This window comes from Staurois parvus, unplaced genomic scaffold (assembly GCF_062004578.1).
Source record: "Staurois parvus isolate SC_StPar_1 unplaced genomic scaffold, SC_StPar_1.0 ptg001760l, whole genome shotgun sequence".
Classification (NCBI taxonomy): Eukaryota; Metazoa; Chordata; class Amphibia; order Anura; family Ranidae; genus Staurois; species Staurois parvus.
In genome coordinates, this window is record NW_028319556.1 from 299,176 (window position 1) to 371,264 (window position 72,089).

Genomic DNA, 72,089 nt, shown 5'->3' on the forward strand with positions numbered 1-72,089 from the left:
CTCAGAAACCGAATGGTAATTTGGAGGCATGGGCAGTAGGAAAGGTGAGGTTTTTTTTTTGTTCATCACATATGACAAACCTTGAAAAAGTTCCATCCCTTCTCCGAAATGTAAAAAGTAAAAAATTCTGGCTTCATACAGTAATGAAATCAAAAAACAATTAGGATGCACATTATTTAAGACCTCTACCAAGCAATAGAAAACAAATTCTTAACTTCAGGTCATACCTCGAGGTTGTAGTAATGTTTTTTTGAATGATCTCAGTGTAAAGGAAGCATGGCTCTCATTACTGTTGTGATTGCTTGAAGAGATAAGGAAATTGTTTTGTTTGCAGTTGACTATATTAGGATGAAATGTGATTGATTGGTATTGGTAACTTTATTTTGCTTATCCTAGGAGCTGCATTATGATGTTATCCTGAAAATATGTCTGGCGCTACATGTAAAGCTTTCATAACACCAAAAGTAAAGCTTGTTTATATAATCAATATTCATATATATATATGAAGGCAGTAGCTGATTTCAACCAAGCCCCCAGAAGTGTAGAACCTTTTATAAAAAGAATAAAATAAAGTATCACACTATAAATTGGACACCTCCCGGTATCCCCTACCTTGGCAATACACCTGTGGTGTGTCATTGGCTGTTCTGGTATCAACAACTGGCCCCTCCTACAGCTACATCATTACATTTTTTTTTAGTGCACCCCTAAATCTCCTGGCACGAACCCCTGGGGGAATGCATACGAGTGTGAACCGCTGTAAAGGTTCCGCAAAGTTTTTTATTTGAATAAACAGTTCTGTTAGACTACTCCCTGTCCAGTCACCAGGCAATCGATATAGTGCCTCCATCCCTGAAAAATTCAATTTGTTGAAATCTATTAGTTTCCTGGGCCGAATGATGACAATCGTGTACTCTGTTTTGGCTGTCACACTTACCTCTTCTAGGATCGCGCTACACAACTCCTCTCCAGTGTGTGGCCACTGGTACTTCTGACTTTCATTCGGAGCACTGATGCTACAGTTAATCCAGACACAGTTTTCCTGATTGGTGCCATGACCATTTGGGAAACGCTTCTCCTGATTGCTTTGCTATGCTTCAGTTGACCCCGCTGCTGCAGTACTAACCTGTATCCCAATGCCTCCAGTGTCCTCCAAGCCCAACTGCAGCCACTGGTGTCTCCAACTCACTCCTAGTCCTTATATCCTCTAGTGAATCAAGTGCAATCTCAATGCATGTGTTGTCTATTGACTCCAGTGCACTCTGTTCACCCCATGACTCCAAGTGTGCTCCAGTACAACTAAGTCTTCTGACTTTTCAAGTACACCTTGTGCCCCTTTCCTTTCAGGGTGCTCCTGTGCATCTCTGTGACATCTGTGCCCTTACACAGCTTCAGGTATACATCTGTATTCTCCTGAATTGTGTCTCTCAGTGGACACATGCCCCGGTCCATGGCAGTTTGCTAAAACCATGAATCTGATGTACCCCAGCCACTTGCACATACTGCATAACTTCCCTCTCTAAGACTTGATGTTCAGAAATCCAGGCAAGTACAGGCGATTTGATATCTCCATGCCATTTTGACCCACTTGGATCAACTACCTCTCTTACCAAACTACCAAACCTACAGCCCCATTACAGGCCTCTTAAGTGCAGCTAACTGCCTCACCGGTAATCATGGTTCACTTGCCACCTCATGAAAGCTTCTTGGGGATCCCAAAGGTTGCTGTGGGTTTGTAGATCTGTGTAATGTTCACTTCGAGCTACACCCACATAACTTCTCTACTTACCTCACTAAAGTGACCTATATATATTCCCTACTTTCTGGGGAGGCTTTTGCCGAGATAGTCCCTCTGTGGGAAAAAGGTGTCTCTGTGGCCTGTGTCTCACAAAATTGCTGCTTTTCTGACTTTCTTCTGAATGATCTTTGAAGGGCCTCTTTGAAGGTATCCTCTTTGGCTATGCAATTTTTTCTTATAGTAGTACAGTATTCAATTCAGTTCCAAACTCTTGTGACTGAAGTCACCTGGCATAATGAATCCCTCATGGCAATCTACTGGAAGGGCTTGTTCAACGAATTTAAGATGAATTGGCTGGATGTGAAATTCCCTCTACCCCTGATGATCTGGTTACCAAACAGACATTCTCTTTTAAGAGCCCTTACAAGAAAGGTCCTACCTAAGAAAGGCTCTTTCTCATTTGGTGCCAACTTTCCACTGCCACCTGGAACCACCCATGCCCCTCTGCTTTGCCTCCCTGAAAGAAACAAATACAACTGGGCCTGCTTACAACTATCCCACAAAGAGGGCACTCAATGTCAGTCCCAAGGCCTTTGTATTTACTATGGAAAAAAGAACACTTTATTAAGCAATTCCACAGTGGCCAGGAAAATCCAACATCTAGCATGCCTGGAGGGGGGTATACTGGACCTGTCTTGAGATGTTTGGAAGAGTGTTGAGAAAAGCTTCAGCCCTTAAATAGGGTCTTGGGGCCCCACACTTGAGGTATTTCTGCTTTCTATTGAAACCAAGACCTTGATTGATGGGGAGGCCTGTAAGTGTGTGGGGGGGGGGGGGGGGAAGTGCCGCAGTCACCCTCTGAGATTCAGTGCCCTGTCTCTTTACAGCATGTGACTGCCACCACTTCTGGAATTTATCAATTGTGCTGTACTTATGCATGTCCTCGTGCCGCCTATGTCTTTTGAGTCTGCCTTCAGACACTGGGTATTCTGTGCCTCAGTCAACTCCCAGTTCACATGCCCTATAACAACTTCAGGGTGCCCAGTGACTCCAAGTGAGTTCCCAGTCCACGTGTCATCTACTGACTCCAGCATGCCCAATGTCTCCAAGTATTATCCCAGTCTATATGCCATCTAATGACTCTAGTGCATCCATTGTCTCCAAGCTTGCTCTCAGTTCTAATTCCATCTAGTGACTATAGTGGGCTATGTGCACCCTGTACGTTTAAGGGTGCCCCAGTAGGCCTACTATGTATTTTTTTTACTAATCTGGATAGTCAATCTCATGCTCTAACTTTACCCTCTGCTAATTTGCACAAGACCTGTGCCAGTGTGCTCCTTGTTCCATACCCTTCAAACACATAAGAGTTGGGTGCCATACATATGTATATATGTGATGACTGGGGTTGTGCCTGAAATTGGCCTTTGTAGGTGTGGAAGTCTTTGCTTAGGTACTTTTTCTACCCAAGAGGTCTTTCATAAAAACTTCAAGTCAGTTATATGCAACCTCATCCCTTTTTTAGATCCTCAACCACTACTATAATTTACATGAAGATTGTGGCAAGAGTGTCTATCTTTAGACCTCCAATTGGTCCAAGTTATCTCCCGGGCTCCATAGATCTATCAAATCATTTCCTAAATTTTTAAACATATCCAGATGACCATGGAACCTGAAGACATAATCAAGTCACATGAAAGGATCTTCTAGGTTGCTTGCTATGACCTCTGGGTTTATTTAAACTAACAAGAGGAGCTCACATACAGAGATCTAGAACTACCTTAATGTGTTTCGCAAACCAAGTGCTTAATCATAAGGAACTTAGTAGACCTTTCCAACCCACCCATTTTAATATCTACAGTCCAAAGAGGCATTCTGATTGGAGTTCTCCCTGGTGGCCATCTTGTGTCAGCAGAATATTTTTAAGTGCCTGCCCCCAGGTTTTGCAGACATTTGCACAATGGCTAGTGTAGTGAGAGTACACCTGCCTGTCAGGGACAGCACTAGCAGTAGGGAGAGATTCCGGAGGAGTAGAGAAAGGGTCTATGTCTGCACTACCACAAACTCCCTCTTGGGTTGCATCGGCCATGTCACACTCCACCTCCCTTGGCAAGTGCTTCCTTCAGCTCGGGCCTACTACCGCTGACTCGCCGCTGCATTAACTGTGAGTTTCAGGTCAGGTGACTTCCCCGCCGGGCTGTTGTACTGTTTTGCAAATTCTTCAATACATTGGTTTCTACAACTCAGACCTCAGTGTGATAACTGCAGCCTCACCACACTGCACCAGACCCACAACTGCATCTAAACCCAACAAAAAAATGTACAATGCAACTGGGTACTGGCCGTTAGAGGTTGTAGCTAAGCATGTTTTCTTTTTTCAGGCTTTTTTTCTTTTACTTATACCTTTTGATCCGGCCAGTAATACACTTCCAGTCCTACGGTGACAGCTCTCACTCATACTGTATCTATGGAGTAGCAGTTTTGCCACCATAGGACAGGACTACAAACAACACCTTGTCACGTACCTTGGTTGGAGGCCAAGCTAATGAGAGGGCTTCCCTTATGGCTCTGGTCTGAGCACCCATGAATATGGAGACAGAGGTACAAGGGTCAGAGAAGCACAGATGCTGGTAGCTTTATATCAGGTGACTGCCAGGATCAGAGCCGTAGTCAGGATGAGCCAGGGTCATACACGATAAGGCAAAAGTGTGGTCAGCTAGCAGCCTGAGGACAGTACCAAGGAAACAGGCAGAGCGAGGTTCAGTAATAGGCTGAGGTCAGCACCAGAGAAGCAGGTAGAGAGTAGTCAGAGGCATGATGACGTCGGTACCCAAAACCCACAGAGCAAGGTGAGGAACTAGCTGGGTTAGCATTGGGAGATCAGTCAGCTTAAGCAAGAACACGAGAACACAGGTCACTGGGAAGCTGAAGAACATCCAGTGATTAGAGTTTAGCTCCTATGCACGTGGATGTGCGCGCCGATGCACGCTGGCGCATTGAGATGCACCTATGTGTCAGTGCACACTGGATATTAGTCTGTGTTTGTCTACATTAGTATTAACATTAGATGTGCAAATATTGGTCCCTGGCACTCCTAGAATTTTGCAGCAAGGTGTTCTGTAAACCTCAGAGATAGCTGGGAACTATGTAACCGTTCAGAGTGCAGCACAGGCAGAGAGCACAGAACGTTATCAGCTTTTTTAACCAATGTAACAAAACTCTTTCATGGTATGTTTACCAGACCAAAAAAAGGCCAAATAGGAGAAGTTCCTATTCAAGGTTTACATACACTTTAATATTCTGATCACAACTACAAATAATGGCCTGATAACATGACAAATGCAAAATAGAGTCCATAATGTTTAATGTGAAAAACTATTCTAACAGTTTTACATAACGCAGCAACATCCACATATGTAGGACACCCAACATTACAGGTGATTTATTCTTCCAAAGCAAATACACTTTTGCACACTGGTACTGACTAGTATTCCAGTGTTTCTCCTCTCCTTCAGTTTTTCTCCATTACTGAGCTAATGTGACCCCAGCACTGATGCAGAGGGACGGGGGAGGGTCAAACTAGGATGCTGTGCAGACAGCTGACATTCTCCTTATCAACTGATGATGTCATTGGTTGTCAGGATGCCCCAATTTTTTTTTCAGGGGGGGGGGGTCAAAAAAAGTAAAAAACTGCCGGTTTATGGCATTTGCCGCATTAGAGCATTTTTACAGCTAAAAAACTCCTCTAGAAACCCTCTAGTTCTGGGGGTTTTTTTTCCAGCCAAAAAACGTCCCAACCAAAAAATGTTGATTCCAGTCTATGTGTGTATGGACACATAGGATAACATGTTGGGGGGTTTACTGGTTGTAGAAAAAAATGTCAAAATCCAAAAACAGCCGCTGTAAAAATGTCCCGTGTGCATGAGGTGTACAGTTCAGCTGAGAACATTGCAGTTCCAAAGAAATATATAAGTGCTTAACCACTCGCCCTCCAGAGGATTCCCCCCCTTCCTGACCAGGCCATTCTTTGCGATACGGTGCTGTGTTACTTTAACTGACAATTGTGAGGTCATGCAACGCTGCACCCAAATGACATTTACATCCTTTTTCCCACAAATAGAGCTTTCTTTCAGTGGTATTTGACCGCCTGTGCAGTTTTCATTTTTTTGCGCTATAAACAAAAAAAGACCGACAATTTTGAAAAAAAAAAAGATTTTGTACTTTTTGCTATTAAACATGTCCAGTAAAAAAAAAATCTAATTTTGTCATAAATTTAGGGCAAAATGTATTCTGCTCCATGTCTTTGCTAAAAAAAATCCAAATACGTGTAAATGAATTGGTTTACGTGAAAGTTATAGCGTTTACAAATGGCAGTATAGATACTGGTATTTTTTCTTTTCTACTAGTATTGGCGGCGATCAGCGACTTAGAGCGGGACTGCGGTGCACATTCTGACACTGGGGGGAACTTACTTGGTGTAACTGACATCCCCAGTGACACCAAAACAGAGATCAGTGCTAATAAAAAGCACTGACACTGTACTAACACCACTGGGCAGGAAGGGGTTAACATCTGGGGCGATCAAAGGGTTAACTGTGTGCTGTTTTACTGTAAGCTGTGTTTTTGTTTCACTGTACTCACACTGCTTTGCACGGCTCTGCTATGCAGAGCCATGCATAGCATTGTTCAGGTGCTGAAAGGAGGGAACTGGACTGATTACAGTTATTGGACATGTTTAATAGCAAAAAGTAAAAAATATTTTTTTTCTCAAAATTGTCAGTCTTTTTATAGCGCAAAAAATAAAAAAAACGCAGAGGCGATCACATACCAATGAAAGAAAGCTCAATTCGTGGGGAAAAAAGGACGCAAATTTCATCTGGGTGCAGCGTTGCATGACTGCGCAATTGTCAGTTAAAGTAACGCAGTGCCGTATCGGAAAAAATGGCCTGGTCAGGGAGGGGGGGAAATCCACAGGAGGGCGAGGGGTTATATGCTGATCATACTCTAGATAATGACCTGATAAAATGACCAATCCACAATAGAATGGTGTCCAGCCTGTTCATTGATCAATGGTAACAAATATTGGCTATAATCTAATGTAATTTTAGAGATTTTTGTTAAATCTGTTTTTAAAAATTAAAATAATTGACAAAACCTCCGAGACTCAGAATAATTGTAATGTAATCTACAATGCAACAAAGACTGAGCCCATAGAGAATAATAAAGGTATAAAAGCAATCCTTTCTATATGAATCATAATATGACGCTGAGCAGAAAACTAGGATTTGTACAAGTAAGTGTTTCCTGCAATTGTTTGATATTAGGGACAGCGCAATATTATAGAGGAATAACAAGTGATACAATTACATTGCTGAGTAGAAACATCTTCATCAATAAAGATTTTTTTCTTTTCTTATTATTATTTCAGTTACTTTTATAGTGCCATCAGTTTACGCAGCACTTTTTATTATTCAGGTTTTATATGGCGCCAACAGTTTGCTCAGCGCTTTAAATTATAACGGGAGACAATACAGCAACAATACAGTTCAATACAAGAGGGATAGGATGGCCAGGCTCCTTGGAGGTTACAATCTAAGAGGGAGGGATATATTTTTAAAAATATATATTTTTTTAAATATATTCTTCAGATTTTTTTTTTTACATAAAAAAGTCATTTTAACATATATTTTTTACATATATTTGTAAATGCATTCCAAAAATGTAGATTTGTATTTTTAAAGATATACAATATATTTGAAATGTATTTTTTTCATATATTTTGCAATAAAAATGCATTTCAACATGCAATATATATACAGTATATATATATATATTTATTTATTTATTGAAATATATATTGAATATGGCCAAAATTGTAGCATTTCAAATTAATGGCAATATACTTGGGAAGAATTTTTTTTAAATATATTTCAAATATATTTTTCTTCCATGTGGGGACATACAGTATATTACTAGGTCCAGAAGGCACACGAGTTAGACTGGACCTTCTAAGGGAAACATACCTCTGGAATATATCATGTTTAGTTTCTGACAAATCATGATTTCATTTTACCCAATATGTTGATTGTTGGGTTGTAAAACTATGCAGGCACCATCAAATGGGAGGTCAATCAGCCATAGCTCAAAGAACTCATAACAAACTCGGGGGAACCCTAAGTTTCCGCAGAACTCTGATTGAGAATGGCTGCTGTAAGCAATAAATTGTCAAATATACCAAAGAAAAACTTTATATTAATTTCATAATTCCTGCTGTGATAGAATTACATGCACAAACCATGGTTACACTGATGTATAATGTAAAAAACAATCAGTAGGACACCAAACAGACCTATATTACCAGGTCTCCAAGGAACATGAGTTAGATTGGACCTTCTAAAAGAAACATATCTCTGGAACCGGGGCGAACTGACCATTTGGCCACTCGGGCGCTGCCCGAGGGCCCAGGGTCAATAGAGGGCCCCATGAGATGCCCCTGGTACCTTTAATTGGCTTTTTCATAGGCTTTTTTTTGGCTGTGGGTGACGACACATGGGCCCCATGATCCTCTATTGCCCAGGGGCCCCATGAGTTGTCAGTCCGCCCCTGCTCTGGAATATATCATGTTTAGTTTCTAACAAATCATGATTTCAGTCTACTCAATAATATGTTGACTGTTGGGTTGTAAAACTTGGTCAGATGGAAATATCAATGTATTTTGATAAATTGAGAGTAGGGATGTGACTGCTGAGTATGAAAAAAAACATCTCTAGCTCCTTTAAAACACACCTCAAACCCTATCATTGGTTCTGTAAATTTTGGAAACACTTTCCCCAGGGACCAGAACAAATTGCATCATTTTGAGCTCAGCAGCTCTTGCTTACCATTAGAACTATGAAGGGATGCTAGGAGTCATTTATGAGAGCCGGAGACTCTGATATATCGAATTGGACTACTCTGCAAGCAAATTGGACTCTGCACAGAACCAAAGACCTTCCTAAGTAGTTTTCACTTTCAATCTCGTTTATTTTACTGTTCCCAATTGTCTGTTTTTTAATATTTTTTTTCTGTAACTATTTTCTTGTACTGTTTTTTTCTCTTTTTATTGTTAAACAATGTTTAAAAATTGTGACACTAAATCTCTGAATGCTCTAATCAGGAAATAATAGAACTTCTATTTGCCTTTCTGATCGAGCTACAGTATTGGAAACTCTGTTACTGTCAGGAGCATATAAAGCTCCTGTTCCATGGCAGCTGCTGGTCTCATTCCAGTATCCTGATTTTGGCTGAGCCACACTCTCCCTGTCTATCTGTCCACCTGCAGAGAGATTGACGTAGGCACAGCCTCTGGGTGGAGTCCAAACCCGTTTTAAGCCTGCCAAGCCCTTAGTGTCATGCTTGTGATAGTGTTTGCAACACAAGCTCCCTGTTTCCCTGCCTTCTTTCTGTGCCTTGACCTTTACCTTCACCCACTCCCTGTCCTGCCAGTTAGTTTGGATTTCCGTGTTATCGTCTTTCGTTTTACCTTTGGACTACTTTCTGAACCCAGCCTGCCTTTAGACCATGGATTTGACCCTGACTACTCTCTGAATGCTGGCTGGCCTGAACTCGGGGCTTCCACTGAACCACTCTGCCTGTCTGCCAACTGCAAGTAGCTGTTAGCTGTGCTTAGCTTGCGCCTGTCCCAGTATGGTAGCCAGGCATTGTGTAATAGACCTAGGGCAACCAAATACTTTAGTGACTGCAATAGGTGAAGACCACAAAGCCAGTTATAGTGTCTGACCACCAACGTGTCAAGGTCCTACCTTTTCCCAGAGGTTATGCTGCTCCATGTGCTGGCATCCATCTTGGGTTTCTGCACAGCATGGTGGGAGTCTTTTATGCCTTCAGGCCTCTGCGGTCCATCCCCCAGAGGGGTGTGGTTGATCACATATAAGCCTGTTGTCCGCACGTGCTCTTTTCATTCGTGTCTTGTGTGTTAGTGTTGCAACAGCTCTGTTTATACTCTCGTGAATCTCCTGGAATCTGACTCGGCTTGTGACTAGACAATTCTCTGCGTTTTCCTTTGATCTGACCTCCCGTTGCTGAACCCGGCCTGTGACCTGTTATTCTTGTCTACTGTTCTGTACCGTTTGTCCCGTTGTTGACCCGGCCTGCCCGACTACGCTATTGTCTGATTTGGTTCCTACCAGCTACACGCTATTGGTGGCGGCCATTACCGCAGCTGGGGTGTCTCGGGGGCTGCGACCTGGTTCCTGGCTGCGTCAAGTCCATCCCCACCATCAGGGGCCCTGGTGAAGGGCAGCCTGGGACTTAGACTCCGCGCCCTGAGGGACTCCGGTCTGTGGTTGGTGGTTGTCGTCAGTCAGTGCGTGACCCTGCCTCTAGGCCTGCCTGTCCGTTCCACAGCTCCTGCCCTGACACAACGCTAGGGGTAGGCATGACAGTTACAACCCCAATTCCAAAAGGGTTCGGATACCGTGTAAAATCTACATAAAAACAGAATGCAATCATTTGCAGCACTCATAAACCCATATTTCAATTCACAATACAACCCATTTCAAATATTTAAATTGAGAAAATGGACCATTATAGGAAAAAAATAAGATACTTATGAAATTGATGGCAGCAACATGTCTCAAAAAAAATAGAGAGTTAATGGTAGAGCAGAGTTGATGGAGACTGGATGAGAAGTTGTTAATAAAAGTGATAAAATAGGTCTGCTTGGCAGTGTGGAGTCAGGAATTGTATTTTTGAAGGCCAGATTTAAATTGGTTGATGGCTTTCTTAGGCTAAGTTTTTTGAGACTTCTGGTGCCACCTGATTGCCAGGGTTGTAGGGGTTGGGGCCTTATAGTGTGTGTAGGGAGGATGCGAGCACCTCCAGGGCAGAGGACAGGGATCTATTGCAGACAGAAGTGGCTAAAAAAGTAACTGTTCTTGCATACATTGTCCATGCTGTGCTGGGAAGGATAGACAACGTGGGCATGTGTATATCGTATGCATATTTTGTTGTACTTCGTATGTAATGTATTTTCCTAAAATTGTATGTACTTTGTGTGAGTACAGAAGTTTTTTTTAGTAAAGCATAATAATACACTACAGAGGTTTTTATGCCTCCTTGCTTTTACCGCGAAGAACCTTAAAAGACACAAAGCAAAACACAGAGTCAGCATTGTTAACTCACAACAGGAAGTTAGGAGCTCGCTGGACTTCTAGGAGAATCAACAGGTATTTTTCTGTACAAATTTTAAAGATACAACATGGGTAAATACAAATGATTTGCAAATATGTAATGAATATATTTTATATTTTGGCCAGACAATCTAAGACAATTATTTTAAATCTGCTTTGTGAGACACCAAGAAAATATGGGACCGAAGTTTTGACATCTTGGACATTGTGCTACTACTTCAGTGGGGCTACAGAACTGAACTGTTACTGAACAGATTCAGGACATTCAAAAATGTTCGCATCAAACAAAAGTTCCTTGGTGGAATTAATTTTTACTGGACTTACTGACCAGTCTAAACTCAACATTCCATTGTTTGTCATCTTTGTACATATTTACATCACAACCCTGGTGGGCAATGTAGGGATTATTACTCTAGGTATGGTGGACAGACGTCTTCACAAGCCCATGTACTTGTTTCTGTGCAATCTTTCTTTTGCAGACCTGACTTATTCTTCAGCAGTCACTCCTAGAATGCTGAAGGACTTTTTATGTGAAACGAAGGCCATCTCTTTTGTTGGTTGTGCTCTACAAATGTACGTCTTTGTGTCCTTTGCAACCACTGAATGTCTTCTTCTGGGAATCATGGCCTACGACCGCTATGTGGCCATCTGTAGCCCACTGCAGTATGGAGTTCTCATGAGCAGCATATTGTGTCTCCGCATGGTGGCTGCTGCCTATTGTGGAGGCTTTATGACTGCTCTCGTACACACCATTGGTGTTTTTCGTCTTAACTTCTGCAGATCCAACACCATTGATCATTTCTTCTGCGACATTCCCCCGCTATACAAGCTGTCCTGTTCTGATATAACTGTGAACATATCCATTCTGATCATTTTAGGTGGTCTGGTCACCATGAGCTGCCTCCTGCTCATCCTAGTCTCATACACCAACATTGTCCTGGCCATTCTGAAGATCCGGTCAGCCCAGGGTAGATACAAGGCTTTTAACACTTGTGCTTCTCATATGACGGCTGTCAGTGTCTTCTATGGGACTGTCCTCTTTATGTATTTTCGACCATCTACCAGCTATGTCCTACAGCAAGACCGAGTGGCGTCTGTCTTCTACAGTATAATTATACCTATGTTAAATCCTCTGATATATAGTCTTAGGAACGTGGAGGTTAAAAAAGCTCTAAAGACTTTTTTGAAGTATTCAAAATAATTCTGATTATTAATGATGAGCTATTAATTTTCCCAATATTTCATAAAAATAATGTGAGATTTTTTTAAATTTCACAGTTTTGGAACATGCATAGGCATCAATTAGAAAGGTGAAATTAAGGCGCTTTGGGTGATTTGGAAGGGTATACTTGGGTTTAAACAGCTCCTGATGGTTATATAAGCAAAATTTAACTATCTTGGACCTGTTCTTTTGGCCAATAAAACGGCCTGTGATTAACATTTTTATTTCATGTTATTTTTACAGAAAAAAAAAAAAGAAAACTTATACTGATGGTATACCATAAGTGATAGTAATAAAAAAAACCTGGGAAAAAAAAAAGCACAAACAATACTAAATGAAAATAACTAAACTAATCTAACTACAACCCCCCCCCCCCAAAAAAAAAATACACACACATACCCAAGAAATAAATGAAAGTAGCAACTCAACAAGCACAACTGACCATTTCCAAAACCGGTAATTGAATACCAAAATAAATTTCCCTGAAACCACTCTGGTCATGGAACCAGAATAACAGGCATAGCTTTCCCCACACATTTCCTTGAGCCTTCCTAGAAGCACTCATACCATATTATTTTCTTTTTTATGTGTTTATGTAGTGTAGCACTTACCCTCGCATTAGCCGCTGGATTTACTGGATCCCCTGTTCCTGTGCCCAAGACTCTGCAAATACAACCATACACTATGATACATTTGGCTGATGTTTAATGTATAGCTGTATATACACCCAAAAAGCTCAATGTGCATAGACACCAGGAATTATAAAGCAACTTGTGGCGTAACAGCAAGAAGTATACTGCAACAGGGTAAATAAAAGAAAAAATATGCTGCAATATAAAAACAGTACGAGAATTATACTGTGATGGTTAAACAGCAAAATAAATATACTGCAACAACTAAGCAATAGAAGTAATATGCAATAATTGTTATCAAACATAACCCCTCCTGAACCCTGTACTCGACAACCCTAAATGGAGGTACGGATATGTATATACCACAATAACAGTTCAGCATTCAGTAATATGTTACCCTATTTCTTCTGCTGGCCAGCTCATTGGGGCCCAACCATTATGATGGTGCACTCAAGGTAATTTCCCTTTAGAAACTGAAGCAGGCATTGCCACTCTGCTTCTTGCAGAAAACTCTGTCCCTTTTTTAACAAGTGTAATGCAGGGTTGGCCAGAGGCCTCTTACCACTCTGTGTAAGCACAGGATCCTCTTTTGCACACTGGAAAATTGTACCCTGGACCGTGTCCTCAGTGTCTGACTCCCTGATTAGACAGCAGGCTCAATCATCTTGGACCACCTCCTCCGATGTTCCAAAATGGCTGCCACCATGTCACCCTTTCTCCCAGCTGCAGCAGTCCACTTGCAGACTCTTTTCCTCTGCATATCGTCCTCTCTACCTCTCAAGTTCAATGGTAAGCAGCCTGCCAGCAGCCCAAAGTCCTTTCAGAAGTGCCTCCTTTCCTCAGCCAAGAAAATCTTCAAGGAATCGCCTCATCTCTTTTCCCCAGTGCCTTGTGGGATTTACAGCCTCCTGCTTATACAAGCTATTGTTTGTAAGTGCATTTTTATTCCTTTTTTTAATAAAATAAGTTATATTTGTACTATCCAGCATGCTCTGCTCTTTTTTTTGTTTCACAAAAAGATTAAATGCAATGTTTTTGCATGTATTTACTTATGTAAACACAATAGCAGTATTAAAGCATTGTACTGTTTGATGTTGAGAGCTTAAAATTAAATGAAACCTTAACTGGCTGAGCTAACTGGCTATGTTAAGCAAGCTTTCTGGATCTGTTTGGGACATATTTCTACAGAGAATTACAAAAAGAAGCAATAAAATATAAGGGGTGGACTGACAACTCATATGGCCCCTGGGCAATAGGGGATCATGGGGCCCCTGTGTCCTCACCCACACTCAAACCACAGCCTATGAAAGGTACTAGTGGCATCTCATGGGGCCCCTTACATATGCTTTGGAAATGTACATATACGAGAGAAGCAATGAAATATAACCATTTAAAAAGATTTTTTTTTAGCTTCTAAGTATTATTTTTGGTCATTGACTAGACCAGGGGTAGGCATCCTGCGGCTCTCTAGCTGTTGTGGAACTACATTTCCCATGAGGCATTGCAACATTACAAAACTGACAGTTACAGCTATGACTTGAAGAGGCATGATGGAACTTGTAGTCCTGCAACAGCTGGAGAGCTGCAGGTTGCCTACCCCTGGACTAGACAATTCAAAAAAACTATAAACATAAAAATAGCCTGGGGGCCACTAGGGTCACCGATTCAATTCACTGGGGTGTTCTGGTGAGGACCATGCTGTCACTTAGACTCTCCACCTTGAATAGCCCATGTCACCTACCAGGGTTGTCACCTGTAAAAACTGGCCAATGGGTCTTAATTACAGTCTGCCTACGATGGGTCCCTATGTCTTCTATTGGAAAACCCTCTATAAAGAGATGATCGTAAAAGTCCTGGGCCATTCCTGGGTGGAAGCAAGGTTTTATACAGCAATACATCAAAAGACCATGAGCGGCCAAAAGTCTTCTTGCCAGAAACACTTATTTCAGGTATTAACTTGAAGGCCAGTTGAGAGGTTGGACCATAACATTGGGCTCCCTTCTAAGCTGGTGCTAGCTGGACTTGAGGTCTTCATCTTCTCCAGAGCTCTCAGTTCTCTCGGTGGCTCAGGTTCTCTGTCTGTTTGAGGCTCTGCCCTATATTGCTTTGCCTCAGTAGTTCCCTGCATCCAGTCTCTCTATCTGCAGTTCTGGGCACAATGCTTTGCTATCTGCAGCTTCGTTCTCAATGCAGGAACACCTCTGCAAAAACAGCCCATAGCACACGGTAGTAGCTCAGTCTGCTTTCCCACTCACTTTCTCCGGCTCCTGGCACACCTCAGCTCATGGTTCATCCACCACTCTCCAGCCCAGAGTCCCCATAAATGCAGGCTCTCCTCCTCTAGCCTTTTACCTATATTAAATCCTCTGATATACAGTGACACCTCAGTTCACAGACGCTTATGTTCATGAACAAATTGGTTCACAAACAGAAGAGTTCACACAAGTTTGCGAAGTCCGATTCAGTTCACGAACACGAGCCGCGGCCATCTTCACTGCTCTGACACGTGGTCATGGCTTCCTCTAGGCAAGATCGCAGACACAGACAGACACTTAAAGTGTACTGTGAAGACTTAGAGTACTGAGAAGCTTTTTGATGTTCCTTTTAGCACATACTGTACTGTACTGTACATCCCTGTGCACACTTGCTGTAAAGCTTTTTGTGTCCTTTTTAGCACTTACTATACCGGACATCCAGTATGGCTCCAGAGAAAATTCAGAGCAAGCATGGTGGTAAGAAGAAAGTGCAGAGTGGTAATGAAGGTGACCAGAAGCACCACCCAAACATAACTGTAACGAAGAGAGTGATGAATCTGATGAATGATAACGTGGTCTCTCATTTCTGGAGGGTTATGCAGGCAGGAAAAGACAAGTGACATTGGACAGATTTTTCACCAAAACAGAGCCTTCAGGTAAGAAACAAAGAAGAGACAAAACCCTGAAGGAGATCTCCCCAATGTCTTTATGGAGGGGAACTCTCCCTCCAAACAATATCCGCCTCTCACCCACCTTCCTGTCCTCCACGCCAGAAGTCATCTCAAGCAAGGTTAGTGTTCTCTCGCTTCGTACTGTACTTTGTTTTATATTTTTGTGGTTCAAAAACACAAAAAAAATGTTCAGAACGGATTAACCTTATTTACATTGAATCTTATGGGAAAATTTGATTCGGTTGGTGACCAAATTCGGTTCACGATCACGTTCGTAGGGGTCAGAATGGATTAACCTGACTTACATTGAACCCTATGGGAAAATTTGCCTCGGTTCACAACCAGAGTCGTGGAATGAATTAAGTTTGTGAACCGAGGTATCACTGTATAGCCTTAGGAATGCTGAGGTTAAAGAAGCTTTAAAATTTTTTTTAAATGTTTTAAATAGTAAGGATCCCAGGAGCTACTACCACTGCGTTCTTGCTTCTACTAAAAAGAAAGTCATAGAAATCTGAGGAGGCATTGAGAAAGAAACTAATTTGTAGCTCCAACTTGTCTTGAAGCCTAACAATAAGAAGCTCTGTGCTGAAAAACGGATGAATGTTTAGGCACCCTTGGACAATACTAGGATTAAAAATAAATAAATAAATAAATGTTTATAGACTAGTCTCATGAAAGACATGGTGTGAATCCCATTAAAACTTGCGGGAGTATTTGAAATGGACACTTCATGTAAGGAATTCCAGAAAAATCTTTTGCATGGAGGGAGTGTCACAAATTTCACAGCCACTTGCGTGGAAAGAGTAATTTCTGTTAAAGGGGACAATACCACCTTCTGAGGCTGAGGGTTTACATTATTTCCCACAGTATACTTTTATATCTATTATTATTATACAGTATTTAAATAGCGCCAGAAGGTTTGCTCAGCGCTGTACATTATAGTGGGGGACAGTACATGAGACAATACAGTAACAATACAATACATGAGGGGTTCGAGGGCCCTGCTCTTTCGAGCTTACAATATAGGAGGGAGGGGATAGAGGTACAGGAGGAAGTGGCTGTGGGGGATGGAGTGGTAGGAGGAGTGGAGGAGATCGGCTGTTAGGTGAGGGTGGGGTAGGCTTCCCTGAAGAGATGGGTTTTCAGGGTGCGCCTAAAGGTGAGGAGGGTAGGTGACAGTCTGATGGATTGGGGTAGTGAGTTCCAGAGGATGGGGAAGTCCTGGAGAAGTCCTGCAGTCGGGCGTGGGAGGAGAAGACCAGGGAGCTAGAAAGTAGGAGGTCTTGTGAGGAGAGAAGAGTACGGGTTGGGTGGTATTTGGGTATCAGTTCCGTGAGGTAGTTTGTGCCAGTGTTATGGATGGCTTTGTATGTCAATGTTAGTATTTTGAATTTAATGCATTGGGCAATCGGAAGCCAGTGGAGGGAATGACAGAGGGGGGTGGCAGAAGCGGAGTGGTTAGTAAGTTGGATGAGCCTGGTCGCTGAGTTCAAGATAGACTGAAGCAGGGATAGCCTATGTTGGGGTAGGCCGGCGAGAAGGGAGTTGCATTAGTCCAGACGTGAGATAATGAGGGAGTGAACGAGTTGTTTAGTAGTGTCTGGGGTTAGGAACGAACGTATTTTGGAGATGTTGCGGAGGTGGAGCCTGCATGAGTTTGCCAGTGATTGGACATGGGGTTGGAAGGACAGGTTTGAGTCTAGACGGACCCCTAGGACTTTGACTTGTGGGGTGGGACTGATGGTGGCATTTTTGGTCATGATGAAGAGGATGGGGGGGGGGGGGGTGTGGGCTGGGGGGAAAATTAGGAGCTACTCATAGTTATCATTACATAATTGATTAAGAAGTGAAATTTGCTTGTGTTTTCATGCAAGTATATCACTGTATAGGCACAGGTTGAGTGCAGATATAATGATTATACCAACCAGAAAAGCAAGCCTGATTCAGAACAGAAAAGGTTTGGAATCTAACAAACATTGCAAAAGAAGTGTATTAGCAGGCAGTATATGCAGGAGAGGAGTTTTGAGGGTATGACAGTGGACAGTGTGTGCCGGAGAAGGGTGCTGAAGGTATGGCAGTGGACAGTATGTGCAGGAGAAAGGTGCTGAAGGTATGACAGTGTGTGCAGGAGAAGGGTGCTGAAGGTATGACAGTGGACAGTGTGTGCAGGAGAAGGGTGCTGAAGGTATGACAGTGGACAGTGTGTGCAGGAGAAGGGTGCTGAAGGTATGACAGTGTGTGCAGGAGAAGGGTGCTGAAGGTATGACAGTGTGTGCAGGAGAAGGGTGCTGAAGGTATGACAGTGTGTGCAGGAGAAGGGTGCTGAAGGTATGACAGTGGACAGTGTGTGCAGGAGAAGGGTGCTGAAGGTATGACAGTGGACAGTGTATGCAGGAGAAGGGTGCTGAAGGTATGACAGTGGACAGTGTGTGCCGGAGAAGGGTGCTGAAGGTATGACAGTGGACAGTGTGTGCAGGAGAAGGGTGCTGAAGGTATGACAGTGTGTGCAGGAGAAGGGTGCTGAAGGTATGACAGTGTGTGCAGGAGAAGGGTGCTGAAGGTATGACAGTGTGTGCAGGAGAAGGGTGCTGAAGGTATGACAGTGTGTGCTGGAGAAGGGTGCTGAAGGTATGACAGTGGACAGTGTGTGCCGGAGAAGGGTGCTGAAGGTATGACAGTGGACAGTGTGTGCAGGAGAAGGGTACTGAAGGTATGACAGTGGACAGTGTGTGCAGGAGAAGGGTGCTGAAGGTATGACAGTGGACACTGTGTGCAGGAGAAGGGTGCTGAAGGTATGACAGTGTGTGCAGGAGAAGGGTGCTGAAGGTATGACAGTGGACAGTGTGTGCAGGAGAAGGGTGCTGAAGGTATGACAGTGGACAGTGTGTGCAGGAGAAGGGTGCTGAAGGTATGACAGTGTGTGCAAGAGAGGGGTGCTGAAGGTATGACAGTGGACAGTGTGTTCAGGAGAAAGGTGCTGAAGGTATGACAGTGGACAGTATGTGCAGGAGAGGGGTGCTGAAGGTATGACAGTGGACAGTATGCGCAGGAGAGGGGTGCTGAAGGTATGACAGTAGACAGTATGCGCAGGAGAGGGGTGCTGAAGGTATGACAGTGGACAGTATGCGCAGGAGAGGGGTGCTGAAGGTATGACAGTGGACAGTGTATGCAGGAGAAGGGTGCTGAAGGTATGACAGTGGACAGTGTATGCAGGAGAAGGGTGCTGAAGGTATGACAGTGGACAGTGTGTGCAGGAGAAGGGTGCTGAAGGTATGACAGTGGACAGTGTGTGCAGGTGAAGGGTGCTGAAGGTATGACAATGGACATCATGTGCAGGAGGAGGGTGCTGACGGCATGACAGTGGACTGTAATGTAGGGGTTTTTTCATTCTGCACTTTGAATGGGTGTAGGGGAAAGATGGCAGACAAACAGGTACAACCGTAGGATTTGTTTCATCTCTGTGTATCACCTGAGGCCAATCTCTTCACTGGGTATAGGAAAGGGTTAACAATCACATTATTTTTTTTTTGGAGGTAATAACACTTTCATCAATGATATTTGGTTTATTTTACAACCACACTGTCAGTGTAAAGTCAAAAGGAAAAGCGATAGAAGCGCACAGCACTTGTGTAATCACTTAATGTTCATAGCAAAAAAATGCAGCAGAACCCAAAGCAAAGGAGAATATTGGGAAGAGGATCCTCAATGATCACAATGAAGATCCAGCAGCTCAAAGGTTGTAGCAAAGTTGAAACAACAAGCCGTGCATATCTACATTTCTTAAACACATACTAGACTAGCAGAAGGGGAACCATACTGTATATCTGGGGTTGCAAAAAATGATAGTATTGCTCCAGGGGGTACACAAACAGCAGCTGGTAAACTAACAGGGATCAAAGCCAAGGGTTAGCCAGGTCTGGTCCACATTCAGGGGTGTGCAAAGGTAACCAAGATGTATTTTGGTTGCGGCTGAAGCCATTGAACAGAACAGAAGGAGAAGACTTCTTCTATCATGTCTATCTCCACGTCCATCATTTATTTATTTCAGGTACTTATATAGCGCTGTCAATTTACGCCGCGCTTTACATATATATTGTACATTCACATCAGTCCCTAACCCTCAAGGGGTGTACAATCTAAGGTCCCTAACTCACATTCATACATACACATACTAGGGCCAATTTAGAAAGGAGCCAATTAACCTACCAGCATGTCTTTGGAGTGTGGGAGGAAACCCACACAGGCACAGGGAGAGCATGCAAACTCCAGGCAGGTAGTGCCGTGGTTGGGATTTGAACCAACGACCCTAGCACTGCCATTTAGCCACTGTGCTGCCCATGGATATTCCAGGAAGACCATGACAGTGACTCGACCATGCTCTCCCCTGCTATCAATTTCCCAAAGCCAGTCAGTCCCATAAAAGGGGATATGATTTCCATGTATAATACATAAGGGGGGATATGATTTCCATGTATAATACATAAGGGGGGATATGATCTCCATGTATAATACATAAGGGGGGATATGATCTCCATGTATAGTACATAAGGGGGGATATGATCTCCATGTATAATACATAAGGGGGATATGATCTCCATGTATAATACATAAGGGGGGATATGATCTCCATGTATAATACATAAGGGGGGGATATGATCATCATGTATAATACATAAGGGGGGATATGATCTCCATGTATAATACATAAGGGGGGGGATATGATCATCATGTATAATACATAAGGGGGGATATGATCTCCATGTATAATACATAAGGGGGGATATGATCATCATGTATAATACATAAGGGGGGATATGATCTCCATGTATAATACATAAGGGGGGGGATATGATCATCATGTATAATACATAAGGGGGATATGATCTCCATGTATAATACATAAGGGGGGATATAATCTCCATGTATAATACATAAGGAGGGATATGATCTCCATGTATAATACATAAGGGGGGATATGATCTCCATGTATAATACATAAGGGGGGATATGATCTCCATGTATAATACATAAGGAGGGATATGATCTCCATGTATAATACATAAGGGGGGATATGATCTCCATGTATAATACATAAGGGGGGATATGTTCTCCATGTATAATACATAAGGGGGGATATGATCTCCATGTATAATACATAAGGGGGATATGATCTCCATGTATAATACATAAGGGGGGATATGATCTCCATGTATAATACATATGGGGGGATATGATCTCCATGCATAATACATATGGGGGGATATGATCTCCATGTATAATACATAAGGGGGGGATATAATCTCCATGTATAATACATAAGGGGGGATATGATCTCCATGTATAATACATAAGGGGGGGGGATATGATCACCATGTATAATACATAAGGGGGGGGGATATGATCACCATGTATAATACATAAGGGGGATATGATCTCCATGTATAATACATAAGGGGGATATGATCTCCATGTATAATACATAAGGGGGGATATGATCTCCATGTATAATACATAAGGGGGGATATGATCTCCATGTATAATACATAAGGGGGGATATGATCTCCATGTATAATACATAAGGGGGATATGATCTCCATGTATAATACATAAGGGGGGATATGATCCCCATGTATAATACATAAGGGGGGATATGATCTCCATGTATAATACATAAGGGGGGGGATATGATCACCATGTATAATACATAAGGGGGATATGATCTCCATGTATAATACATAAGGGGGATATGATCATCATGTATAATACATAAGGGGGGGATATGATCTCCACGTATAATACATAAGGGGGATATGATCTCCATGTATAATACATAAGGGGGGGATATGATCTCCATGTATAATACATAAGGGCGATATGATCTCCATGTATAATACATAAGGGGGGATATGATCTCCATGTATAATACATAAGGGGGGATATGATCTCCATGTATAATACATAAGGGGGGATATGATCTCCATGTATAATACATAAGGGGTGATATGATCTCCATGTATAATACATAAGGGCGATATGATCTCCATGTATAATACATAAGGGGGGATATGATCTCCATGTATAATACATAAGGGGGGATATGATCTCCATGTATAAATACATCAGTGGTTCATATAGTGAACTCGGTGTAGAGGTATTCCCCCTGAGGTCATCACAGAGGACAAGGGGGCGCTCTTTACATCTGGAGGAAAATAAATTTAATCTCCAAACACGGAAAGGTTTCTTCGCAGTGAGAGCTGTGAGAATGTGGAATAGACTCCCTCAAGAGTTGGTTCTGGCCAGCTCAGTGGATTGCTTTAAAAAAAGTCCTGGATTCTTTCTTGGATACACAGAATATAACTGGATACTAACAATTATATGTAAAGTTGATCCAGGGAATATCCGATTGCCTCTCAGGGGATCAGGAAGGAATTTTTTTCCCTGCAGGAGCAAATTGGATCATGCTTTGCTGGGTTTTTTTGCCTTCCTCTGGATCAACTGTGGGTATAGGATTACATATTTTTTTTTTTTTTTAATGGTTGAACTGCATGGACGTTTTTCTTTTTTCAGCCAGACTAACTATGTAACTATGCAAATCCCATAGTGCAGCATTTAAAAAATATATTTATTGAAAAGTAGTAATTGCACTCACAATTGTAAAATGCAGCTCAGTGTAATAGTCAGGCAACTTCTGTGGCAGAAGCCGACAAGAGGGCAACCAAAAAAACCTTGCTTTGACCACCAGCAAAGGAGGGAAGTGGCTGTGTGGACAGGGAGCCACTGCCGCATTGGAGCCAAAGCTGATGATGGAAGCCACAGCCTGGGTGTAGAAGCCACTTAGCGTCACTGGTGAGCACAGGAGCTAGGACAGGAACATGTTTCAAAGCACCTTGCTTCTTCTTCAACCTGTCTAAAACTGATCTACCTGCCAGCACAAGGAGAGGCAGGTCCTGAGAAGCCAGCACACACCCCCTCTCGCAAAAATCAAATTGTCAGTACAATGTCGTAACCATGGACAAATCCACTAGCCCTATTTTCTGTGATCAATACAATACACCAGGGGTGTCAAACTCAATTTCATGACGGGCCGAATTAGCAATATGGTTGCCCTCAAAGGGACGGTTGTATCTGTAAGACTAGATGTCCAGAGTACCCCATCCTCTCCTACATCACAGTGCATCCCTCTTACCTTGTGCTGCTGCCAGGAAGAAGTTGGAGGTGGAGCTGGGAAGCAGAATGAGCAGGGTCTGGAGGAGGACCAAAGGAGGGCTGCAGTCAGCTGCTGAAGTCTGAAGGGGAGGTGGAGACAAGGGAGTGCTGCGGATGCACAGAGACGTGCAGGACCTGTTGGAGAGTTCTGTCCTCCTCTATGCTGCCAATTGCTGAGACCAAGGGTGGGGGGTTGCAGAAATGAGCCTCTCTGTGGCTGCATGGAGAAGAGCAGGATCTGGCAGAGGAGATCTGTCCTCCTCTCTTCTGTTAACTACTGAGACAAGGTGGAGACGAGGGAGTGCCACAGCTGCAGGAGAGGTCTGAGGGCAACATGAAATGGCCTGGAGGGCTGAATATGGCCCACGGGCCTTGTGTTTGACACCTGTGCAATACACAATATCTGTCTATTAAGAAAATTCTGTCCAAAGAGTGGAACATCTTGAAAAGCGACCCGAAATTCAGTATCACAATATCTGATTGGCCCAAAATAGTTTTCAGTATGTGGAGAATTACATTGATCTAAGTAAATTTCCACTGATACCAATGGCTCCTGCCCGCAGTTTACCTACCTTTCTTGCACTGAAAGGCATGTTTAAATGCAAAAAAATGCAATTGCCTTACCTGCGCTTTTGTCGCTTACGAGAAACAATCATAATCATTTTCAGAAAATATGTTTTTTTACGTGCTACACTATGGAATTTACGCTTCTCTCTCCCCTTCCTCTTGTGTTCATACAGCTTTACAGCACACCCATGTTGGACTGAAGCAGCACTTCCATAGTTAGATTAAAAGTACATTGTATAGCACTCTGAGCTACCTGCTTTATTCAGCTTTTATATTACATCTTTTTTATAATGTTTTACACTGTTGCAATTATTATTTTTGCCCATTAGGGTATTTGCCAATTTAACACCTGGTTATTTTACCAGTAGGATCACTGGAGGAGGGTTTTATCCCAAGGGGTTGGTGCTCTGCGTTTTATCAGAGTTTTAGCACCAATGCTGGATTTACAGGGGAGCAAAAGGGGCAATTGCCCCACTTGCCACAGGGGGCCCCAGCCTTTCTTTATGAAAAAAAAAATGAATAATTACAAAATTAGTTTTTCTATTAAAAAATTAACGGAGTGTGTGGGTGTCAGGATACAGAAAAGTTAAGTCTGACTTCAGAGGCAAAGAGATGATGGCTTCCTGAAGATGTTTTTCATTTCAAATTCTCCGATTATTTTACTATTCGTGATGTGATAAGTGGCTGGATGCACCATGAAGTTTTTCATGTTTGGATTCTTTGGAATCACTGAACGTCTGCTAGGAGCCATGGCATGATTGCTATGTGGCCATTTGTAGCCCATACCAGGTCCACATGAGCAGTGTCTTGTATCTCCATATGTTGATTGCTGTCTTTTTTGGAGGTTTATTTAGTTCTCTTGTGCACACAGTGGCCGCATTCTGTCTGATCTTTTGTAGATCCAACATTATTGATCATTTCTTCTGAGACCTTCAACCACTCTTTAAGCTGTCCTGTTCTGATATATTCATGAACTTTGCTGGTTTGATCATTTTGGATAGTTTGGTCAACCTAACCTGCATCATACTAATTTTTCTGTCACCAATATTGTCCGGGCCATTCTGAGGACACGATCAGTCCATGGTAGACACAAGTGGCTTCAAACTCCCGGGTCCAGATCAATTCTGGGATTCCACCTCCACTCTCTGTACCAACAGCTTTCCCTAGCTACCCACTAGGACATCCATTACCTTGCACTAGATAAGGGTGAATTGGCGCTAGCTAAAGTGGCGGAGAAAAAGGCTAAAGAAATAGATGCAGAATCAATAAACGCTGGAGTTGCGAGGAGCCTTTTCAATTTTTGCAGCCCCAGAGTGATCTCTGTACCAGCTCCTGGGAGAAGGGGGACTACATCTTGGTAAAGATTTCTCTGACCTGTCGGATCTCATCTTCTCCACACGAGGGCGCTTCATCTTCATATTTTCCAGCTTCTGCCCATGACCAGACCAAAAAAGAGAGGGGAATCTTCAGGATATTTTATACATATGCGTATTACCAATACGCTTCTGGTTAGTTTGCATTTCTACCATCCGCACTGGGAATCAACGAGCACTTTATAATTGGGCGGAGCTTTCTGTGACGTCACCTCATTCTGGCCGGTGGTCTGACACCGCAGGAATTTTAAATGTTTACACTGCCTTTATGCACCTTATCTATGTAAGTGCAATAATTTAATAAATTCTTTGCTGGTTTATCGGGTTGCACTATGAAGGTTTCTTCTTCTGTTTTAAACCTTTCCTTGTATGATGTGGAGAGCTGTCTGATGTGATGGATTCGTTCAAGTGAACCTGCAGTTGTCCATTCATCTCCTATTCTTCTCCTTGATACGGCTAACTAGGGTGTCAGTGTGGGATCTGAACACCATCTGCTCGTTTGATCTCTTGATTGGAGGCCAAAGTGTCTGGTAAGAGGCTGATTTTTTTCTTTTGTGTCAAGCATGTGTGGACACCTATGCACTTTCCGTTGGAGGATTTCTTTAGCACACAGCACTGTGTTATTGGATTTTGGGACTTTTAATTATTTAATATATTAATGTGGACTTATATTATTTCAATTAATTTATGCACATTTTTTATGTAGCAGAATTTATTTGATTGATTATTGTTTGTGATTATTTAGTGTACAGCGCACTCATTTTATATATATATATCCATTCAGTCGTATCCGACCCTTGGTGATTGCATGGACCATCACTCGTAAGCGACTTTTTCCATGAATTCTCTTAGCAATTATTTTTACAGGGTAGGTTGCCAGGTCTTTACCCAACCCCCACCATGCAGGAGATCCCGCATGGCCAGGGATAAAACTAGGACAATTTAGACAGAAGCCATATATATATATTTGGAATGGATGATAATAACAGGTACTAATCACCCATACAGGCAAGAAAACTGTCAGTGAGAGAAAGCCTATCAGTAGGAAGAACCTCCAAGATGTCTGGGGACTGAGAATCAACATCTTACCCTGTGTCTTCTGCTTCTTCTGATTTGATTGCTTCAAGACTTGTGCACCTACCTCACTCTGTTGTTCTGTGTCTTGTATCCTATGATCCTCTGGGACTTTCTTGAAGTATGGATCCAGGTTTGAGAATCAGGCATTAGGATTGTGGTTCTTGTTATAGCAGTCACCACTGTTGGTTCTCCATACAGTGGATCCGTAACCTTGTCCTTGTGGAGTTCTTTAACCACTACTCCCTGGTCTCCTCCTCCCATGCCCGTCTCCAGGACTTCTCCAAGGCTTCCCCCATCCTCTGGAACTCACTACCCCAATTCATCAGACTGTCACCTTCCCTCCTCACCTTTAGGCACACCCTGAAAACCCATCTCTTCAGCCCTCACCTAATTGCTGATCTCCTCCGCTCTTCCCACCACTCCATCCCCCACAACTATTTCCTCCTATACCACTCTCCCCTCCCTCCTAGACTGTAAGCTCCAAGGAGCAGGGCCCTCGAACCCCTCGTGTATCGCATTGTATTGTTACTGTACTGTCTCGTGTACTGTCTCCCATTATAATGTACAGCGTTGAGCAAACGTTTGGCGCTATATAAATACTGTATAATAATAATATAATAATGTACAGCGCTGAGCGAACTATTGGCGCTTTATAAATACTGTATAATAATAATATATATATGTCTTCTATGTAACTGTCTTCTTTATGTATTTCCATCCTACCACCCATTTTACATCAGGAATGGGTGGCTTCTATCTTCTACACTATAGATATACTTCTATATCACAACACTTAAACCTATAATATCCCAGAAAAGTGATCTACCTTCACCCTTGAAGGCCAGCTTAACAATATATATGTGACTTTTCTATGAGCAAATACATCAAATCAAATGAAGTAAAAACCAAAAAAAATGTATATAAAAATTATAAAAATTATATAAAATAATGTTCAAAGTCCCACAGTGTCCAAAAATAAAATCAAAAATCCCAAAAAAATAATCCTCACAAGTGTAACACAAAAACTTAAACTTTTTCTTCTTCTTTCATCACAAAAACCTTCTTAATACCCGCAAATCCTGATATTCGTGTACCTCAAAAAGGAAAAAAAACTCGACATAGTGTCATACCTTAAATAATAAAACACACGTGCCACTCACTGTGCAGCATGCAAAATAAACGTGTATACTCAAACCAAGTGTCAAAACACATACAAATAAGTGAAATGACAATATGAGTGAAAGCACATTCACATAGGATATGCAATGCAATGTGTAAAACCACTCCACAAATAACACTGCCAGTGTATAACACAACACCCTATATATAAAAAGTGATAACCAAAACCCAGATCCCCACTCTCCAACTCTAATATGGATGGGTAATTACCCTATAGCAGAAACAGCAGGGCAGATTAACCACTCTGGGTTACACTCTCCTCTCATCGATTTTCTCCAAAGACTAGGGTCACTTCCTCCACTTTCCTCAATGGTTCCACCCGTTAATTTCATGAATCCATATAAACTTCCCTCATACACATGGGATATTTTACAAATATCGTAAGCCACAGAGCCACAACACAGCACCCTGGTATTCTGTGGTCCTAGCTCTACAAATTTTGAGTCTCAAAATTTGTAGAGCTAGGACCACAGAATACCAGGGTGCTGTGTTGTGGCTCTGTGGCTTACGATATTTGTAAAATATCCCATGTGTATGAGGGAAGTTTATATGGATTCATGAAATTAACGGGTGGAACCATTGAGGAAAGTGGAGGAAGTGACCCTAGTCTTTGGAGAAAATCGATGAGAGGAGAGTGTAACCCAGAGTGGTTAATCTGCCCTGCTGTTTCTGCTATAGGGTAATTACCCATCCATATTAGAGTTGGAGAGTGGTGATCTGGGTTTTGGTTATCACTTTTTATATATAGGGTGTTGTGTTATACACTGGCAGTGTTATTTGTGGAGTGGTTTTACACATTGCATTGCATATCCTATGTGAATGTGCTTTCACTCATATTGTCATTTCACTTATTTGTATGTGTTTTGACACTTGGTTTGAGTATACACGTTTATTTTGCATGCTGCACAGTGAGTGGCACGTGTGTTTTATTATTTAAGGTATGACACTATGTCGAGTTTTTTTTCCTTTTTGAGGTACACGAATATCAGGATTTGCGGGTATTAAGAAGGTTTTTGTGATGAAAGAAGAAGAAAAAGTTTAAGTTTTTGTGTTACACTTGTGAGGATTATTTTTTTGGGATTTTTGATTTTATTTTTGGACACGGTGGGACTTTGAACATTATTTTATATAATTTTTATATAAATTTTTTTTGGTTTTTATTTCATTTGATTTGATGTATTTGCTCATAGAAAAGTCACATATATATTGTTACACTATAGATATACCTATGTTAAATTCTCTGATATGTAGCCTTATGAATTCTGAGCTCATAGAAGCTTTAAAGAGCTTTTGGAAATATTTTGAAAAATATTGAAATTACATGAACTATAACCAATTGCTCTTTCTTGCTTGTTTAAAAGAAATACCTTACTATTTAAGAATAGTTAATAGTCCCCCACTGTTCTAAAGGCTCACAGTATACAGTGTAGAAATTGGCAAACCTGTCAAAACCGTACACAAGTACTTGAATAGGCTGCAAAGAGAGAGCAAGGCAGGAAGAGCATGCGGATGACGTCACGACGTTACCTTTCATCAGAAAAGTGGTAGTAGTAATCCACATATCGCTCCAGGATTGTCAGACTTGAAGGCGATTGTGCCTCTTGGGTAGTTTCCTGGAGTCTTGTACCATAGCCGATCCTGTACCATGCCTTTTGTGGATACTTAGCATCAGGTAGGAGGCCAGATCGTTCTTTTTATTGTTTTTTTAAAATTATGTCCTCTGGTGTATTTGCCTCATGATCTCAATATGCTCCCTGTTTTCGCACGTGGAGAGCTCTGGGCTGTGGTTGGGCACAGCCGATCATCAGCATAAATTATTGGCTGGGACCTGCTGACAAAATCCTGCTGTGTCCAATGACAGTGGGAGTCAGAGGGGGGCGCAATGTACAGATACGTCACCATACCTGTACACGCTGCTAGTCCGCAGTACAATGCGGGAAGGCGGTTCATAACTGGTTAATGTGCATACACTGCAGACTGGTCGTTGGGAAGTTAAAGCCTAAGAGCAGCCAAAATAAAAAACAAAAGAACTTGGATTTTAGATGAAATCCACATTCCACTATACCCCTCCACCCATTTCTCTGTAATTTCCTGGTGCGGGGGGGTAATACAACTAAGGGGCTGTCACAGGCTAAATATATACTGTATATACATACATACTGAACTGCCATACCTTTATGACCAACCACTTAATATTGAGTAGGTCCCTCTTTTGCTGTCGAAATAGCCCTGATCCATCGAGGCATGGACGCCACTAGATCTCTGAAGGTACACGATGGTATCTGACACAAAGCGGTCAGTAGCAGATCCTTTAAGTCATGGAAGTTGCGAGGTGGGGCCAGAACATCCCACAGATGCTTAACTGGATTGAAATCTGGACAACTCATTGTTGTTTTCCCTAGACCATCCTTGAACCACTTTTGCCATGTGGCAGGGCTCATTAGTCTGCTGAAAGAGGTCACTGCCATCAGGGAATACTGTTTCCATGAAGGGTGTACTTGGTCACCAACAATGTTTAGGTAGGTGGTATGTTGCAAAGTAACATCCACATGAATGGCAGAATCCAAGGTTTCCCAGCAGAACATTGCCCAAATCATCACACTGCCTCTGTCGGCTTGCCTTCTTCCCACACTGCATCCTGGTGCCATCTCTTCCATAGGAAAGTGACGCACACGCACCCAGCCATCCACATAATGTAAAAGAAAATGTGATTCATCAGACCAGGCCACGTTCGTCCATTGCTCCGTGGTTCAATTCTGCCACTCACATGCCCATTGTAGGCACTTTTGGCTGTGGACATGGGTCAGCATGGGCGCCCTGACTCATCTGCAGCTACACAGTCCCATACAGAATAAACTGTGATGCTCATTTTTCCTGGTTTCAATGCATCAACCACATGGAAAATTGGACAGCATGTTTATTTTTTGCCTAACATATCCCACTGGCTTTCAGATACCAATGTAACAAGATAAACAATGTTATTCGCTCAACCTGTTAGTGGTCAAAAAAGTTATGGCTGATGGGTGTATATAGTGACAGTCCCTTCCACTGTGTAAAAAGAGGCAAATGGCACACAGGTTCTCAGACATGCAGACTGAGGGGCAGGGGCTGACTGACCATTGGGGAACTCAAGCACTGCCGAGGGCCCAGGGTCAGTAGGGGGTCCCATGAGATGTCCCTGGTACCTTTCATAGGCTTTTTTGGGTGTGATTTGAGTGTGGGCGAGGACACAGGGGCCCCATGATCTCCTATTGCCCGGGGACCCCATGAGTTGTCAGTCCGTCCCTGCTGAGAGGCTCCATGACTATTTTGAATGGAGAAAATTGGGTTTTCAGTTCTCTGGGGGTTGTAATTCCTGGATTACGTTCTGGAGTTTGGAGGTTTCCAAGAGTCTTAGGGGGGATTAAGCCTCTAACCCTGTGTCCCGGTCTTACTGGAGACCAGAAGTTTGAGAGTGCAGGTATGAACAGCTTTTATAATCAAGGGCCAGTCAGTTCAGGGTTCCACCCAGGAGACAGGAAGTCCCATGCCCAGAGGCCAAGGTGTGGATCAGCACAGTAGGGAGCAGCAAAAGTGCAATAAAGAGATAAGTGCAGAGTTTGTATGTGAGCATAGTGGTGCTGTGAATCGGGAACAGGCTGTAGGCAGGTGCAGTCTGATTTCTCCACTGTAGGTGGCAATCAACCGTAGCGGTACTGCAGTGGAATGGAAGTCGAGAAATTTCTCTGTGGTTTCTTCAGTGCCCTAGAGCAGCATTCCGGTTGGCTACGCTGCACCCAGGTGACCCTGTTGGCCATCTTGGGTCAAGCAGAGCCTTTTTAGGTTCTTGCCTTTGGGTTGGACCAGTCACTCCATCTCCCTTGCCAGGCACTGTCTTCAGGTCAGGCCTGCCACCCCTGACCTGAAGACCCCTGAGTCTGCCACCCCTGACTCTCCACTACACTGACTGTGAGTTCCTGGACAAGTGTTCTCCCTGCCGGGTTGTTGTGATTGTTCTGCAACATTCTACAATATACCAAACTTAAATGGGTGGGACTTTTGAGGCACAACAAATTACAAATTAAACATTTTCAAATGTTTATTCATATATATTAAAAAATTTACAAACATTTCCATAAAAACAGACACACAAATTCTGAATATTATGTTAACAAGTAAGTAAATGTCTGTGCATCATGTTGTCCTTTGTATCATATTATAGCTCAACATGTTTCTTGGACTTGGTCCACTTCTTCAGGAACCAAAGGACCACTCAATCTTCCAAACAAAAATTATTGACAGTTACAGAAAAGAACTAAAATATTGAAAAATCTATGATCACTGTATTGCAAATATCCTGCCCTGTACTCAAAAGACCCCTCCAGGAAGTGAAGGAAGAAGGCGAACAAAACTGTCCAAATAACCATGTGGGGCCCATACAGGTAGACAAAAAAGTGGAGAAACAAAAAGCCAAATCTCACACATTCCAAGCAAAACCCCAAAAATGGACTGGACAAAATTGTTGGCACCCTCAATTTAATTTTTGGTAGCACACCCCTTGGAAAAAATAACTGAAATCAATTGCTTCCTGTAACCCTCAATGAGTTTCTTCTACATCTCTACTGGAATTTTAGACCACTCTTCTTTCACCAACTGCTCCAGGTCTCTCAGATTGGAAGGGTTCCTTTTCCCAACTGCTGTTCTGAGATCTCTCCACAGGTGCTCTATGGGATTGAGATCTGGACTCATTGCTGGCCAGTTCAATACTATCTTTTTGACATGTGCTTTGGGTCATTGTCCTGCTGTAAGACCCAAGACCTCTGACAGAGACCCAACTTTCTGACACTGGGCCCTACATTGCATGCCAGAAAACTTTGGTACGCTTTCGTTTTCATAATGCCATGCACACGGTCAAGACATCCAGTGCCTGAAACAGCAAAGCAACCCCAAAACATCAGTGACCCTCCACCATGTTTGACTGTAAGGACTGGATTCTTTTCTTTGAAAGCCTCATTACTTTTTCTAAAAACAGTACTGCTTTCTCCACTGTAGGTGGCGATCAACCGGAGAAGGTGTAATTTTGTTTCGTCTGTCCACAGCACATTCTCCCTAAAGGATTTTTGCTTCCTCGGGTAAGTTTTGGCAAACTCCAATCTGTCTTTTTTATGTTTCTGTGTCAGCAATGGGGTCATCCTGGATCTCCTACCATAGAGTCCCTTTTCATTCAGATGGCGACGTATAGTGCGAGCTGACACAGTCGTACCCTGTGCCTCAAGGTCAACTTGAATTTGTTTGGAAGTTGATTGAGGTTCTTTATCCCCCATTCAAACAATCCTTCATTGCAATCTTTGATCAATTTTTCTCTTTCGTCCATGTCCAGGGAGATTAGCTACAGTGCCATGGGCTGTAAACTTCTTGACAATGCTGTGCACAGTGGACACAGGAACATTAAGATCTCTGGAGATGGACTTATAAACTTGAAATTTCCCATGTTTTGTAACAATTTTTGTTCTCAAATCCTCAGACAATTCTTTCCTGCTCCTTCTCGTCTCCGTACTCCATGTGGCAAAACAGAAAGGTTGAGTAAATTTTTCACCATTTTAACTAATTGTCGGTGTGATTTCTATATTGTCAGCACCTGTTAATTGATACAGGTGAGTTTAATTACAAATTACAGGAGCATCCCAAACTTGGAATGCAATTATTTCTTACAATTTGAGAAGGTGCCAATAATTTTGTCCAGTCCATTTCTGGGGTTTTGTGTGGAATGTGTCAGATTTGGCTTTTTGTTTCTCCACTTTTTTTGTGTCATACCAATACAAACAAAAGAAATAAACATGAGAATGCCAAAACATTTGTAATTGCAACAATTTCCTGGGCAAAGTAGTTCATCATCTGACAATAATGCAGGGGTGCCAATATTTTTGCCCAGGACTGTATATATAATATACATATATATATATATATATATATATATACATACACACCCATATACAGTATATATAAATTCCCCCCCCCCATTAAATTTTTTTTTAATTGGTGATATTGTAATTATCAGTCGTTTAATGAATGTTTGTTGAATCTAATTAAAATGAAATCTAAAGTAATTAAATACAACTCAAGAGACCCAGAGCAGTTGAACATCAGATGTATAAAATCACAAAGGCTGAGCCCCAAGAGATAAACAAGCATATAAAAAGAATCCACTGCCTGCACACATGGCTTTCAGCGAAAACTTTCTACGATATCATTTGGGAGCATTACTGTCATTCATTTATTTTATTTATTACAGGTACTTATATAGCGCCATCAATTTACATATATATTGTACATTTACATCAGTCCCTAACCCTCAAGGGGTGTACAATCTAAGGTCCCTAACTCACATTCATACATACACATACTAGGGACAATTTAGACAGCCAATTAACCTACCAGCATGTCTTTGGAGGAAACTGGAGTACCTTGAGGAAACCCACACAGACAGCACATGCAAACTCCAGGCAGGTGGTGCCGTGGTTGGGATAAAATGAGGTTTCTTGCATCTTGTGGAACATTTTTCATTCGAGAGGTATATCTCCAACACTGCTAACAACTAGCCATGCTCCCCCTTCCCAAGAAGCAAAACACGCATTTTAATGTTTCTGGTATGGGAAAGAGTAATGTGTCTTCCAGTAAAAAGAAAAAAAATGACAAGAAAGAATGTACAGGTGTACCTCGGTTTACGAATTGAATGCGTTCTCCAGGATGTTTCATGTTGCAAAAAATTAATAAACCGAAACGCGGTTTCCCATAAGAATGCAATGAAAACCAATTAATCCGTTCCGGTGCTCAGAAAAGTAAAAAAAAGTCTTATCTGTTCAAAACTCTTTATAAAGTGCACTTTAAAGGCATAAATACTGTACAGGGACATTATTAAAAAAAAAAATTTGTAAATGCATTGAAAACCAATTAATCAGTTCCGGAGGTCAGAAAAAAGTAAAAAAAAAGTCTTATCTGTTCGCAACTCCCTCCTCACCGGCCTACCTCATCACAGACTATCCCCGCTTCAGTCTACCCGAACTCAGCAGCCAGACTCATCCACCTCACCAACCGCTCCTCCTCTGACACCCCTCTCTTTCATTCCCTCCACTGGCTCCCGTTTGCCCAACGCATTAAATTCAAACTACTAACACTGACATACAAAGCCATTCATAACGCTGCCCCGAACTACCTCACCGGCCTGATACCCAAATACTATCCTACCTGTAATATTTGCTCCTCACTCTCTAGCTCCCTGGTCTCCTCCTCCCACGCCCGACTGCAGGACTTCTCCAGGACTTCCCCCATCCTCTGGAACTCACTACCCCAATCCATCAGACTGTCACCTACCCTCCTCACCTTCAGGCGCACCCTGAAAACCCATCTCTTCAGGAACGCCTACCCCACCCTCACCTAACAGCCGATCTCCTCCACTCCTCCTACCACTCCATCCCCCACAGCCACTTCCTCCTGTACCTCTATCCCCTCCCTCCTAGACTGTAAGCTAAAAAGAGCAGGGCCCTCGAACCCCTCATGTATTGTTTTGTTACTGTATTGTCTCATGTATTGTCTCCTACTATAATGTACAGCGCTGAGCAAACCTTTTAGCGCTATATAAACACTGTATAATAATAATAAAGTGTACTTTAAAGGCACGGGGCCAGCGCTATAAACCTTCCAGGCGCAATGCATCCTGGGGAAACTTGCTTCGTATTGCAAAAAAAATTAGTAAACCGAGGCATTATTTTCAATGGATTTCCATTCGTAAACCAAAAATTACGTTAACCAAGGCGTTCGTAAACCGAGGTACACCTGTATAAGGTAGTGTATTTGAACTACAGGAGGGTAAATATAATGCACTGTATTATATATGAAATGCAGATGAGAGTATACTGTATATAATATGCAGGGGTTTGTATGACTATGGATACATTTGTAGAGCTACCTGGGAGGTGGGGGTAAGGTGTTAATATCAATGTGGGGTAGTCATAGGTTGTCATTCTATGGGAAATTGGTGGCACCTTTCTTGAATTTCTTAAAGTGGAATTCCAGTCAATAGCTAACAAAGGCTAAACCTGCTGCCACCCCCATTCTAAAGCTATTCGACATAACACTGTAAAGAAAAGATCGCTTTTCTGAAGATCCCTTACTTATTCTAAAGCCGCTCCGCTCCAGTCCCAGGATGAGCTCTCAGCGGTGGCTCTTGTGTGCAGGAGGGGCAACCAACAAATGATGTTCCCTAGTAAATCTATTGTCATCTCCCAGACTACACATAGAATCCACCACTGGAGACCAGAACAAAGCATCTTCAGAATAGGAAAGTATAGGAATATAGGGTTCGATAGAATGGCTTTAGAACGGGGGTGGGAGCAGGTTCCACCTTAGTTAGCTATTGACTGGATTTCCAGGGGCTAGCAGGGGAATCATCAATCCGGGGGCTGTATTGAACATCAATATAGATTCAGGGGGTACACAAAGGGTAACAGGTAAACTAAAAGGGATCAAAACCAGCTGGGTGTTGAGCAGTGGCATCCCAAGGGGAGTGCAGGCCGCACCGGGTGACCCCATCACAGGGGTGCAGGAGCAGGATGCCGGCACAGTACAGCTGCCTGCGCCCCGGTGTAGTGGTAAAATGAGTATCCCCTGAAGCAATTGCGCATGTACCGGTTTCAGGCCGAAGAAGCCGATCGCCGGCTCTGTGCTAGAGTTAGAGATCTGCTTCTTCGGCCTGAAACCAGCACATGCACACTTGCTTCAGGGGATACATATCTTCAAGGGATACTCATTTTACCACTACACCGGCACCAGGGGCGGACTGACCATTCGAGCACTCGGGCACTGCCCGAGGGCCCCATGAAATTCCCATTGTACCTTTTTCATAGGCTTTTTTGAGTGTGGGCAAGGACACAGGGGCCCCATGATCCCCTATTGCCCGGGGGCCCCATGAGTTGTCAGTCCGCCCCTGACCGGCACCTCTCCTTCCTCTCTGGAGGGGTGACACCACGTGTTACCGCACCGGGTGACACCAAGCCTAGGGACGCCTCTGCTGTTGAGAATTCCAAAGGATAAAAGATGAAAAATGGGTGAAACAGGAGTGTTTCAAATTCAGGGGTGGCCCAAATGGCTAGTGGCATTTAGCCTATGGCTACGAGAACACATTGTGAAACAAGGGCAATGCGCAAACATGAAATCAGCACGCACGAGATCCTGGGTAGAGTTCAAGCAAGGTCAGAACAAGCGGTGTCAGAAACAAGGTCAGTCAAAAGAACATTTAACAATCACTCTACAAACTAGAAATGTTAACATGGGCAACAACTGGGTGAAAGGATTTGGCCTTGAAGGAAGTAACCGTGTCAGTAAAAAAGAAAAAAAAGAATGTAAAAAAAGTTGACCCAAAAAGAGACAAGATGAATCAGATTGCCTATGTTCCTACCTGTTGTCACAAAGTTGGTATCCTAAGAGCACAAAGTAAACAGTAGTGTGCATGTTAGGTAGACGTGGGGGTGATTTACTAAAGGCAAATAGACTGTGCACTCTGCAAGTGCAGATGCTGCAGAACTTAGTAAATTATTATTTTTATTGTTATTATACAGGATTTATATAGCACCAGCAGTTTGTGCAGCACTTTACAACGTGAGGGCAAACAGTACAGTTACAATACAACTGAATACAGGAGGAATCAGAAGGCCTGGCTCTTTGAGCTTACAATCTAAAAGGGGATCTAAAAGTAAGTGAGAGGAAACTCTGCTGACTTCTATCATCCAATCATGTGCAAAAATGCTGTTTTTGTATGTTCCTAACATGTATCTAGTGCATATTTACATGAGCTTCACCTTATTTACTAAGCTCTAGACTAGAGCAACTGCAAAATGCACAGTCTATTCCTACATGGAAGAAAAATATATTTTAAATATATTTTAAAAATATACTTCCCAAATATATTGACATATATTTGAAGTACTACAACTTGAGCTGTATTCAATATATTTCAAAATATATTTAAATATATATATATATATATATATATATATATATATATACTGTATGTTGAAATGTGTTTTTATATATTACAAAATATATGAAAAGTATTTTTAAAAATACATTTTAAAATTTACTGTATGTCTTTAAAAATACATTTAATCTACATTTTTTGGGATGCATTTATAAATATACGTAAACATATATGTTACAATTACTTTTTTATATGTTAAAAAAATTGAAGAATATACTTAAAAAAAATATTTTTGAAAATATTTTTCATATATTTTATAATATATAAAAAACTCATTTCAACACACACATATATATATATATATATATAGAATACGGGCAAAATTTTAGTCTTTAAAATATATGTCAATATATTTGGGAAGAATATTTTTAAAATTGCCTCTCGGGGGATCAGGAAGGAATTTTTTTACCCACCAGGAACAAATTGGATCGTGCTTTGCTGTTTTTTTTTGCCTTCCTCTGGATCAACTGTGGGGTAGGATTATAACCTATAACTTTTTTTTATGATTGAACTGGATGGACTTTTGTCTTTTTTCAGCCAGACTAACTATGTAAAATATATTTTTCTTGCATGTGGGTTTGCCCTTAGTAAATCAACCCCAAAGAGTAGGCAATAGAATCAGCAACATCAGGTAAAGGGGTCAATGCATCGGAGATGATTGATCTCCAACCAACTAATTGATGGTTGATTACACCCCAAACAGCCAATCCTGATGCTGATGACCACCAACCATTTAAATGGATATGACAGAAGGTTGATCTGTGACAGTTGCACTCTGAATATTGTATCTGCCTAGGGACTTCAGCTTTGCCCTCTGTTTCTTCTTGTGTAAGCTTTTGAGATGCATTTTTGTGGCAGCATAAATTTGAAGCCACTGAGCAAACTGGAAAAGACTTCTCTATTTTTATGTCCATTGTTGATATTCTAAGAGGCCTCTGACAGCAACTCAGTTATGCGTTCTCCTGCTCTCCTTTCCCATAGCTAGTCTGTCTCTTCTGGGATGATCAATACTCCTGCAGGTCCACCCCATCCATTGAGCTTCTGTAGTACATTCGGCAACTGTAGCTCTTTAAGAAATGGAAGATTAGACAAATGGGTGGCAGCAAATAAAAACATTCTTTTTTTAGCAGAGTGATTTTTTATTAATTTTTTTTAGCAACTTTTTTTGATTCGGTTTGATATATGCCACTCATTAGGATGGCTATGTCCTTGGCAGGTAACACAAGGTCTGCTGCCCTAAATTGCTGGGTTTAGCATCCTTTAGGGCCTGTTCACACCGCAAAAATGCAGTCCAGATGCGTTTCGGATGCGTTTTTGCTTACAGTTCACACCACACTCCGTTCCAGTGTGTTTCTGATACATTTTGCTATGTTCCAGTACAATTCTGTGCAGAAAAACATGCAGCATGTTCTACTTTTTTTCTGCACTGGAAACTGACTGCACTGGTGTGAACTAGGACCATTGGAATACATGGAAAACACTGTGCATGCATTTTTGATGCAGGAAAAAAACGCACTGGACTGCATCTAGTGTGAAACAGCCCTCAAGGCACTAGATGATTATTTTTTTCTAGGTGCTCTCAATTTATCCCACAACTCCAAAAAAAGAGGCTCATTGAACTATTGAACTAAGCCCTAATTGTAAATCATCGTCTTTGGCAAAAAACAAATCTATACTGGACGAGGGTGCGTTTCCCTATGCACCATCTGGCCAATTGATGAATATCAAATATATAACCTTTATTCAAATATATAAAAAATGTATGCGGAGCTGTAATTAATCCCCCTGGTGGTATTCCCGAGTGTAGCTCGGGGTTAACTTTCAGTACCACAAGCGGTAACCCCGAACTACACTCAGGAATACACTGCAGCGCTTCTCCGGTGATCCCTGTAGCACTTACCTTGTCCTGCGCTCCCGCGGTGTCCCCCCTGCAGCGTCCCCAGCCATCTCTCGCTGGCATCCGTCTTCCGCTCCCTGCGACGTCACGACGTACGGGGGACGGAACGGCGGGAAATTCAAAAATGTAAAAATGTGACATTCACTAAATACACTAAAATCACATAGTATAACATTCCTGTATCAAACCATTTCACATACATTTTGTCCCGAGTGCTTTGTCCGGCGCCCTGCCTGCATTTTTACTGTTCTTTCTGCCTGGAAACTGAGAAACGTCCATGGCGTCCAAAAAGCGTCCCTTTAGGTCAAAAGCGGTTTTAGACCGGCTAGAGAACAGCGATAGTAAATCAGAACCACTTGCAGAATTGAGTGACAATGATTCGTGGGGGAAATTCCTCATCAGACACTGAAAACGATTCTGCGACTTTGCTCAGCGATGTGCGAACTTGGCGCTCTATTTCACATTTCAGTGTTTTTGGTTTGATTATATTATTGAATTACATTTATTATTATTTTTTATGATTATTTATTATATTACAATTTATGATTTCATGTTTCAAATTTTATCATCCCCGGGATGTTTACTAGACTCTTGTTCGGACAGATTTCAGTGAGTAATTCCTAAGAATTACAGATCTACAATAAAAAAATACATATTTCCATGCAAAAAAATGTACCGCTTTGAGCACAGAAATATGGACATAATCAGACCGCTAGGGAGGTTAATGCCTATTGGGGTGGAATGTACTGCGCACAACAATATAACTGGATACGATTTCATTTATTTACCTTACATCCAGGGGCGGACTGACCATTTGGAAACTCGGGCGCTGCCCGAGGTCCCGGGTCATGAGATGCCCCTGATACCTTTTTCATAGGCTTTTTTGAGTTTGGGCAAGGACACAGAGGCCCCATGATCCCCTACTGCCCGGGGGCCCCATGAGTTGTCAGTCTGCCCCTGCTTACATCCAAATGGTTAATAACACCAGACCAAATCAAATACCATACTGTTTTAGATGACGTGACGGAATCAGTAAGGGGCCCCATGAGATGCCCCTGGTACCTTTTTCATAGGCTTTTTTGAGTTTGGACAAGGACACAAGGGCCCCATGATCCCCTATTGCCCGGGGGCCCCATGAGTTGTCAGTCCACCCCTGCTTACATCCAAATGGTTAATAACACCAGACCAAATCAAATACCCTACTGTTTTAGATGAAGTGACGGCATACAAAGAGGCACTGTAGTTTGATCATACGTCTATCAACTTGAATATATAATCTCTGTTAAGGAAATGGAGTTACCCCATGGACACAACCAATAGAGGCTCATTGGCTTCAATCTATAAACTAGACTAACTGGTTTTATTAATATAGAAGACTGGGGTAGGGTCATTAGACTGTAGGTGCTTGTGGGGTGATATGAATAATACAAAGCACTGTAGAATTGGAATAAGCATCTTTTACCAGAATATCCCTTTGGTCAGGTATTCACAACATTTATCTTGCTTATTAAACAGATGGAGAACATTTACATTTATTGGAGATGAATAGGACTTCTGTAACAGAATTTATACTCACTGGGCTCACTGACAATGCCAAACTGAAAATTCCTTTGTTCGTCCTATTTCTGCATGTTTATATCACAACCGTAGTTGGTAATGTTGGCTTTATGTTCCTAAACATAGCAAACAAACGCCTTCACAAGCCAATGTACTTGTTTTTGAGCAATCTTTCCTTTGTGGACTTTTCATGTTCCTCAGTGGTCCTGCCTAAAATGTTGACGGACCTTCTAAGTGAAACCAAAGCCATCTCTTTTGCTGGCTGTGCCATGCAGTTTTTCTTTTTCGGGTCCTTCGGAAGTACAGAAAGTCTTCTTCTAGGAGTCATGGCCTACGATCGCTATGTGGCCATTTGTAGTCCATTGCTATACCAGGCTCACATGAGCAGTGTTTTGTGTCTCCAGATGTTGATTGCTGCCTATTTTGGAGGCTTTTGCAATTCTTTTGTGCACACGGTGGCCGCATTCCGTCTGAATTTTTGCGGATCCAACATTATTGATCATTTCTTCTGTGACCTTCCACCACTCTACAAGCTATCCTGTTCTGATACATCCAAGAACTTTATTGCTTTGATTATTTTAGGTAGTTTGGTCAGCGTAAGCAGTATCATACTCATCTTTGTGTCATACACCAATATTGTCAGGGCCATTCTGAATATACAATCAGCCCGTGGTAGATACAAGGCTTTTAATACGTGTACTTCTCATATAACTGCTGTCAGTGTCTTCTATATAACTGTCTTCTTTGTGTATTTTCGTCCATCCTCTAGCACTTTACATCAGGACTGGGTGGCTTCTGTCTTCTACAGTATAGGTATACCTATGTTAAATCCTCTGATATACAGCATTAGGAATGCTGAGGTCAAAGAAGCGTTAAAGAGTTCTTTGAAATGTTTTAAATAATATATATTGTTTCAGGACACAAGAACTGTGACTCCTGAGCTCAATCTAGGTTCAAACTACTGCGGGTGGTTGTAGGAATCGCAGCTGTTCCCACTCCCGCAGCCACCCGCAGCCAAAGGATGAAGTGAGATGCTAAGAAAAAAGGCAGCTCTGGAAAGGATTGTCAGCAACAACTACCCGCTGTACTGTTATCACCCCAGCAAAATGGTGTACTTTAAATAAACGTAGCACCCTCCTACCTAGGTGCTAGTAGCTGTAGGCAAATTTAGTTTGGGCTCCTCTGTAGCCTGAGGAGCAGATTGATTACTTCTGGATGTTCTGGGTTTCAAAGGTTGCACGTTTGATTGCTCCTCCCTGCATTTCAGAACTCTGTGGGTGGTTCTGGAACATAGGCATGGAGAAATGGGCAGCCTGAATATTTATGCTGCTTCCGCCAATTCCTGGTTGGGAGGGTGACCAACAAGGGGCTAAGGTGTGCATAAATAGTATGGGGCCTAGAACAGCAGGGTCCTTTGCCTGGTGGAGAGAGACCAGGCCGGGAGGGTCTGTCTGCCCTCCTGGTCCATTCAGTGGAGCCTGCAAATGGTTCAACACAGTCCCAGCTCAGGGAGAGTTGGTTCCAAGCAGGGGAGAACAGTCTGGAGTAAAGTCTGCTGAGGATCTGGCTGGGAGGCTCATAGTACAGGGTCTGGCTGATACAGGAAAGAGGCGTCCATGTATACAGGGACACAGTGAATAAAGGCCTGAGAGAGATCCTGGAGAAGCTGTTGCTGATTTTCGTCTTTTGTTAGAGAATATTTCAATGTTGCTTGATCAGGGCTGTTACCAGTATGGGCTACTCCTATTATTATTATTTCAGGTGTTTATATAGTGCAGCAGTTTACATATATATATAGTACATTCACATCAGTACCTAACCCTCAAGGGGCGTACAATGTAAGGTCCCAGGCACAGGGAGAACATGCAAACTCCAGGCAGGTGGTGCCGTGGCTGGGATTCGAACCAATGACCCTAGTACTGCAAGGCGGAAGTGCTAACCATTTAGCCACTGTGCTGCCCTGTACTCCTGTAGCTGTATGTCCATATCCTCCTTTATTACAGGCCTACTTTGAAGACCTTAGTTTTACTAGTGTGCACAGTTCATGTTGCACTAGTTCTGGAGTATCCCAAGGCTCATCCCATTCACCATCCAAGTTCTTCAACCAATAAACCCACAAAAGAAACTCTGCCTGGTTATTAAGTGGAGAGACAGAGAAACTGCTGTGTGCCTGATTGTTGTGCACCCAATCAGGAATAGAACCTGGGACAAATAGCAGTAGCAGTCAGGGGTCTGTGCTACAAAAAACCCCCAAAAGGCCCCAAATAAAAGAAAAAAAAACTAGTAAATGTGCGGACAAAAATTTGTCCCTAAAAGTACAGCTGTGTTCAAAATAATAGCAGTCAGACATCACTAACCGGATCAATCACTGTTTTTGGTAGAAATGATATTTCTACATGGCAAATAATTTCCTAGCAGGTGTAGTAGAGTCATAGAAATCCAACAGACCCAACAGTCATGACATGCATGCTGCTGATTCTGTGTCATTGAATCGCTCATTGAAAGGGGCGTGTTCAAAATAATAGCAGTGTGGAGTTCTATTAGTGAGGTCATTCATTCTTTGAAAAACAGGTGGCAATTATTGCCCTTATTTAAGGAAGGAAAGCAGCAAATGTTGGACATGCTGGTTACAGTGCATTTCTCTGAAATTCTGAGGAAAATGGGTCGTTCCAGACATTGTTCAGAAGAACAGTGTGCTTTGATTAAAAAGTTGATTGGAGAGGGGAAAACATATAAAGAAGTGCAGAAAATGATCGGCTGCTCAGCTAAAATGATCGCAAATGCTTTAAAATGGCAACCAAAACCTGAAAGACGCGGAAGAAAGCGAAAAACTACCATTGGAATGGATAGAAGAATAGCCAAAATGGGGCGGACTCAGCCAACAATCAGCTCCAGGAAGATGAAAGAAGGTGTGAAGTTCCCTGTGAGGACTGTTACAATTAGAAGACGCCTATGTGAAGCCAAGCTATCTGCAAGAAGCCCCCGCAAAGTCCCACTGTTGGAAAAAAGACGTGTGCTGAAGAGGTTACAATCTGCCAAAGAGCACATTGACTGGCCTAAAGAGAAATGGCGCAACATTTTGTGGACTGATGGAAGTAAGATTGTTCTTTTTGGGTCTAGTGGGCGGAGACAGTTTGTCAGACGACCCCCAAACACCGAATTCAAGCCACAGTACACTGTGAAGACAGTGAAGCATGGTGGTGCAAGCATCATGATATGGGGATGTTTCTCATACTACGGTGTTGGGCCTATTTATCACATACCAGGGATCATGGATCAGTTTGAATCCATCAGAATACTTGAAGAGGTCATGCTGCCTTATGCTGAAGAGGAAATGCCCTTGAAATGGGAGTTCCAACAAGACAACGACCCCAAACACACCAGTAAACGTGCAACATCTTGGTTCCAGAGCAACAAGATGGACGTTATGGAGTGGCCAGCCCAATCCCCGGATCTTAATCCAATAGAAAACTTGTGGGGTGACATCAAAAATGCCGTTTCTGAGGCAAAACCAAGAAATAGAGAAGAACTGTGGAATGTGGTCCAATCATCCTGGGCTGGAATACCTGATCACAGGGGCCAGAAGTTGGGTGACTCCATGCAACACAGATGTACAGCAGTTCTCAGAAACAGTGCGACTACAACCAAATATTCATGAAGTCATTCAAAGGAAAGCAAAATCTTCAAACATTTCTCAGTTTATATAGTGAATGTTTGAGTTTGTAAAGAAGAATACAAACACTGCGATTTTTTTGAATCGTCTAATATTCACTTTTCTTCCATTTTTTTAGAGGAACAACACAAATTTGATGTATTTTTCTTCGTGTTTTGATTTGGAATAGAATGTGTCGTGTTCCCAATGCATTTGTGTGGATGGAAATAAAAGCTATTAGAAGGATTTTGAGCTTTATTCACTTTTTTCAACACACTGCTATTATTTTGAACACAACTGTATATTTGGGAGTACAAATCTGTGCACACAGGTAGGGCATTACAATTCAAAGAACTCAAGTATAGCTTGTTAAAGTACATGTAAACCCAACCACTAACATCTCATATAAGCGTATGCATGACAATATCATTTGGAAAGCCTATTTGTATTTTAATCTCTAGTTTTCATGAAAATCACAACTAGTGACACTGATATAAAGGTGTGTAGGCACTTTTGTGATATGGGGTGACAATAATGCTCCCTTTGCAATGGGCTGGAGCGCACACCCTTGGGAATTTGTGTTCCCAGCTATCCCAGGAGGTGCAGTGAAGTCCCCTGCATCTCCCGAATGTGTTGGAAGTCAGGGCCAAAGTAAGCAATTATACAGTGGGGCAAAAAAGTATTTAGTCAGCCACCAATTGTGCAAGTTCTCCCACTTAAAAAGATGAGAGAGGCCTGTAATTGGCATCATAGGTAGACCTCAACTATGAGAGATAAAATGAGAAAACAAATCCAGACAATCACATTGGCTGATTTGGAAATAATTTATTTGCAAATTATGGTGGAAAATAAGTATTTGGTGAATATCAAAAGTTCATTTCAATACTTTGTTATATATCCTTTGTTGGCAATGACAGAGGTCAAACGTTTCCTGTAAGTCTTTACAAGGTTAGCACACACTGTTGCTGGTATGTTGGCCCATCCTCCATGCAGATCTCCTCTAGAGCAATGATGTTTTGGGGCTGTCGCTGGGCAACACGGACCTTCAACTCCCTCCAAAGGTTTTCTATGGGGTTGAGATCTTGAGACTGGCTAGGCCACTCCAGGACCTTGAAATGCTTCTTACAAAGCCACTCTTTCATTGCCCGGGCGGTGTTTGGGATCATTGTCATGTTGGAAGACCCAGCCACGTTTCATCTTCAATGCCCTTGCTGATGGAAGGAGGTTTGCACTCAAAATCTCACGATACATGGCCCCATTCATTCTGTCCTGTACATGGATCATTCGTCCTGGTCCCTTTGCGGAGAAATAGCCCCAAAGCATGATGTTGCCACCCCCATGCTTCACAGTAGGTATGGTGTTCTTTCGATGCAACTCAGCATTCTCTCTCCTCCAAACACGACAAGTTGTGTCTCTACCAAACAGTTCTATTTTGGTTTCATCTGACCATATGACATTCTCCCAATCCTCTTCTGGATCATCCAAATGCTCTCTAGCAAACTTCAGACGGGCCCGGACATGTACTGACTTAAGCAGGGGGACACGTCTGGCACTGCAGGATCTGAGTCCCTGGCGGCGTAGTGTGTTACTGGTGGTAGCCTTTGTTACGTTGGTCCCAGCTCTCTGCAGGTCATTCACTAGGTCCCCCCCTGTGGTCCTGGGATTTTTGCTCACCGTTCTTGTGATCGTTTTGACCCCACGGGGTGAGATCTTGCGTGGAGCCCCAGATCGAGGGAGATTATCAGTGCTCTTGTATGTCTTCCATTTTCTAATTATTGCTCCCACAGTTGATTTGTTCACACCAAGCTGCTTGCCTATTGCAGATTCAGTCTTCCCAGCCTTGTGCAGGTCTACAATTTTGTTTCTGGTGTCCTTCGACAGCTCTTTAGTCTTCACCATAGTGGAGTTTGGAGTGTGACTGTTTGAGGTTGTGGACAGGTGTCTTTTATACTGATAACAAGTTCAAACAGGTGCCATTGCTACAGGTAATGAGTGCAGGACAGAGGAGCCTCTTAAAGAAGAAGGTACAGGTCTATGAGAGCCAGAAATCCTGCTTGTTTGTAGGTGACCAAATACTTATTTTCCACCATAATTTGCAAATAAATTATTTCCAAATCAGCCAATGTGATTGGATTTTTTTTCTCATTTTGTCTCTCATAGTTGAGGTCTACCTATGATGCCAATTACAGGCCTCTCTCATCTTTTTAAGTGGGAGAACTTGCACAATTGGTGGCTGACTAAATACTTTTTTGCCCCACTGTATTTTTCTCTTTTTTTTTTTTTTAGAAAAGTTTAATTTCTACATCACTTTCGCAGGACTTTGGGGAGGGGTTCAATAGAGAGGGCCTTCCATTTTCATGCAAGGTCCACTTTAGATGCCCATCTACCACAGTCTCCTGCCTGTAAATCACCGTGTCACATGTTGTCAACATTTGAAGTGGACCTTGCACAAAAATGGAAGGCCCTCTCTATTGACAAATGTGAAATTACCTGTGAGCCACTAGAATTATAAAATATATATAATACAAAAACTATATATATAAATAAAAAGTGAGTTCGCCAGCTCCTCTTTACATCCTCATATATGTATACTAAAATAAAATAAATATGTGGTGCCACGCCCTCTATGTGAACAAGTGTCTAAATATTAATAATAATGGTATTAATCATCAATAATCAAAAAAAAAATACTAAAAATAAAATAAAAAATATATAACAAATTGCAATAATGAATATGAGATCTTAAAATATATAAAAGAATATTCATAAAGCAAGTACTAGCTTTATGAATATTCTTTTATATATTTTAAGATCTCATACTCATTATTGCAATTTGTTATATATTTTTTATTTTATTTTTATTTTTTTTTTTTAAATTGGCCCTCTCTATTGAACCACCCACCAAAGTCCTGCGAAGGTGATTTAGAAATAAAGATTTTCTAAAAAAAAAAAAAAAAAAAGAAAAAAATATAATTGCTTACTTTGGCCCTGACTTCCAACACATTCGGGAGGTGCAGGGGACCTCACTGCACCTCCTGGGATGGCTAGGCACACAAAATCCCAAGGGTGTGCACTCCAGCCCTTTGCAAGAGGTGCATTATCATGAATGAGTATCCAGCTATTTCAGTAGTCCGCAGTAAGTCATGGAGACACCACCCATTCCTCCTAGAAACGTCAGAAGCTTGGGCCAAGCTAAGTATTTACTCACTACGCTTTTACATTTTCATTCTGGCTTTTATAATAAGGGGAATGGCTTATCCAATGCCTATTCGGAGCCAGATGACCCAAATTCAATGACCAGACAGTCCATTATGGTTACTATGGTGAATTTCTGAATCAATTCACCAGGTCTGTTAACTATGAACCTATGATAGAGTTGAACCCAAACCTCATCCTTACAGATTAAACTTTAACTCTACATGGGGTAAATGCCAACTAGCACTGCCGAAAACAACTTGTAAAGTAATTGTAAACCCTCACCTTGTAAAATAACCCAATCAGTTTAAAATAGAAATGAAAGGCAAAACATTTGTGCATAGATATAAAGTGATCACATTCCCTCTGTTCTCAGCTACATAAGAGCTGGGGGAGGAGAAACAGCAGGACACTGACCTTACCAGTGAAAGGCTGTGCAGGGCGGGTGTCAAGGCAAGTCTGATCATTGGAGGAGAGCAGGCTGAGTTCCAAGCACAGCTAGATAACTGACTACACTGTGCTCTCATGTCTAGTGTAGTCAGTTTTTAATAGGAAAGCAACTGGCAGGATTACTAGGGAATTCACACAAAGGAAGTGATATAAAGATAACAGGAGACTTTTTCATACAAGTACAGGGTACAGCAGGCACATAGCAGGAATATGAAATGTTGGGTTTATATATTCTTTGTCATGAAAAATATAATTAATGCTAGCTCTACTTTACATTCCACCTCCCTCCTGTTGGTTATGTGTTAGAGAAGACACTGGTAGTGATGAGGCAGAATTATGACTTTACTTGTGTGGCTTAAGTTACAAACAAACAGAGCACATTTTACAGACAGATTACTTCCTGAAGATGATAGAGAAGAGGAAGAACCAACAAGCTTTCAGATATACACAACTAGTTACCTTTAGTGTATAGTGCCATCTACTGGTCAAGTGATATTAACATACAATACATGCTGTTGCATTCCCAACACCTCCCCCCCAGTATGTTGTGTGCCGTTTCAATCAGAGGGAGCCTGCAGAAAAGCAGGTTTCCTTTAGAAACCTCTGTAAATTCTATGTAATGCTTGCATCTCAGATTAATGGTTTACTAGTAAAAAAAATCTCCATAAACAGAGCTGTAGTAGAATATTGTACTGTGTCAACCATCAACTCCTTAAACTTCCAATCCTTTATACATATTAACAAAACAAATATTGGCATAAATCATATTTTAAAGCCCAATGAAACTTTCTGTATAAATTGGATAACCCTACTCCAGGTGCATCAAAACAAAAGGTATGCTAAGTCTTACAGTTTATTCAGCCACAGCCTGAGCAGTAAAGTCTGTCCCCTGCCAGCTTGCTGCAGAGTGAGAACCTTGCTTTTCATGGAGGAGCAGTGGTCTCTCTGTAGAGGTCCAACTTGCCCATGGCTAATTCAGACCCAGAGCTCTCCTGTCCCCGGAAAGCAAGAGTGTTGCTGATTGTAGAGCTATAGGTTTGAGTCAGTAGATCAGGGGTGTCAAAATGGCAGCCCTCCAGCTGTTGTGAAACTACAACTCCCATCATGCCTCTGCCTTTGGGAGTCATGCTTGGAACTGTCAATCTTGCAATGCCTCATGGGACTTGTAGTTTGACAACAGCTGGAGGGTCGCTAGTTTGACACCCATGCAATAGAGGGTGTGAGAGACCACTGCTCCTCCAAAAAGAGCAAGGTTCCTATTCTGCACCATGCTGGCAGGGGACCGCTTTTTGACTCAGGTTGTGACCTATACCCAGTGAAGTGATTGGCCTCAGGTGAATACACAGAGATGAAACAAATCCTCCTACATAAGTTGTACCTGTTTATCTGAGGCTATTTGTCCTATCATCCTTGTAAAACTCAAAGACGAAAAGGATTTTTTTAAGACTCACAAAGCAGGGGGCAGGTTACACACTGTACAAGAGCTCTTAGAGCTGATTGGAGGGAAGCGACACCCCCCTGTTCACATGGCACACAGGAACAGAGCTGAGGCTGTCAATCACAGGCTGTGTGCTGGAGTTCCCTCCCCTGTCACCATTTTAGCTCTTGGTGTCAGAAAAACCCGTCAGAAGTGACTCAGTATCATGTACCTGGTAGCAGAGCCTAATATGATGAGGAAGGCCTCTCATACACCTCTGACTCAGGGTACATAATAGTGTAAACAGAAGGTGCAGAAGTGCAGAGTGGTTCCAGTGCCTGTAACTCTTGCTAGCAGCAGAGCAGGGGTCCACGCTGGGCAGGTGAAGTCATAAAGGGTCTTCTGTAAGGCAAGCAACAGACTGAAGTAGACTGGTACTGGCGACAGTGGGCAGATGAGAGAGTTGCTGGTAGCAGAATGTAGATCAGCAGGGACAGCAGAGTAGTAGGCAGGTACTGGTGACAGCAGGCAAAGTAGCAGAATCAGACGGGCCAGGTCATACACAGGCAGGATGGATCAGGTACAGGGGCACAGGCACAAACACTGTCAGGGTACAAGCCGGTTCTGGACCAATCAGTGAAGCAGAAGCCAATGGAACAGACAGGAGCAGAGATCAGAGACAAGCCGAGGTCAGTGCAGGCAGAGTTCAGAGGGTAGTCAGGACAAGATGGGTCTGCAACTGGAATCAGGATACAGGATCACAGGATACACTGGAGGCTAAAGACAAAGCAGTACTGACCCTGAGCACTGGCACGGTTCAAATAGCCCGCCTGGTGCCAACATCTGTCATAAGTGCATGTGAGCATGCCTATGCGTGTACCATTGTGAGCATGCGCCCAATTCTTGCATGCACGGAAAGGAACAGGTATTAGCCTGTGAAGGTGCACAGATGATTGTCCAAAGGAGCCATCACATTTACTGGCATGCCCTTCCTGACAGAGGAACGTGACAGCAGAGGAAAATGACTCTTAGTGCTTTGGAGAGAGGCAAGTAAACACTATAGAAATATGTGCTTCAGATTTCATGTCTGAGGTTTACAGCCACTTTAAGGAAATTAAACTGCAGGAAGCAGTGGTCTCTCTGCAGAGGTCCAACATGCCCCGGTTGAGTTATAGCCAGAGGTCTCCTGTCTCCGGAAAGCATGAGTGTTACTGATTGAAAAGCTATAGGCCTGACTCAAAAAGGGGCGTGAAAGTATATATAATGAAGCTTCCATGCTACCTGCCACTTACTTCAAAACTGTGAACTAATCAAATAATTGTGAATAATGTATTCTGCTCCCAATGTCTAAAATGAATTGCACAAATTAAAAAAATGTGAATGTGTATATAAAGGGTGATGCTCACATCAAATACGTTCCTGATGAAGTCACGTGGCATGTGACATAACGGGTGGGAGGAGCCGGGTGACGCTGATGCCGCAGGAGAGCCGATTTGCAGCCGGACAGTGAGATTTTAGAGAAGTTTTTACCGTTTTTATCAGATTATTGTAAGTGCAATAGTATTAATAAAAATGCTTGGAATAGTGTTTACTACACTATGAGAGGCCATTATGTGTTTTCTTGAATATACCGGCAGCACAGAAGGCAGAGACCGATAGTCTCTCAACCACTTGCCGTCCGGCCGCTGTATATAAACGGCGGGACGGTGGCAGTCCAGGGGCGGGTTGCTGTTCACAAACGGCGCCCACATTTTTAAGCTGTGCGCGCTCACTGGAAGCGCGCAGCACTGCGATCCGGTGCCCGCTGTGTCCTCCGCACACAGTGGAACACCGATCGTCGTATGGGACCTCTGTGTGAGGTCCCAATCATGTGATCACCGATTGGCCAATCAGTGATCACATGAAGAGTGGTAAACTAGATGTCACTTCTGACATCATTGCTTACTACTAGTGAAATCTGTGAATGATCACAGAGGTCACATGGTACAAGGCTATTCACAACAGCCTTGTACCATGTGACAAGCTGTGACCAATCACAGCTCACACAGCATTTCTCAATGGCTGCAAGAATGCAGCCAGAGAGAAGGAGAAATTATTGATTTTACATCCTTTATGGGTGTAAAAGCAATCAATGTGGAAAAAAATAAATAAATCTTCATCACCCCCCACAAGTAATACAGTGTCACCATGGTGACACTGTACTGCTAGGGTGACAGTATGTAAAAAAATACCCACCCATAAATAATATAAAAAAATTAAACAAAAATTAAAAAATGTTTTTTTAAATTATAATTTTTGGTTATAAAATAATTTGGGTTATTTTTTTTTTACTAAAAAGATAACTGAATACATTTTGGCCAAGATTTATGATGAAATATTATTTATTTGCAAAATTCTATAAGAAAAACACTTTTTTTCAAAATTTTTGGATGTTTTCATTTATATAGCAAAAAAAATAAAAATCCCAGTGGTGAATAAATATCACCAAAATAAATCTTTATCTGTCTCAAAAAAATGCTAAAACATTCATATGGGTACAGTGTTGCATGACCGCGCAATTGTCATTCAAAGTGTGATAGCGCTGAAAGCTGAAAATTGGCCTGGACAGGAAGGGGGTGAAAGTGTCTGGACCAGGGGCGGACTGACAATTCATGGGGCTCCTGTGTCCTTGCCAAAACTCAAAAAAGCCTATGAAAAAGGTACCAGGGGCATCTCATGGGGCCCCCTACTGACCCCGGGGCCTCGGTCAGTGCCCGAGTTTCCAAATGGTCAGTCCGCCCCTGGTCCGGACTTGAAGTGGTTAAAGAGACATCCCCCAGGATTCATGAAAGGAGAAAATCAGCCATAAAGATAACCAGGAAGATAACGACCATTACACATATACCCCTCTGAGAGTAAACTATCCATCTAGACGTAATAACAAACACTATATTGCCTAGAGTATAGGGACACGGGCCTTTACATGCATATGAACTTTAATAGCATCCCAGTCTTAGTCCATAGGGTTCAATATTGAGTTGGCCCCGCCCTTTGCAGCTATAACAGCTTCAACTCTTCTGGGAAGGCCGTCCACAAGGTTTAGGAGGGTGTCTATGGGAAGGTTGGACCATTCTTCCAGAAGCACATTTGTCAGGTCAGGCACTGATGTCGGGGGAGAAGGCCTGGCTCGCAGTCTCCGCTCTAATTCATCCCAAAGGTGTTCCATGGGGTTGAGGTCAGGACTCTGTGCAGGCCAGTCAAGTTCCTCCACCCCAAACTGGCTCATCCATGTCTTTATGGACCTTGCTTTGTGCACTGGTATGCAGTCATGTTGGAACAGGAAGGGGCCATCCCCAAACTCTTCCCACAAAGTTGGGAGCATGAAATTGTCCAAAATGTCTTGGTATGCTGACGCCTTAAGTGTTCCTTTCACTGGAACTAGGGGGCCAAACCCAACCCCTGAAAAACAACCCCACACCATAATCCCACCTCCACCAAACTTTACACTTGGCACAATGCAGTCAGGCAAGTACCGTTCTCATGGCCACCGCCAAACCCAGACAAGTCAATCGGATTGCCGGAGAAGCGTGATTGGTCACTCCAGAGAACATGTCTCCACTAATCTAGAGTCCAGTAGCCGCGTGCTTTACACCACGGCATCCAATGCTTTGCATTGCACTTGGTGATGTAATGCTTGGATCCAGCTGCTCGACCATAGAAACCCATTCCCTGAAGCTCTCTACTCACTGTTGTTGGGCTCATCTGAAGGCCACACCAAGTTTGGAGGTCTTTAACTATTTACTCTGCAGACAGTTGGTGACTTCTGCGCACTGTGCGCTTCAGCATGCGCTGACCCCGCCCTGTCATGTGACGTGGCCTACCACTTGGTGGCTGAGTTGCTGTTGTTCCCAGTTGCTTCCACTTTGTTATAATCCCACTAACAGTTGAGCGTGGAATATTTAGTAGCCAGAAAATGTCACGGATGGACTTATTGCACAGGTGGCCACCTATCACGGGACCACGCTTGGAGTCACTGAGCTCCTGAGAGCGACCCATTCTTTCACCAATGTCTGTAGAAGCAGACTGCATGCCTAGGGGCTTGATTGTATACACCTGTGTCCATGGAGGGGATTGGAACACCTGAATCACATAATTTGGAGGGCGGGGCCAATACTTTTGGCAATATAGTGTATGTTCTTAGGTCAACAACTAGAGGTGAGCACATAGGAGGAAAGGTGGTGGGACCCACTTGCATGTTGGTGTGGAATTCTGTTAATTGTGCACAGAGGGAAGGAAGATTTCTATTTTTTACGTTTTTGGATTGGAACTATATTAAGTATTATTACTAAGGAATCCTGTTTAAGTTTATTGCATTGTTTTAATATATTGATTTTTACTGATTATTGGAAGTGGTTTAAGCAACATGAATTAATTAAGATATTAGTCACATATGTAGTCAGTAGGGGGTGTGCTAGACCTCTGCAGAGAGACCACTGCTTCCTTACAGAGAGCTAGGGTCCTTCTCTTCGGAATTCTGGAATTGGACAGGCTTTTCCTCACAAGGCTGTGGCTGTTTTAGAAAGGAAATTAACTGTAAGAGTTTGCCCACCTCTTGTTTTGATGCACCTGGAATATATTTGAATAATTGAAAATTAGGGTTCAGTTGGGCTTTACAAATGTGTAAAAAAATATATATAAAATAGAACAGATCCAAAATCCATTATAGTTCTTCTTTAAATTGTTACCACATCTGTTGTCATTAGAGATGAGCGAATCGAACTAGGCGAACCGGAATTCGAGTCGAATTTCAGGAAATATTCGATTCGTGTCGAAACCGAAATTTTGCCTACTTCGGGTGCGCGAATCGAACATTTCCCGATCAGCCGGCAAAAGTGTCCCTGCAGTGAGCTCCGCTATTTCTGACAGTTCTCTGACAGAAGGAACACATGTTTAGCGGTTGAAACATTGTATCTATTAGTTTACATTTAGGATACAGATGTTTCAACCACTGTACATGTGAAGAAGTTGTGAGAGAACTGTCAGAAATAGAGGAACTCTGCACATACACTTTTTGCCGGCTTGGAATTATTCTTCTTTTCATCCTACTTCTTCTTCTTCTTCATCCTCAGAAGAAGAGGATGAGGATGAGGATGAAGAAGAAGAAGAAGAAGAAGAAGAAGAAGAAGTAGGATGAAAAGAAGAATAATTCCAAGCCGGCAAAAAGTGTATGTGCAGAGTTCCTCTATTTCTGACAGTTCTCTCACAGCTTCTTCACATGTACAGCGGTTGAAACATCTGTATCCTAAATGGAAACTAATAGATACAATTTGTATCTATTAGTTTCCATTTAGGATACAGATATTTCAACCGCTGTACATGTGAAGAAGCTGTGAGAGAACTGTCAGAAATAGAGGAACTCTGCACATACACTTTTTGCCGGCTTGGAATTATTCTTCTTTTCATTCTTCTTCTTCTTCCTCATCCTCATCCTCATCCTCATCCTCTTCTTCTGAGGATGAGGATGAAGAAGAAGAAGAAGAAGAAGTAGGATGAAAAGAAGAATAATTCCAAGCCGGCAAAAAGTGTATGTGCAGAGTTCCTCTATTCTGCAGATACACTTAGAGGAGCTCTGCAGATACACTTAGAGGAGCTCTGCACATACACTTTTTGCCGGCTTGGAATTAATCTTATTTTCATCCTACTTCTTCTTCTTCTTCTTCTTCTTCTTCATCCTCATCCTCAGAAGAAGAAGAGGATGAGGATGAGGATGAAGAAGAAGAAGAAGAAGTAGGATGAAAATAAGAATAATTCCAAACCGGAAAAAAGTGTATGTGCAGAGCTCCTCTAAGTGTATCTGCAGAGCTCCTCTAAGTGTATCTGCAGAATAGAGGAACTCTGCACATACACTTTTTGCCGGAAACCGCTGTATGGAGTGAATGTCCCAGAACTGTCAGAAATAGACTATTTATGACAGTTCTGGGACATTCACTGCATACAGCTGTTTTAACCGCTGTATGGAGGGAATGTCATGGAACTGTCAGAAATAGACTATTAATGACAGTTCTGGGACTGTCCTTCAATGCAGCGGTTGAAACATTGTATGTATTTGTTTCCATAAATGGATCCATTTATGGAAACAAATACATACAATGTTTCAACCGCTGCATGGAAGGACAGTCCCAGAACTGTCATTAATAGTCTATTTCTGACAGTTCCATGACATTCCCTCCATACAGCGGTTAAAACAGCTGTATGGAGTGAATGTCCCAGATCTATCAGAAATAGACTATTTATGACAGTTCTGGGACATTCACTGCATACAGCTGTTTTAACCGCTGTATGGAGGGAATGTCATGGAACTGTCAGAAATAGACTATTAATGACAGTTCTGGGACTGTCCTTCCATGCAGCGGTTGAAACATTGTATGTATTTGTTTCCATAAATGGATCCATTTATGGAAACAAATACATACAATGTTTCAACCGCTGCATGGAAGGACAGTCCCAGAACTGTCATTAATAGTCTATTTCTGACAGTTCCATGACATTCCCTCCATACAGCGGTTAAAACAGCTGTATGGAGTGAATGTCCCAGATCTATCAGAAATAGACTATTTATGACAGTTCTGGGACATTCACTGCATACAGCTGTTTTAACCGCTGTATGGAGGGAATGTCATGGAACTGTCAGAAATAGACTATTAATGACAGTTCTGGGACTGTCCTTCCATGCAGCGGTTGAAACATTGTATGTATTTGTTTCCATAAATGGATCCATTTATGGAAACAAATACATACAATGTTTCAACCGCTGCATGGAAGGACAGTCCCACAACTGTCATTAATAGTCTATTTCTGACAGTTCCATGACATTCCCTCCATACAGCGGTTAAAACAGCTGTATGGAGTGAATGTCCCAGATCTATCAGAAATAGACTATTTATGACAGTTCTGGGACATTCACTGCATACAGCTGTTTTAACCGCTGTATGGAGGGAATGTCATGGAACTGTCAGAAATAGACTATTAATGACAGTTCTGGGACTGTCCTTCCATGCAGCGGTTGAAACATTGTATGTATTTGTTTCCATAAATGGATCCATTTATGGAAACAAATACATACAATGTTTCAACCGCTGCATGGAAGGACAGTCCCAGAACTGTCATTAATAGTCTATTTCTGACAGTTCCATGACATTCCCTCCATACAGCGGTTAAAACAGCTGTATGGAGTGAATGTCCCAGATCTATCAGAAATAGACTATTTATGACAGTTCTGGGACATTCACTGCATACAGCTGTTTTAACCGCTGTATGGAGGGAATGTCATGGAACTGTCAGAAATAGACTATTAATGACAGTTGTGGGACTGTCCTTCCATGCAGCGGTTGAAACATTGTATGTATTTGTTTCCATAAATGGATCCATTTATGGAAACAAATACATACAATGTTTCAACCGCTGCATGGAAGGACAGTCCCACAACTGTCATTAATAGTCTATTTCTGACAGTTCCATGACATTCCCTCCATACAGCGGTTAAAACAGCTGTATGGAGTGAATGTCCCAGATCTATCAGAAATAGACTATTTATGACAGTTCTGGGACATTCACTGCATACAGCTGTTTTAACCGCTGTATGGAGGGAATGTCATGGAACTGTCAGAAATAGACTATTAATGACAGTTCTGGGACTGTCCTTCAATGCAGCGGTTGAAACATTGTATGTATTTGTTTCCATAAATGGATCCATTTATGGAAACAAATACATACAATGTTTCAACCGCTGCATGGAAGGACAGTCCCAGAACTGTCATTAATAGTCTATTTCTGACAGTTCCATGACATTCCCTCCATACAGCGGTTAAAACAGCTGTATGCAGTGAATGTCCCAGATCTATCAGAAATAGACTATTTATGACAGTTCTGGGACATTCACTGCATACAGCTGTTTTAACCGCTGTATGGAGGGAATGTCATGGAACTGTCAGAAATAGACTATTAATGACAGTTCTGGGACTGTCCTTCAATGCAGCGGTTGAAACATTGTATGTATTTGTTTCCATAAATGGATCCATTTATGGAAACAAATACATACAATGTTTCAACCGCTGCATGGAAGGACAGTCCCAGAACTGTCATTAATAGTCTATTTCTGACAGTTCCATGACATTCCCTCCATACAGCGGTTAAAACAGCTGTATGGAGTGAATGTCCCAGATCTATCAGAAATAGACTATTTATGACAGTTCTGGGACATTCACTGCATACAGCTGTTTTAACCGCTGTATGGAGGGAATGTCATGGAACTGTCAGAAATAGACTATTAATGACAGTTCTGGGACTGTCCTTCCATGCAGCGGTTGAAACATTGTATGTATTTGTTTCCATAAATGGATCCATTTATGGAAACAAATACATACAATGTTTCAACCGCTGCATGGAAGGACAGTCCCAGAACTGTCATTAATAGTCTATTTCTGACAGTTCTATGACATTCCCTCCATACAGCGGTTGAAACCGCTGTATGGAGTGAATGTCCCAGAACTGTCAGAAATAGACAGAAACTGTCACAGAACTGTCCTTCTTCTCATCCTTCTCCTTCTTCTCATCCTTCTTCTCATCCTTCTTCTCATCCTTCTCCTTCTTCTCATCCTTCTCCTTCTTCTCATCCTTCTCCTTCTGCTCATCCTTCTTCTCATCCTTCTCCTTCTTCTCATCCTTCTCCTTCTCCTTCTTCTCATCCTTCTCCTTCTCCTTCTTCTCATCCTTCTCCTTCTCATCCTTCTCCTTCTCCTTCTCATCCTTCTCCTTCTTCTCATCCTTCTCCTTCTTCTCATCCTTCTCCTTCTCCTTCTTCTCATCCTTCTCCTTCTCCTTCTCATCCTTCTCCTTCTTCTCATCCTTCTCCTTCTCCTCATCCTTTTTCTTCTCATCCTTCTCCTTCTCCTTCTTCTCATCCTTCTCCTTCTTCTCATCCTTCTCCTTCTTCTCATCCTTCTCCTTCTTCTCATCCTTCTCCTTCTTCTCCTTCTTCTCATCATTCTCCTTCTTCTCATCCTTCTCCTTCTTCTCATCCTTCTCATCCTTCTTCTCATCCTTCTTCTTCTCATCCTTCTCCTTCTTCTCATCCTTCTCCTTCTCCTTCTTCTCATCCTTCTCCTTCTTCTCATCCTTCTCCTTCTTCTCATCCTTCTCCTTCTCATCCTTCTCCTTCTCCTTCTTCTCTTCCTTCTCCTTCTTCTCATCCTTCTCCTTCTTCTCATCCTTCTTCTTCTCATCCTTCTCCTCCTTCTTCTCATCCTTCTTCTCATCCTTCTTCTTCTCATCCTTCTCCTTCTTCTCATCCTTCTCCTTCTCCTTCTTCTCATCCTTCTCCTTCTTCTCATCCTTCTCCTTCTTCTCATCCTTCTCCTTCTTCTCATCCTTCTCCTTCTTCTCATCCTTCTCCTTCTCCTTCTTCTCTTCCTTCTCCTTCTTATCATCCTTCTCCTTCTTCTCATCATTCTCCTTCTTCTCATCCTTCTCCTTCTTCTCATCCTTCTTCTTCTCATCCTTTTCCTTCTTCTCATCCTTCTTCTTCTCATCCTTCTTCTTCTCATCCTTCTCCTTCTCATCCTTCTCTTTCTTCTCATCCTTCTCCTTCTCCTTCTTCTCATCCTTCTCCTTCTTCTCATCCTTCTCCTTCTCCTTCTTCTCATCCTTCTCCTTATTCTCAGCCTTCTTCTTCTCATCCTTCTCCTTCTCATCCTTCTCCTTCTCATCCTTCTCCTTCTTCTCATCCTTCTCCTTCTTCTCATCCTTCTCCTTCTCCTTCTTCTCATCCTTCTCCTTCTCCTTCTTCTCATCCTTCTCCTTCTCCTTCTTCTCATCCTTCTCCTTCTTCTCATCCTTCTCCTTCTTCTCATCCTTCTCCTTCTCCTTCTTCTCATCCTTCTCCTTCTCCTCATCCTTTTTCTTCTCATCCTTCTCCTTCTCCTTCTTCTCATCCTTCTCCTTCTTCTCATCCTTCTCCTTCTTCTCATCCTTCTCCTTCTTCTCATCCTTCTCCTTCTTCTCATCCTTCTCCTTCTCCTTCTTCTCTTCCTTCTCCTTCTTATCATCCTTCTCCTTCTTCTCATCATTCTCCTTCTTCTCATCCTTCTCCTTCTTCTCATCCTTCTTCTTCTCATCCTTTTCCTTCTTCTCATCCTTCTTCTTCTCATCCTTCTTCTTCTCATCCTTCTCCTTCTCATCCTTCTCTTTCTTCTCATCCTTCTCCTTCTCCTTCTTCTCATCCTTCTCCTTCTTCTCATCCTTCTCCTTCTTCTCATCCTTCTCCTTATTCTCAGCCTTCTTCTTCTCATCCTTCTCCTTCTCATCCTTCTCCTTCTCATCCTTCTCCTTCTTCTCATCCTTCTCCTTCTTCTCATCCTTCTCCTTCTCCTTCTTTTCATCCTTCTCCTTCTCCTTCTTCTCATCCTTCTCCTTCTCCTTCTTCTCATCCTTCTCCTTCTTCTCATCCTTCTCCTTCTTCTCATCCTTCTCCTTCTCCTTCTTCTCATCCTTCTCCTTCTCCTCATCCTTTTTCTTCTCATCCTTCTCCTTCTCCTTCTTCTCATCCTTCTCCTTCTTCTCATCCTTCTCCTTCTTCTCATCCTTCTCCTTCTTCTCATCCTTCTCCTTCTTCTCCTTCTTCTCATCATTCTCCTTCTTCTCATCCTTCTCCTTCTTCTCATCCTTCTCATCCTTCTTCTCATCCTTCTTCTTCTCATCCTTCTCCTTCTTCTCATCCTTCTCCTTCTCCTTCTTCTCATCCTTCTCCTTCTTCTCATCCTTCTCCTTCTCATCCTTCTCCTTCTCCTTCTTCTCTTCCTTCTCCTTCTTCTCATCCTTCTCCTTCTTCTCATCCTTCTTCTTCTCATCCTTCTCCTCCTTCTTCTCATCCTTCTTCTCATCCTTCTTCTTCTCATCCTTCTCCTTCTTCTCATCCTTCTCCTTCTTCTCATCCTTCTCCTTCTTCTCATCCTTCTCCTTCTTCTCATCCTTCTCCTTCTTCTCATCCTTCTCCTTCTTCTCATCCTTCTCCTTCTCCTTCTTCTCTTCCTTGTCCTTCTTATCATCCTTCTCCTTCTTCTCATCATTCTCCTTCTTCTCATCCTTCTCCTTCTTCTCATCCTTCTTCTTCTCATCCTTTTCCTTCTTCTCATCCTTCTTCTTCTCATCCTTCTTCTTCTCATCCTTCTCCTTCTCATCCTTCTCTTTCTTCTCATCCTTCTCCTTCTCCTTCTTCTCATCCTTCTCCTTCTTCTCATCCTTCTCCTTCTCCTTCTTCTCATCCTTCTCCTTATTCTCAGCCTTCTTCTTATCATCCTTCTCCTTCTTCTCATCATTCTCCTTCTTCTCATCCTTCTCCTTCTTCTCATCCTTCTCCTTCTTCTCATCCTTCTCCTTCTCCTTCTTCTCATCCTTCTCCTTCTCCTTCTTCTCATCCTTCTCCTTCTCCTTCTTCTCATCCTTCTCCTTCTTCTCATCCTTCTCCTTCTTCTCACCCTTCTCCTTCTCCTTCTTCTCATCCTTCTCCTTCTCCTTCTTCTCATCCTTCTCCTTCTCCTTCTCCTTCCTCATCTCCAAGGGCATTTAAATTAAAGGTACAGTGTTCTGCACTAATTTAAAGGCTCTCTGAAGCCTAGAAACCCTTTAAATAAGTCATCTTCGTAGCGGAGAAATTCGCATCGAATCGAATTTCACACTGGAATTCGCCGAATCAGCCGAATCGAATTTTTCATTTCTTCGCTCATCTCTAGTTGTCATTACAGTAAATTTTATTGTTTTGTTAAATCTCAAGTATGATTTAATAAGTCTCGGAGACCCAAAGCAATTATGCAGCAGATGTATAAAGCAACATGGACCAATCCCCGTGAGGTATAAAAACATATATAAATAGGTTACCTGAATGGAACATTTGATACATCTCTCGACATTTCCACCACAATTACTCCAGTAGGTTCACCACTTTAGTTGTGTTACAATAGGATAGGAGGCTACATTAAAGTGTATTTTCACTTTTGCAGTCAAATTTGAGAAAACCCCACTGTATGTTTGTCGTGTGTTCCTATTCACAAATCATATAAAAAAAAATAAACACATAAGTAGATATATTACTAACCTTTCCAGGAGAAGGTGTCATGGCATTTCCCAGCTAGTTCAGAGTGGTCTGTCCCAATAGCTGGGCTGGGGGCTGACTTTGTCCAGTTCTCATTACCATACAATGAAGAAACCCAGCCCTGAAATCTTTAACCCTTTGGTAAGACACACAGTCAGGGGTGGACTGACCATTTGGAAACTCGGACACTGCCCGAGGGCCCGGGGGCAGTAGGGGGCGCCATGAGATGCCCCTGGTACCTTTTTCATAGGCTTTTTTGAGTTTGGGCAAGGACACAGGGGCCCCATGATCCCCTATTGCCCGGGGGCCCCATGAGTTGTCAGTCCGCCCCTGCACACAGTGTTCAAATCTAGCACAACTGATGAGACGATATTTGCTTGCACAGTACAGACAGGGCTAATAATGGCAAATGCAGCTCCCCAGCCCCCACATAATAAAGAGAAATAAGTAAACACCTTTCCTTGCTAGAGGTTACGGACTAGAGCATCTAAAGAAGGTAAGCTGCAATCTTTTTTTAGAATTTTTATGTTTTTGTTGAAGTTTTGTAAAAGATTAGTACAAACTTCAAGCGGTTCAGCCCACACAGGGAAGGTCACTTGTAAAAACAATTCTAATTTTTTTTTTTTCCCTGCAGAAGCACATTGGATCGTGCTTTGCTGGGTTTTTTGCCTTCCTCTGGATCAACTGTGGGTGTAGGATTACAACTTTTTTTTTTAATGGTTGAACTGGATGGACTTTTGTCTTTTTTCAGCCAGACTAACTATGTAACTGTGTTATAACAAAGAAAACATTAGAAACAAAAAAAAAAAAAGAAAGAAAAGAATACATTACAATACAATACAACACATTACATTACTTCCGAAGTTGCATTGTGTCATACTAGAATTTTCGGAACTTTAGTAACCTATTCATTTTTTATGACTAGCATGCAAAAAAATACAGACGATCATTCATCCGACAAGCTCACTGTGTGTACCAGGCTTTACTCTTTTGAACTATTGTGTCCAGCTCCTTGCTTAACCTCCCTAGCGTTCTGATTATGTCGGTATCTCTGTGCTCAAAGCGGTACTTTTTTTGCATGGAAATATGTCATTTTTTTATTGTACGCCTGTAATTCTTAGGAATAACTCACTGAAATCTGTCCGAACAAGAGTCTAGTAAACATCCCGGGTATGATAAAATTTGAAACACGAAATCATAAATTATAATTTAATAAATAATCATAAAAAATAATAATATAATAATAAATTTAATTCAATAATATAATCAAACCAAAAACACTGAAATGTGAAATATAGCGCCAAGTTCACACATCACTGAGCAAAGTCGCAGAATCGTTTTCAGTGTCTGATGAGGAATTTCCCCCACCAATCATTATCACTCAATTCTGCAAGTGGTTCTGATTTACTATCGCTGTTCTCTAGCTGATCTAAACCGCTTTTGACCTAAAGGGACGCTTTTTGGACGCCATGGACGTTTCTCGGTTTCCAGGCAGAAAGAACAGTAAAAATGCAGGCAGGGCGCCGGACAAAGCACTCGGGACAAAATGTATGTGAAATGGTTTGATACAGGAATGTTATACTATGTGATTTTAGTGTATTTAGTGAATGTCACTTTTTCACATTTTTAAATTTCCCGACGGTTCTGTCCCCCGTACGTCCCGACGTCGCAGGGGACGGAACCCAGATGACAGATGCCGGCATCGGCCGGAGGACATTGCCAGGGACGCTGCAGGAGGGACATCGCGGGAGCGCAGGACAAGGTAAGTGATCGAGGGATCCCGGAGCAACGCTGCAGTGTATTCCCGAGTGTAGCTCGGGGTTACCGCTTGTGGTGCTGAAACTTTACCCCGAGCTACACTCGGGAATACCGCCAGGGGGGTTAAGCAGTTTCAAAGCAATGGAATTAGCTAGTCTTCGTCTCTTAACCTGCGAAGGTTGGAGCTGTATGCTCTGTAAAAGATGTCTAAGGTAAGTAATATAGTTCTTAAAACAGAATAATAACATCATATATAAAGGAACTTCCCCTTTTGGGTGGAGCTCAGCTTTAAGTCCTGGTAGATCACTTCATGCTGGCCCCTTTTGCAGGTGTAAAACTTTAAAAATAAGTGCTCATACTGTTTAAAATTCAGCAATACCCTGTCTCATCCTGCTCTGCACATGCTCAGTTGCTCTCCATTTTAGGCACTGTTGAATTTGTAGAGGCCGATCTGCTGACAGCCTTTAAGCGGAATTCAACCCTCCTACCCTTTACAGCCATGGAAGCTGCTTCTGTTTGATCTGCAACTGACATGATGCTGCACATGTGATCACGTATGATAACAGCCATTTGATGGTTTGACAGCTTGGTTGAGGACACAAGGAAATGTTACCGTTAACAATCCTAGCATTCCAGGAATGCAACTTTTTTTTGAAACCATGAAATTGATGAGTTTAGTTCCTCTTTAGGATTTACTGCTGCTCAGTGGCTCTGGGCTTCAGCAAAATGGCAGCCTCCAGCAAGAAGAAACAGAAACAATGGTGGAGGCAATTTACACCACTTTTGGTAGCACGATTATTAATGTGGAATGTATATTCCTTAATAAAGAACATTATTTTTTGGGTATAATTCCGCTTTAAGTGAGTTTTGCATTAACATTAGTTTCTAGTCAGACCATCTCAGCTATAACAAAACTGTTGAGTTCCGATTTAATGGAAAATATGTACAGGCGTACCTCGGTTTACGAACGCCTCGGTTAACATAATTTTCAGTTTACGAATGGAAATCCATTGAAAATAATGGCTCAGTTTACAAATTTATTTTGCAATACGAATGAATTAATTGGTTTTCAATGCATTTACAAATTTTTTTTTAATCATGTCCCTGTACAGTACTATGTCTTTAAAGTGCATTTTATAAAGAGTTTTGAACAGATAAGACTTTTTTTTTAATTTTTGTCTGGCCTCCGGAACAGATTAATTGGTTTTTAATGCATTTACAAATTTATTTTAATCATGCCCCTTTACGCCTTTAACCGCATGCCGCCCAGCCACTGTACATGTACGGCGGCAGGGCGGCACTCACAGGCAAAACCACGTTTTAAGACATGTGTTTTGTAAACAAATAGGGGGCGCGCGCGAGGCGTGCCGCCGCCCTATTTGTCCTGCGGATCACCGCCGTAAATGTCAGTCGCCGGGTCACAGCCGCTCTTTAGCAGCTATGTCCCGGCGATCGGCGGCAAACAGTGACAGAGAGCACAGCTGCAGTAGCTGTGCTGTCTGTCACTTCCTTCTCAGCTCGAGGATGAGCTGATCGAGAAAGAGGAGTTTCTCTTTCTCGATCAGCCTTGTCCCGCCCAGTACACACCCCGCCCCCTAGTAAAACACTCCCCTCACTCCTATAACCCTTCCCTACAAAATAAAGTTAACCCCTTCCTCCCCATTGCCATTAGTACAGTGTCAGTTTTTTTTTTTTTTGCACTGATCACTGTATTAGTGTTTTTGGGGATGTCAGTGACCCCAAGTCAGTATCCACCAATATCAAAATGTCCGCCGCAGTCCCGCCATAAGTCGCTGCCATAAGTCCCTGATCGCCGCCATAATTCGCTGCTCGCCGCCATTATTAGTATAAAAAAAAACCTAAAAATCCCAGTATCTTTCCCGCCATTTGTAAACGCTATAACTTTCACGTAAACCAATTAATTTACCCGTATTGGGTTTTTTTTTAGCAAAGACATGTCGCAGAATGCATTTTGGCAGAAATTTATGACTAAATTTGATTTTTGCTTTTTTTTTTTTACTGAACATGTTTTATAGCAAAAAGTCCAAAATATTGTTTTTTTTTCCTCAAAAGCCTTTTTTTTTATAGTGCAAAAAATAAAAACCGCACAGGTGATAAATACCACCGAAAGAAAGCTCAATTTGTGGGAAAAAAAGGATGTAAATTTCATTTATGTACCATATTGCATGACCGCGCAATTGTCCGTTAAACTAGCGCAGCGCTGTATAGCAGAAAAATGGCGTAAATTGCAGTATTTATACCATAGTTTGTAGACGCTATAACTTCCACACAAAGCAATCAATATACACTTATTGGGATTTTTTTTTACCAAAAACATGGAGCAGAATACATTTTGGCCTAAATTTATAACTAACTTTGAGTTTACTATATATTTTTTATAGCTGAAAATAAAAAATATTGTTTTTCTTCAAAATTTTTGGCCTTTTTTTGTTTATAGCGTGAAAAATAAAAAGCGCACAGGTGATCAAATTACACCGAAAGAAAGCTCTATTTGTGTGAAAAAAAGGACGTAAATTTCGTTTGGGTGCAGCATTGCATGACCGCGCAATTATCAGTTGAATTAGTGCAGCGCCGAGTAGCAAAAAGAGGCGTGGTCATTAAGGGGGGTAAATCCTCTGGAGCTCAAGTGGTTAAAGTGCACTATATAAAGAGTTTTGAACAGATAAGACTTTTATTTTACTTTTTTTCTGACCTCTGGAATTATTAAGTGGTTTTTCAATGCATTTACGAATTTTTTTTAATCATGTCCCTTTATGCCTTTAAAGTGCACTTTATAAAGAGTTTTGAACAGATAAAATACTTTTTTTAAAACTTTTTTCGGACCTCCAGAATGGATTATTTGGTTTTCAATGCATTCCTATAAGAAACCGTGTTTCGGTTTACGAATTTTCCACAATACGAAAAGTCCTGGAGAATTAAAGCATTAAATTCGTAAACCGAGGTACCTCTGTAATCTCTAAGAAATGAGAGTATTATCAGCTAGTTTCGTTCTCACTACATATGCAAACTATTAATCTATGACTGGCTACAGCTTGGCTAACACCTTACGTTGATGTTATACAAATATGTAACTTGCCGAATAAAATTTTAATATTGAGCTTTAACACCACGCTGCTGTTTCCTGTGTCTTTTCATTATCTCGAGCTTGTGGGGGAATTGTACCCAGCAAAAGAGAAACAAACGTATGTGGCAGATTTAACCCCTGGGGGATAATCGAGTAACCCAACACCACTTGAGTTTGACAGGCAGTGAAAAGGCAATATGTTGACTGTGTTAACCCTGTACAGTCCATACCACGTGCATTGCAAGGTGGTGGTAAAAAGGCAGCTCAGCCACCTATTTTTACCATCCTTTACAAGCCCTTAGAGTGAAGATCACATGGACCTGAATCTGCTTGACCTGCCTTCTTTTTCACAAGCTGGAAGAATTTATATAAAATTTAGGGTCAAAATGATGTTTTTGAATGATGGGACAAATACTGCTTGGACCTTAAAGGAAGGATATTAAAGGAAGGGGCACCAGGTTGATGTTTTTCATATTTGACCTGAATCTGCTTGACCTGCCTTCTTTTTCACAAGCTGGAAGAATTTACATAAAATTTAGGGTCAAAATGATGTTTTTGAACGATGGGACAAATACTGCTTGGACCTTAAAGGAAGGATATTAAAGGAAGGGGCACCAGGTTGATGTTTTTCATATTTGATTGGAGAACTAGTGTCTTCAAGGGTTAGGATTACTGACAGTTATAATATACCTCTTGCTTATTATACAGATGCAGAATATTTGAATTGGTTGGAAATGAATAAGAGTTCTCCAGTGGAATTTATTCTCTCTGGACTTACTGACGAGACTGTACCCAACATTCTATTATTTGTCATATTTCTGCTTGTTTACATCACAACTATGGTTGGCAATGTTGGCCTTATTTCTCTAAGTATAGCAAAGAAGCATCTCCACAAACCCATGTACTTCTTTCTGAGCAATCTTTCCTTTGTGGATCTTGTGTATTCTTCAGCCATCACCCCTAAAATGCTGAGGGACTTTCTGAGTGAATCAAAGACCATCTCTTTTCTTGGCTGTGCCATGCAGATGTACGTCTTTGGATCCTTTGCAAGCACTGAATGTCTTCTTCTAGGAGTCATGGCCTATGATCGCTATGTGGCTATCTGTAGCCCATTGCACTACCACATCTATATGAGCAGTATGTTGTGTTTCCGCATGGTGGTTGTTGCTTACTTTGGAGGTTTTTTTTAATTCTCTTGTGCATACAATTCCTGCGTTCCATCTTAACTTCTGCAGAACCAACATTATTGATCATTTCTTTTGTGACCTTCCACCACTCTTTAAGTTGTCCTGCTCTGATATATCAATGAATGTAGTAGTTTTGATTATTTTAGCTGGCCTGGTTACTATGAGCAGTATGATACTTATCCTAGTCTCATACACCAACATTGTCCTGGCCATTGTGAAGATAAGGTCAGCCCAGGGTAGATACAAGGCTTTCAATACATGTGCTTCTCATATTACTGCTGTTAGCATCTTTTATGGGACTATCTTCTTTATGTATCTTCGGCCGTCAATCAGCAATGTCTTACAGCAGGATCGCGTGGCTTCTGTGTTCTACAGTATAGTTATACCTATGTTAAATCCCTTGATATATAGTTTAAGGAATGCTGAGGTTATAGAAGCATTAAAAAGTTATTGGAAATATTTTAAATGTTAACTAATGAGTCAAGATTATTATTATTATACAGTATTTATAAAGCGCCAATAGTTCGCTCTGCGCTGTACATTACAAAGGGGGACAGAACATGTGACAGAACAATACCAATACAATGCAAAACATGAGGGGATCGAGGGCCCTGCTCCTTGGAGCTTACAATCTAGGAGGGAGGGGATGGTGGCACAGGAGGAGATAGCTGTGGGGGATGGAGTGGTAGGAAGAGTGGAGGAGGTCAGCAAGTTAGCAGGGGGTGGAGTAGGCTTCCCTGAAGAGATGGGTTTTCAGGGTGCGCCTAAAGGAGAGGAGAGTAGGGGATAATCTGATGGGTTGGGGCAGGGAGTTCCAGAGGATGGGTGACACCCTGGAGAAGTCCTGGAGGTGGGCATGGGAGGAGGAGACCAGGGAACTAGAGAGAAGGAGGTCTTGTGAGGAGCGGAGTGTGCGTGCTGGGCGGTACTTGGATATTAGGTCAGTGACGTAGTTCGGGGCAGTATGGTGGACAGCTTTGTACGTCAGTGTTAGGATTTTAAATTTGATCCGTTGCGCAATCGGAAGCCAGTGGAGGGATTGGCAGAGGGGGGTGGCGGAAACGGAGCGGTTGGAAAGGTGAATGAGTCTGGCAGCCGTATTCAGGATGGACTGAAGCGGGGATAGCCAGCGGCGAGGCAGGCCAGTGAGGAGGGAGTTGCAGTAGTCGAGTCGTGATATGATGAGGGAGTGGATGAGCTGTTTAGTGGTTTCTGGAGTTAGGAACGTGCAGATTTTGGCGATGTTGCGGAGGCGGAGTCTGCACGAGTTTGTTAAAGATTGGACTTGGGGCTGGAAGGATAGGTTGGAGTCCAAAATGACACCAAGTACTCTGGCCTGCGGGGCGGGTTTGATGGTGGCGTTGTTTGATGTGATAGAGAAGTCAATGGGGGTGGTGTGCGGGCTGGGGGGGAAGACAAGAAACTCGGTTTTGGAGATCCCGTCAAGTGCTACCCCCTTGTTCTTGGTTGCTTCTACTTGAAAGTCAACTTAAGCTAACATTTTATTTGGTTTTGGATAGAACAGGGAAAGGTTAAAGAAGGGGCCTCAGATGTTTTAATAAAAAGGCCAGTTCACTGTTCTTCAAGCTGCGGCAATTGGGAGAAATGGTGTATTGGCATTGAATCGTGCCCAGGTGTCCAAAACGATTGGAGGAATGGTACTTCTGTGTCAACGGAAGGAATGGTGCCCCATCATCGGTGTCAGAAGGAAAAATTGTTTCTCTGTTTATGGTGCCAGTGGGATTCAAAAAGCCCTCAAAAATTCGATGTTCAGTGGTCACGTACCTTTGCTTATGCTTCTTGAATGGCACTACTTCTCTACTAACCGAATAATGTTATAGCTGGAACTATGCAGGCACCATTGTGTAGGAAATAACACTGCTGGCTGTGGTCCATTGTTGGGTGCTGGAGCACTCTGTGCTGGTAGCTGCTACCACTAGATCTAAAGGGGAAACAGGATTGTGAAGGCTTTGCCCTTAAATCAGCCCTGCTACTTGAAAATAAATAATTCAAAAAAAATCATAAAAATTGTCACAACAATTTTTAAAAAATGAAAAAAGCCCCACAAATTTAATAAAAGATTATTATTTTTTTTTTATTTACACACTGTCGCCAGTCAGTGTCTCTGATCAGCACAGCGTCGGTTATATGATGACTCTGCCCTGTAATGGTGAAAAATGTTAAAAAAAATTGTGAACCTATTTTTTCATTTCCTCATTTTCCACAAAATTATGACAAAAAATGACAACTTCAAAAAACATGCAATGCCTCTTACTAAATACATCAGACTGTCTACTTTCCAAAAAGCAGTCATTCTGGGGTTAGTTGTACTGTCCTGATGTTTTTGGGCTTCAGGAAATGAGATCCGGCCAAAAAGTTCAATTTTAACCTCATTGGTCCACAGAACTTGTTTCCAAAATGCATCAGGCTTGTCTATATGTTCATTTGCAAAGTTCAAACGATGATTTTTGTGGTGAGGACGTAGAAGAGGTTTTCTTCTGATGACTCTTCCATGAAGACCATATTTGTACAAGTATCTCTTTATAGTGGAATAGTGTACCACAACTCCAGTGTCTGCCAGATCTTTCTGGAGGGATCGTGCAGTCAAACGTGGGTTTTGAATTGTTTTTCTCACAATCCTGCGAGCTGTTCTGTCTGATATTTTTCTTGGTCTTCCAGATCTTGCTTTAACTTCCACTGTTCCTGATGACTGCCATTTCTTAATTACATTCCGAACGGAGGATCTTGACATCTAAAAACGCTTTGCTATCTTCTTATAGCCTTCTCCAGCTTTGTGAGCGTCAACTATTTTCAGTTTCAGTTTTCTAGACAACTGCTTAGAAGAACCCAAGGTGCTGATTGTTGGGGCAAGGTCAGATGAGTCTGGGCATTTAAAACCTTTGAGATTGAAATCACCTGGTCTTCCCAGACGATGATTGAGAACAATCCATGACACTGGCAGGTCTCAGCTTTGCAAAGGGGGCAGTGCATGCTATAAATTCTGCAGGGTGCCCAAACTTTTGCAGACGCCATTTTTGTGTTTTCTGTTATTTTGAAAGTGTAAATGATGGAAATAAAATCTAACCTTTGTTGACATATTATAAGAATGTCTAATCTGTAATTTGATGCCTTTTGGAGATTTTTCCATCTTTCTTTGGCTTCTTTATGCACATTAATACAAATTTTTAGCTGGGGTGCCCAAACTTTCGATCCCCACTGTATACCACAGTTTGTGAACTCTATAACTTTCCTGCCAACTAAATAATAAACACTGTTATAACAGAAACAAAGGAAAACGCATTTTTTTTTTCAAAATGTCTGGTCTCGTTTTGGTTATAGCACAAAAAATAAAAAACCCAGTGGTGAATAAATACTGCCAAAAGAAATCTCGATTTGTGTGATAAAAATTCTAAAATATTCATTTGGGTACAGTGTTGCATGACCGTGCAATTGTCATTTAAACTGCAACAGTGCTGAAAGGTGAAAATTGGTCTGGGCAGGAAGGGGGTAAAAGTGCCCAGTGGGCAAGTGGTTATATTAGGGTCCTCATCAGAGCCCCTTTTAAATCACATTATGCCTTAGATGTCCCCCCTTACATCACGGTCCCCATCAGAGTCCTCTCTTACATCAGAATCTGCCTATATCAGAATCCGTGTATATATTAGACATGTATGCCCCAGCTGTGAGCCAATATTCATAGTGTCCAGTATATCACAGTTTATAGGTGAAAGTACCACAGCACAAATGACATTGATGGTATTATACTGTAAATAAATAGGTACAGTGTGCTGAGTGTATATCCCACTCATAGACTGCATTTAGTACGGTTTTACCAGACATTCAAGTCATAAACAGTGTTTAGAGCTTTGAGCTTCACCCATCCGAGAATGTAGAGTAACGTCCATTCTCCACATGAAGAATGTAGGATGCAAGCTCATTTAACTGAATGTAAGGGAATTCCCGTGAGACGGCTGGTGAATAGACGTGCGCATGTGCACAGAAATGCACGATCACGCACGGTGAAGATTGGCCCAAGATGGACTATTTAAAAGGTGCTTCTGCCTGTGCTCAGTGCTGACTGGTCTTTAGCTGATCCCTGTTTCCTGCTCGTTCCTGTGTGATTTCCTTGTTGCTGACCCGGCTTGTTCCTGACATGACTCTGATTCCTCTCCTGCTTGATACTGGTTCCTGACTTCGGCTCTGTTCCTGACTTTGGCTTGTTTATGATTTGGTACCTCACTGTCCGCCCGTTGATGACCCTGGCTATTCCTTTGACACTGCTCCTGTCTCCTATCCCTGCTTCCTGCCTTGCTCTGGTGCACACCTGGCGATCTACCATACCAGCTCTGCATATCACTACGGTGCCAGAATCGGAGGTTCATCAGTCTTCCAAAGTCTCCAACTGCAAGAGCTGCAAACAACATCTGCTGGAGCTCTTGTCCCCCTGGTCCTTAGACACCCTCTGTTCCAATTCCATTGGGGTCAGGGCTAGTGACACAAGTGAGGCCGACCTCGTCATTTCAGTCTACAATCAGATACGTGACACTGAAGCTTGGCAGTAAATTTCTGGGAACTGTAACACAATAGAGTGTAGATGCAACTATAGAATTCCTGCTAAGGCTGTAACGAGTTTCATTGCCACCTGTG

General features: G+C 42.1%; 2 protein-coding genes and 1 pseudogene across 2 annotated transcripts; all 3 read left to right on the plus strand.

The window, feature by feature from the left end:
- The first annotated feature begins 11,197 nt into the window (after positions 1-11,197).
- Positions 11,198-12,127, plus strand: LOC149434377 (olfactory receptor 5AP2-like). The gene has a single exon (XM_089663745.1). The coding sequence runs from the start codon at positions 11,198-11,200 to the stop codon at positions 12,125-12,127; it is 930 nt and encodes a 309-aa protein (XP_089519871.1).
- Positions 12,128-40,558: 28,431 nt separating this feature from the next.
- On the plus strand, positions 40,559-41,476 carry LOC149434378 (olfactory receptor 5AP2-like). The gene has a single exon (XM_089663750.1). It carries the CDS (start codon positions 40,559-40,561, stop codon positions 41,474-41,476), a length of 918 nt encoding a protein of 305 aa, XP_089519876.1.
- Positions 41,477-66,989: 25,513 nt separating this feature from the next.
- On the plus strand, positions 66,990-67,914 carry LOC149434379 (olfactory receptor 5G9-like; annotated as a pseudogene).
- The last annotated feature ends 4,175 nt before the right edge of the window (positions 67,915-72,089 follow it).

What these genes read in the sequence shown, in the direction of transcription:
- LOC149434377 (XM_089663745.1), top strand. Translation starts at nt 11,198, where the DNA reads ATGTTCGCATCAAACAAAAGTTCCTTGGTGGAATTAATTTTTACTGGA.
- LOC149434378 (XM_089663750.1), top strand. Translation starts at nt 40,559, where the DNA reads ATGAATAGGACTTCTGTAACAGAATTTATACTCACTGGGCTCACTGAC.